General features: G+C 45.5%; 5 protein-coding genes, 1 long non-coding RNA gene and 1 pseudogene across 7 annotated transcripts; 3 read left to right on the top strand and 4 right to left on the bottom strand.

The window, feature by feature from the left end:
- Positions 1-23,230: 23,230 nt before the first annotated feature.
- On the bottom strand, positions 23,231-25,807 carry LOC123452435 (cytochrome c oxidase subunit 6a, mitochondrial). Of its 2 annotated transcripts, XM_045129084.1 has the most exons (4): positions 25,624-25,807; positions 25,399-25,505; positions 25,277-25,319; positions 23,231-23,550 (listed from the first exon to the last, which is right to left on the bottom strand). In XM_045129084.1, exons 1-4 carry the CDS (start codon positions 25,733-25,735, stop codon positions 23,513-23,515), a joined length of 300 nt encoding a protein of 99 aa, XP_044985019.1. In that variant the 5' UTR covers positions 25,736-25,807; the 3' UTR covers positions 23,231-23,512. The 2 variants fall into 2 exon arrangements, with proteins under 2 accessions (XP_044985019.1, XP_044985018.1); XM_045129083.1 differs by lacking the exon at positions 23,231-23,550 and having other exon boundaries at positions 23,975-25,319; positions 25,624-25,802.
- A 78-nt stretch (positions 25,808-25,885) lies between these two features.
- LOC123452437 lies at positions 25,886-26,742 on the top strand. The gene is made up of 2 exons (XR_006632600.1): positions 25,886-26,134; positions 26,211-26,742. It is a non-coding gene; the product is annotated as an uncharacterized LOC123452437 (long non-coding RNA).
- Positions 26,743-26,858: 116 nt separating this feature from the next.
- On the top strand, positions 26,859-27,515 carry LOC123397174 (annotated as a pseudogene).
- Positions 27,516-27,580: 65 nt separating this feature from the next.
- Positions 27,581-31,318, bottom strand: LOC123452434 (MLO-like protein 9). Its single transcript, XM_045129082.1, has 13 exons — positions 30,899-31,318; positions 30,731-30,788; positions 30,325-30,635; positions 30,118-30,234; positions 29,937-30,000; positions 29,745-29,833; positions 29,566-29,640; positions 29,376-29,464; positions 28,890-28,939; positions 28,776-28,816; positions 28,453-28,662; positions 28,281-28,348; positions 27,581-28,197 (listed from the first exon to the last, which is right to left on the bottom strand). Exons 1-13 carry the CDS (start codon positions 31,028-31,030, stop codon positions 27,918-27,920), a joined length of 1,584 nt encoding a protein of 527 aa, XP_044985017.1. The 5' UTR covers positions 31,031-31,318; the 3' UTR covers positions 27,581-27,917.
- An 11,111-nt stretch (positions 31,319-42,429) lies between these two features.
- Positions 42,430-44,572, top strand: LOC123398525 (dolabradiene monooxygenase-like). The gene is made up of 2 exons (XM_045092986.1): positions 42,430-43,405; positions 43,914-44,572. Exons 1-2 carry the CDS (start codon positions 42,473-42,475, stop codon positions 44,526-44,528), a joined length of 1,548 nt encoding a protein of 515 aa, XP_044948921.1. The 5' UTR covers positions 42,430-42,472; the 3' UTR covers positions 44,529-44,572.
- Positions 44,573-48,436: 3,864 nt separating this feature from the next.
- On the bottom strand, positions 48,437-50,458 carry LOC123398524 (zealexin A1 synthase-like). The gene is made up of 2 exons (XM_045092985.1): positions 49,341-50,458; positions 48,437-49,245 (listed from the first exon to the last, which is right to left on the bottom strand). The coding sequence occupies exons 1-2, from the start codon at positions 50,238-50,240 to the stop codon at positions 48,583-48,585; spliced, it is 1,563 nt and encodes a 520-aa protein (XP_044948920.1). The 5' UTR covers positions 50,241-50,458; the 3' UTR covers positions 48,437-48,582.
- Positions 50,459-66,296: 15,838 nt separating this feature from the next.
- Positions 66,297-69,378, bottom strand: LOC123452431. The gene is made up of 2 exons (XM_045129078.1): positions 66,973-69,378; positions 66,297-66,808 (listed from the first exon to the last, which is right to left on the bottom strand). Exons 1-2 carry the CDS (start codon positions 69,284-69,286, stop codon positions 66,489-66,491), a joined length of 2,634 nt encoding a protein of 877 aa, XP_044985013.1. The 5' UTR covers positions 69,287-69,378; the 3' UTR covers positions 66,297-66,488.
- Positions 69,379-70,766: the final 1,388 nt, after the last annotated feature.

Raw genomic sequence — 70,766 nt, 5'->3', positions numbered from 1 at the left:
TGCTGGAGTTCTTCCCCAACCTCTCCCTCCTCTTTGCTGGGTCAAGGTGCGGGAGACGTCATCGGGCTGCACATGTGTTGAACGCGGAGGTGCCGTAGTTCGGCACTAGATCGGAATCGCTGCGAGTACGACTCCATCAACCGCGTTCTAGCAACGCTTCCGCTTAGCGATCTTCAAAGGTATGAAGATGCTCTTACCCCTCTCTCGTTGCTGGTCTCTCCATAGGAAGATCTGAATATGCATAGGAAAATTTTGAATTTATGCTACGTTACCCAACAGTGGCATCCGAGCCAGATTTTCTATGCGTAGATTCTATGCACGAGTAGAACACAAAAGTTGTGAGCGATGATTTGTTAATTTGCTTGCCGCTACTAGTCTTATTCTTTTCCGGCGGTATTGTGGGATGAAGTGGCCCGGACCGACTTTACACGTACACTTACGTGAGACTGGTTCCACCGACACACATGCACACCGTGCATAAAGGTGGCTAGCGGGTGTCTGTCTCTCCTACTCTAGTCAGATTGGATTTGATGAAAAGGGTCCTTATGAAGGGTAAATAGCTTTGGCATATCATCGTTGTGGCTGTCACGTAGGTAAGAAGGCGTTCTTGCTAGAAACCCAAATCAGCCACGTAAAACTTGCAACAACAATTAGAGGACGTCTAACTTGTTTTTGCAGGGTTTGACATGTGATGTGATATGGCCAAAGTTGTGATGTTCCATGTTTGATGTATGAGATGATCATGTTATTGTAATAGGTTTCACGACTTGCATGTCGATGAGTATGACAACCAGCAGGAGCCATAGGAGTTGTCTTAGTTTATTGTATGAGATGCAACGCCATGTGCTTACTACTTTTACTTCATTGCTAACGGTTAGCTATAGTAGTAGTGATAGTAGTAGTTGACGTGACGACTTCACGGAGACACGATGATGGAGATCATGATGATGGAGATCATGGTGTCACGCCGGTGACGATGATGATCATGCGATGCCTGAAGATGGAGATCAAATAGATTACATCGGATAGATCTCCATGAAGATCATGGATAACTTTGTATTGAAGATCCAAGAGAGAGAAGAAGCCATCTAGCTACTAACTACGAACCCGTACGTTTGAAGTGAACTACTGACGAGTCATTGGAGGGGCGATGATGATGATGAAGAAGCCCTCCAACTCCAAAGTCCCCTCCGGCAAGGCACCGGGAAGGGTCTCCAGATGAGATCTCGCGGAAACGGAATCTTGCGGCGGCGGAAAAGTATTTTCGTGGATCCCTTGATTTTTTTTCTTTTTTTTAGGGAATATATAGGCGCAAGATCTAGGTCAGGGTGGTGCCAGGGAGGCCACAAGCCTGCCCACCGCCGCCCCCTGGTGGCGGAGTAGGGGCTTGTGGGCTCCCTGTAGCCCTCCTGGCTTGGCCCACAAGCCCCCTGATCTTCTTCCGTTCGGGAAAAAATCATTTCGGGGATTTTATTCCGTTTGGACTCCGTTCCAAAATTAGATATGAAAAGAGCCAAATACACAAAAAAAACAAGAACTAGCACTTGGCACTGAATTAATAAGTTAGTCCCAAAAAAGATATAAAAGGTACATAAAACATGCAAAGATGACAATATAACAGCATGAAACCATCAATAATTATAGATACGTTTGAGACGTATCACACTGAAAGGTCTTCTACTAGTAAGAAGGTACATGCTATAGAAGAAATTAACTCGTTGAGTGCTAAGATGGATGAGTTAATGAATTTGGTTGCTAGTAGAAGTGCTCCTTTAGATCCTAATGATAGGCCCTTGTCTTCCTTGATTGAGAGTAGCAACCCTAGCTTGAACGTTAATTTTTTTGGTAGGAATAATTTTGACAACAACAACGCTTTTAGAGGAAACTATGTTCCTAGGCATTTTCCTAGTAATTCCTCTAATAACTTTGGCAACTCCTACAACAATACTCATGGAAATTACAATAGATTACCCTCTGATCTAGAGAGTAATATCAAAGAGTTTTTTAACTCACAAAAGATTTTCACTGCGTCCATAGAGGAAAAACTACTCAAAATTGACGATTTGGCTAGGAGCGTTGATAGAATGTCTAGTGATATTGATGCTCTGAAAGTTAGATGCGCTCCTCCCAAGATCAATATGGATGAAACTTTGAAAGCTATGCATGTTTCCATGAGTGAGAGCAAAGAAAGAACCGCCCAAATTCGTGCTAGACATGAATGACTTAAAAAGGCGTGTTCTCGTGATAAGAATCTTTGTTTTCTTGTGTCAAACCTAATGATGATGGGGCTGGATATGAATCCACCTTGGTTGAAAAAGCCCCAATGATTCGGAGCCCATCTATCTTGATGCTAAAAGCATTGAAAGTGGAGTAGAAGATATTAAAACTTTGAGTAGTAATGAAATTACTACTTTGGATTTCAAGAAACTCAATTATGATCGTTGCTCCTTGATTGAATGCATTTCCTTTATGCAATCCATGCTAAACTCTCCACATGATTATAGCCAAAACAAGGCCTTTACCGATCATATCGTCGAATCTATGATAAAATCTCTTGAAGAGAAACTTGAATTGGAAGTCTCTATCCCTAGAAAGCTTCATGATGAGTGGGAACCTACTATCAAAATCAAAATAAAAAACTATGAATGCAATGCTTTGTGTAATTTGGGTGCTAGTGTTTCCGCGATTCCAAAGTCTTTATGTGATGCTCTGGGTTTTAATGAGATTGAGGAGTGTTCTCTTAATTTGCATCTTGCAGATTCTAATGTCAAGGAACCCATGGGAAGGATCAATGATGTTCTTATTTTTGCAAATAGAAAATATGTACCCGTGGATTTCATTGTGCTTCACATTGATTGCAATCCTACATGCCCTATTATTCTTGGTAGACCTTTCCTAAGGACTATCGGTGCTATCATCAATATGAAGGAAGGGAATATCAGATTTCAATTTCCTTTAAAGAAGGGCATGGAGCACTTTCCTAGAAAGAAAATAAGATTGCCTTATGAATCCATGATGAGGTCTACTTATGGTTTGAGCATCAAAGACGACGATACGTGATTTCTATCGCTTTATGCCTAGCTAAGGGCGTTAAACAACATCGCTTGTTGGGAGGCAACCCAACGAATTTATCTGTTTCTTTTTGTTTTGTTGCGTCCACACCATCATAATTCTGTTATGATTGTGTTTTTTGTGTTTCTTTTTGTGTTTGAGCGAAGCAAAACCTTTATGACTAGTTTTGGTGATGGTTGTTCGATCCTGCTGGAAAAAGACAGAAACTTTTCCCTAACGAGATTATTTTTCATTTTTATTCAGAAAGAGCTTTGAGTTGATTTTTCTTGCTGCTGGTTGATATGCCTTTTGCCCAGGCTGTCATAATTGTTCAGAACTTTGGAGGTACCATAAGTATACGAAGTATACAGATTTCTACAGAGTGGTCTGTTTTTGACAGATTTTGTTTTTGTTGTGTTGGTTGCTTGTTTTGATGAAACTATGGATAGTATCGGGGATACTAGCCATGAAAAAGTGAGAATACAATAATCTAACACCAATGTAAATAGTAATCAAGATTGCTACAGTACCTAAAGAGGTGGTGGTCTGTTTTCTTGTGCTAATGTTATCACGAGTTTCTGTTTAAGTTTTGTGTTGTGAAGTTTTCAAGTTTTGGGTGATGTTCTCATGGACAAAGAGATAAGGAGTGGAAAGAGATCAAGCTTTGGGATTCCCAAGGCATCCCAAGCCAAATTCAAGGACACCAAAAAGTCTAAGCTTGGGGATGCCCGGGGAAGGCATCCCCTCTTTCGTCTTCAATCCATCGGTAACATTACTTGGAGCTATATTTTTATTCACCACATGATATGTGTTTTGCTTGGAGCGTATTGTATTGTAGGAGTCTTTTCTTTTTGTTGTGTCACAATCATCCTTGCTGCACACCTTTTGAGAGAGACATGCACTCATCATGAATTTGCTAGAATGCTCATCATTCTTCACTTATATCTTTTGAGCTAGATAATTTTGCTCTATGTGCTTCACTTAGATCTTTTAGAGCACGGCGGTGCGTGACTTGATAGTTGAATTGTGCTATGAAAGTAGTCCCAAAGGTGATAGGTACCTAAAGAGGATACAAAAACTTCCATCTTCATGTGCATTGAGTAGAAAGAGAAGTTTTGATTCCTCTCAATTAGTTTTGAGACGTGGATTCGGTAATATTAAGAGTTATGTTAGTAGGGTGTTGTCAATCTAGAAATACTTGTGTTGAAGTTAGTGACTCCCGTAGCATGCACGTATGGTGAACCGCTATGTTAGGAAGTCGGAGCATAATTGATCTATTGATTGTCATCCTTTGTGTTGCGGTCGGGATCGCGCGATGGTTAACACCTACCAACCCTTCCCCTAGGAGTATGGGTTTAGCATTTTGTTTCGATTACTAATACAAACTTTCGCAACAAGTATTGCGTGATAGTTATAAAAGGTTTGAGAAAGTAAGAGTGCGAAAACAATTACTTGGCCAATACCGGGGTTGTCATGATTTAAATTAGTTGTGTGGGGATGATGGAGCATAGCCAGATGATACGTCTCCGTCGTATCTACTTTTCCGAACTCTTTTGCCCTTGTTTTGAACTCTAATTTGCATGACTAGCAAAAGGCCCCGTGCGTTGCAACGGGAGAAAAAAATACCACACGCTTTTAATCTTTTATAATAATTTTAATTTATTAAAATAATAAGCTAGCTAACTAATGTAGTCAGTCCTATCCTATTTTGTTGAGAAATCAACCCGTCCATTGTTAATTCCACCATGATGAGAAATTGAGCGGGACAAGCAAAGCAAAACAAAGAGGCTACGTGAATTGATCAATGGATTGTTATCTTATTTCACTCATGGGGTAGAGAATGTGGGATGAGATGACAAACTGAAGGTGGTGTTCCATTCTCTCTCTCTACAACAATGCAATCTTACATTCAATACATTCATTCATCAGCAAACAAATCCCCACAAAACAAAATTTCTTGCCGGTGCTTGGCACACGGTTGGAGGCATGGGGAGGGGATCTCACCAGATGATGAGTTCCTGCCGGAGGAGGGGATACGATGAGGGGAGCAAGGGTTAGGCGCCTCTATCTGGCCATAAGGAGTCGTCGTTGCCGCGCCATAACCTCGGAGTTTCCCGTGTGAGCCATGGAGGCCCGCCTCCACCTGCAAGTACTTCGCTCTGCCGCGCCTTATCCGCGTGCCGTCGCCGTTCTGCATCGAGCAGACGCATCATCCCAAGTCACTGTAGCTGTCGCGTTGATTTGATCCAGAAGCTGTGCTCGAGCGCCGAAACGGGGGCAGCAAGCGGGCAGAGGTACGGCCGTGGAGGCAGGTGGGTTGAGATCGACAACAGTGGTGGTTGAGGTCGGCCGCGGCAACGAGTGGTGTGGCAGCGGCCTGGGCACAGGACAGGGTGGACCAGGGTCGACGCGATGCGCTCGAGCGCCGCAACGGGGGCAGTGAGCGGGGAGAGGTACGGCCGCGGAGGCGGGTGGGTTCAGATCGACAAGGGTGGCGGTTGAGGTCGGCCGCGGCGGCGAGTGGTGTGGCGGCAGCCTGGGCACAGGCCAGGGTGGCCCAGGGTCGACGGGAGGAGGCGATGCGTACGGGTATAATTTTTGAAGCGAATCATTTTTTTCTTTTGCGTTGCAGATAAATGATGGAGCGTGGGTCGAATAACAAAAATTAAGGGGATTTTTTTATAAAAATACCGCGGTGGGTTTTCTGACGAAAGCAGTAGCCGCTTTATTATTAGGTATAGATTTGAATGGAACTAACCCGGACTGACGCTGTTTTCAGCAGAATTGCCATGGTGTTGTTTTTGTGCACAAATAAAAGTTCTCGGAATGTCCTGAAAATTTACGGAGATTTTTTCTGGAATAAAAGAAAAATACCTGCGCAAAGATCCACCGGAGGGGGCGTGCCAGTGGGCCACAAGTCCACGGGCCGCGACCACCCCCTAGACCGCGCCATGCAGGCTTGTGGGGCCCACGTGGCACCACCGCCCCCAATCTCAACTCTATATCTTCCGTTTCGCGTGGAAAAAAAATCAGAGAGAAGGTTTCATCGCGTTTTGGGATACGGAGGCGCCGCCACATCCTGTTCTTCATCTGGAGGGCAGATCTGGAGTCCGTTTCGGGCTCCGGAGAGGGGAAATCGTCGTCATCGTCATCATCAACCTTTCTCCATCGACAAATCCATGATGCTCTTCATCGTTCGTGAATAATATGATCGTAGGCTTGCTGGGCGGTGATGAGTTGGATGAGATCTATCATGTAATCGAGTTAGTTCTTGACGGGGATTGATCCCTAGTATCCACTATGTTCTAGATCGATGTTGCTACTACTTGGCTATGCTTAATGCTTGTCACTAGGGCCCGAGTGCCATGATTTCAGATCCGAACCTATTATGTTGTCGCCAATATATGTGTGTTTTAGATCCTATCTTGCAAGTTGTAGTCACCTACTATGTGTTATGACCCGGCAACCCCGGAGTGACAATAGCCGGAACCACTCCCGGAGATGACCATAGTATGAGAAGTTCATGTATTCACCGCGTGTTAATGCGTTGGTTCGGTTCTTTATTAAAAGGAGAACCTTAATATCCCGTAATTTCCATCAGGACCCCGCTGCCACGGGAGGGATGGACAATAGATGTCATGCAAGTTCTTTTCCCTAAGCACGTATGACTACATACGGAATACATGCCTACATTAGATTGACGAACGGGAGCTAGTTACATATCTCTCCGTGTTATAGCTGTTACATGACGAATCACATTCGTCATACTCATCCATCACCGATCCACTGCCTACGAGTATTTTACTACTGGTTCTCGCTACATTACTTTGCCTAGGCTTGTCCCTTGCTACCAAAGGGATTAGGCCACTTTGTTGATGTTGTCGCTACTGCTGTTACTTGTTACTTTGCTGTTGCTGCTACTCCTGTTCCTTGCTACTCCGCTGTTACTTGTTGCAAGACTTTATTGGAGCCATAGCCGGGGAAGCATTCTTCTCAAGAATAATCCCCCGTCCACGTGCTGGCGCCATTGATACAACAGTTAGGAATAGTCTGCCGTGTCAACAGATCATTTCTGGCATCGTTGTTATCATACTACTTTGCTACTGATACTTTGCTTGCAGACACTAATATTTCATGTGTGGTCGGATCTGACACATTCAGCTGCTAATACTTGAGAATATTCTTTCGCTACCCGTCTTGGCGAATCAATAAATTTGGGTTGAATACTCTACCCTCAAAAACTGCTGCGATCCCATACGCTTGTGGGACAAAACTAGACTATATGATTTTGTAGGGATAACTTTCTTTGGCCTTGTTATTTCGAAAGTTCATGATTACCTTGCTAGTTTGCTTGAAGTATTATTGTTTTCATGTCAATAGCAAACTATTATTTTGAATCTTACGGATCTGAACATTCATGTCACACGAAAGAAGTTGCAAAGGACAACTATGTTAGGTAGCATTGCACATCAAAAATTCAGTCTTTATCACTTCCCTACTCGAGGACGAGCAGCAGTTAAGCTTGGGGATGCTTGATACGTCTCCAACATATCTATAATTTTTGATGGTTTCATGCTATTATCCTGTCAAACTTTGGATGTTTTGTCTGCCTTTTATATCTTTTTGGGACTAACTTATTAACTCAGTGCCAAGTGCCAGTTCCTGTTTTTTCCGTGTTTTTGACCCCTTTCACGGGAGGATTTTAAATGGAGTCCAAACAGAACGAAACTTCCAAAAAGATTTTTTCCGAAATAGAAGAAGATCAGGGAACTTGAAAACTAAGGCAGGGGGCCACCAGGGACCCCAAAGCCCCCTAGCCGCGGCCAGGGGGGCCCGCGCCTCCCAGGCTTGTGGGCTCCGTGGGCCACCTCTACCCTAGGTCTTTCGCCTATATATTCCCAATAATTTCAGAAAAAATCAGGAGATCATCGAAAGTACTTTTCCACCGCCGCAAGCTTCTGTCTCCGCAAAATGCCATATGGGGCACGTTCTGGTGCCCTGCCGGAGGGGGGATTAGTATACGGAGGGCTTCTTCATCAACCAGTGACCCCTGTGATGATGCGTGAGTAGTTCACCATAGACCTACGGGTCCATAGCTAGTAACTAGATGGCTTCTTCTCTCTCTTGGATCTTCAATACAAAGTTCTCCATGATCTTCATGGAGATCTATCAGATGTAATCTTATTTTGCGGTGTGTTTGTCGAGATCCGATGAATTATGGAATTATGATCAGATTATCTATGAATCTTATTTGAGTTTTTCTTATCTCTCTTATGCATGATTTCATATCCTTGTAATTCTCTTCGAGTTGTGGGTTTTGTTTGGCCATCTTGATCTATGATTCTTGCAATGGGAGAAGTGCTTGGTTTTGTGTTCATACCGTGCGGTGACCTCACCCAGTGATAGAAGGCGTAGCGAGGCGCACATCGTGTTGTTGTCATCAAGGGTAAAAAGATGGGGTTTTCATCATTGGTTTGAGTTTATCCCTCTACATCATGTCATCTTGCTTAAGGCGTTACTCTATTCGTCATGAACTCAATACACTATATGCATGCCTACATATGCATGATAACGGTCGATGTGTGGAGTAATAGTAGTAGATGCAGAAAGTATCGGTCTACTTGTCTCGGACGTGATGCCTATATGTATGATCATTGCCTTAGATATCGTCATGACTTTGCGCGGTTCTATCAATTGCTCGACAGTAATTTGTTCACCCACCGTAATATTTGCTATTTTGGGAGAAGCCTCTAGTGAACACTATGGCCCCCGGGTCTACTTCACACCATATTTTCAGCCTTACACTTTTTCTTCGTTGCACTTTCCGCCTTCAGATCTCACTTTGCAATCAATCTTGAAGGGATTGACAACCCCTTTATAGCATTGGGTGCAAGCTCTTTTGTGTTTGTGCAGGTACTCTGGACTTGATGAGATTCTCCTACTGGATTGATACCTTGGTTCTCAAACTGAGGGAAATACTTACTGCTCTTGTGCTGCATCGCCCTTTCCTCTTCAAGGGAAAAACCAACGCAAGCTCAAGAGACGACAGAAGATTTCTGTCGCCGTAGCAGGAGCCGACCATGGCTGCTAGCTAGGGTTTGGTCACCGACGAGGTGGTGAGATGGGGACGGGGGACCGGGGAGGGGGTCTGGAAGTAGATGAGGCCGAGCCCCACTGCATGCCCGCATTGAAACAGGCCGACCACAGTCGCTGACACGTGGTCCCATGGAGGGTGGCCGTCATAAATTAAGTTGACTGCCGGTGGTTGGGCCGGACACCGAGAGGGCGCGCGGGTGTCCACGCCGACGCATTTCGGTCCCAAATTTGGGCCGAAAATGGGTCGACACGGACGCGAAGCGGACGCATTTTGGCAATGGGTCGGCACGTTGGGCCATCACTTTTGTTCACATGGACCCAAACGGACGGCGGCGGACGAAATGGGTCGTCCCATTGGAGTTGCTCTAAGCTATGGTTGGTGGGATGAATTGTGAGTTATAGCAGTAACTATTTCATTTGCTGACACATGGCTTTGGTTTTTTACTGATAGATTGTATGTTTCCTTTTTAGTTTTGGGTTGGGCTGCATGGTCTGGTTGGTTCACCGCTTAGAGAATCTCCAGCCGTTCGGCCCGCGAGGGGCCTGAAATAGCGTCGCCTCGGTGTGCGCTGACGGAAAAAAGGCGACGGGGGCGGGGGGGGGGGGGCTCGATTTCCCAGCCGTCCCCTAAGGACGCCCCCAGCCGCCGCGTTTGGCCCAATTTGAATGCAAATTGGCCCACTTTCGGAGCAAAATTGATCCACTTTTGGCCCATATTCGGCATGCTTCGGCACAAATTGAACAACTATAGTTATTTTTTTATCACATAGTTTATCACAAAAATCAATACAAATCAATAAAAAGTTTAACAAGTGTTAGATCATATTTTTTCGTATGTGGTTTTGGTAATTGATGACAATCCCTATGGACGAAAGGTTGCCTTAAGTTATATTCGAAGGATTTTTCCATAGACACTTTTTGAAGTCCGTCTCTTTGTTTCAAGGAGTTTATATGATGACCAAGGTGGCATTCGAGGTATTATCCAAAGAATGGTCATAAAGACACAAGGTTGATCAAGACTAAGTCAACTGGTAAATCAAGTTGATCAACAAACAAAGCATACAATATGTACTATGAGGGACCAAGTGTTTCCATGATATGGTAAGCATTGTCCATTACGTTTTTGTGTACTAACCCATGGTCTTCATGAGAGTTCTATTTGGGGTTAGGTGTGCTTATATGGGCTTGCGTCAAGAGTAAGATATCATTCAACCCATGAAGGATGACATCAAGTGATGATCGTCGTCAAGGTTGCGGTGTGCAAGATCAAGTGGTTCATCACGAAGATATCGTGCTTGAAGCTTGTCGTCCATTGTGGTAGCAATGGACTTGTGAAGATGTGCTGAAGAGTGGCTCACCCATAACGAGTATGGGGGAGCAATCAACTAGTCTTCATCAAATGAACGCAATCAAGAAAGATGGTCCATCTTAAGAAATTCAATATAGTCATAATCTAGTTCAAGTGGATTATGTGCAAAGCATACGTTTGTCCTTGATAGGTTTTGATATTTTAGGATAGATTGACGTAGTGTTAAGGGGCTCTCAAGTGACCAATACTCACTTTTTTGTGTCGAACTTGCATACTGCTGATCATCGTCAAATGATCCTAGCCAAATTGGACAAAAAAAATAGAGCTTGAGCAACAAATAAATATCAGTGCACATAACTTTATTTCCGCCAATTTAAATGGTGACTCCTAAATCTGGAAGATTATGAAATGTTACAACATGTGCCGAGGAGATGCATGTACTATGCTCTTCACTGATACTGTTATACATGTGACGATGGAGTGTTGGCAGAGAAAACAAAAATATGCAATCCTTCTCGTGCTTGGAGTGGTGCTGTGCTATGGCCACATTGGCAATCACCAAACGAACTGAATTTATCCCTGCCTTTATGAAACTGTTTATGAAGACATATAAGATGTTATAAACTAATCACACCGAATGCTATAAGGCACAGGATGTCGACATTCTGTCGAACTGTTAGCGTGCAACGCAATGGTACTGGAGAAGACGGAGATACCCACCTTGTTGTCGTACGGGGTGGGAACGATGAAGATGGAGATGCCCTGGCTTCAAAGGAGCTACAAACAATGGGGGGAAAAATCAGTAACAAGGTTCACCTAGAAACTGTAAAGCATCAGGACATAACCACATTCAAAGATCAGGTAACATTCAAAGTTTGTACTGACTCTTGTATAGACAAAGAGAAAAAACAGAACAGGGTTGCTCACGAGCAACCACATGGCGTCGGCAGCATCCAGCAACCTCATGTCGGGTGCGTCGACAACAGCCAATACTAATAGAAAACGAGGCTATAGCTTCGGTTTGTTTGGCTCATTAGCCCTGATTTATGAACCGAAACTAATAAAGCGGGATTAATGATAGTCCTGGTTTGGTCCCGATCCGGGGCTAATGATCCTTCACGTGACGGGGCTGGGGGAGGGGTATTAGTCCCGGTTTTCATTAAGAATCGGGTCTATTGCTTCGCTGTTTTTTTTTGAGTACTTTTATGGTTTAGGGTTTTGCACTAAATTGAATGGGGCTATTTTGTTACCCTCTATTTTTTCATGTATTTGTTTTGGACACTTTTTAATTCTTGTTTTGCAATGATACATACACAGCAATAAAGAAACAACTATATTGCACATCATCGTCACAAATATATTACATCATCTCATCTATCGTGCTTTGTCGAACATATTACAAAAGTGTAGACACGGGTTACATGCACATATGCATCTTTTTTACATTTTAACATTTCATCTGAATTGCATCGACGGGCAATAGTATTCTCCCTTCACATCTAGGACCTCTGCATCTAAGAATCCGGCAATTTTCTCTTGAATTGCTCGTACACATTACTGTGGTAGAAGACCGTCCGACAACCATTCAATCTAATTTAAAGAAGGGGTCAATATATATCAATGAAAGCGAACACAATTGACGGTAATAAAATAAAGTTGTGAGTATTGTTTATCGTACTTTATTTTTTTTTATGTCCTGGTTTTTGCCCGTCTCATGGGTCGTCTCGCGAATGAACTCGCAAATATAGTATCCACATAAATTGTTCCCATGTTCGTGCCTCAAGCACTTTACGAGAACAGAGTTCAATTAAAAACATAATCAAGAATAATAATGGTATTGAAACTATAATAAACAGATGCGCGGATCTAGCTAGTAGTTACGTACATCCATTTGTCTAAATGTAAGCTCTGGCTTCCAAACACCTCCACACTTGGCGGTGAACCGTTTACAAGACTGCCAATAAAAGTAAATGAATAAAGGAGTTCTATATTAACTATTTGCTATCAGGAAAGAAACGAAAAGTTTCCGATATAGTGTCATAATGATTGAAATTACCTTTGGAGGCTTTCCTGCATGTTCGCCCAATCAGCGAGGGATGTGTGTTTCGGGTCCATGACTTTTACTAGTCGCTCGTCAGGTACAATGATTAACAGAATAAAATGAAACCTACGCACGCATAACGAGTCAATTATACACTTAATAACATTGAGTAAGCAAAAATAGAATGTGTGTGGTAACACTTAATTGAAGTTGTAAGAAGATAGTATTTCTCTTTTGGTAGCGGAAAACCTTAACCCTTGTATCAAGTTATTCTCTGTCTCGCGGGAATGCAATGGGAGACTTTTGTCATGTCTGAAATATGGGTCAATGAACCCAATGTCATGGATCCGTCCTCTTTTACATTCAAGAATCTTTATTATGCAAAATTAATATAGTGATGAGTAAGATTATACATGCGATGAACGAGATGAGTAAGACTTAATGACATAAATTAATAATACTTACAAACAATAGGCACCGATGATAGATTTGTCGAGGGCGTCTTGTTTGTATAACTGAAATAATTCATCGAATTCAATCATTAGCACGCCTTCTTCATGCCCGTAATGCTCGTTTTTATATGCATACTAGATTCAGTTTTGCTGTTCAGTACATGCTGGCATTTACCAGTCATGCAATCTTCGCATTTTTTTGGGTAACTCGTTGACTAACTCAGGTTTGACGAGAGGAGACCCGAGCCGGTACACGTATCTTAGGTCAGCGAAATCATGTATATGGTATAAGTATCGATCAATAGACATGCCATGAGCCTTGGCCGCTTCTTCGTACAGTGCAACAAACTCTGGATCGATATCAGCTGTTTCATCATACCTCTACTCGGCCGCAGCTCTGCTCGAGCACACCTTTGTATCGGAATACACTTTGAGCGGGGCGCACGATTGGTTTTTCTGTTGTCCGAGCTGGGCAACTGATTTCCCGCTGGACGTACTACTCTTCAACCGTTGATTTTTTGCCTCAGCCGACTTGAGAATAGAGTGTTCATAGTTTGCTTGCAACGGTGGCGGGGGGTCTATAAGGGTATTCAACATTTTCACGTACGCGGCGTGATCTTTTGGGGTGACCGGGAACTCTCGCTCTTTCGCCTTTTTCTTGTTAGCCATGTTAGACATCCACTGTTGATACTGGGCGTGTGCCCTCTTCTTATTTTCCTCCCCACTATAGTCCCAATGTCTCATCTCCATATCCTTATGAGGTACTTTTGGAAGGGGCGACAACTTACGTTTTGGTGATCAAAACCCCTTTCTGCCGCCATTATTAGCGGTGGTACGTTTCCGCTTTTTGCTTTGATCCTCAGTGGACGGAGAAGGCTGACGGGGCGGTGGAGACAGCTGATGCGGTGGTGGAGACGGCTGCGCTGGAGACTGTTGAGGCGGCGAGGACGACGGTTGTGCTGGAGACTTGTGAGGCGGCGAAGACAACGGTTGCGCTCGAGACTGGTGAGGTGGCGAAGACGACGGTTGCGCAGGAGACTGGTGAGGTGGAGGCGAAGAAGGATTGCTGCTCTGAGGAGTCAGTGGCCTTGGTGGCCAATTTGGAAGCAAGATGTGTTCCTTTGGCCATACAACGGTATGTTTCTTGACTTCTCCAAGTTTGGTCAAATCCCTATCTTCACTCGCAGGGTAGTCCAGCTTCAGCTCCTCATAATCTTTCATCATTTCATCCACCGCAACGACAGCGTACCCTTTTGGAATCCGAGAGCAATGCCAACTTGGATTATGTCCAACTGGTACGGCCATGCCGACCTCCACCGTCAACCTTAAGTTAGCAACTTTTACCTTTAGCTCATAAGGTGTGCTATCTGTGATATCATCCAGTGGGTAGCGACGAGGAGGAGCCGTCATCGGTGCATCATCATCGCCATCATCCTGGAGCTACATGGAAGCGACACTACTTTTCCGATTCGATGCAACTTCTATCATGAGCCATTGAGATTGGCCGCTACCTTGTTGGCTAAGTCTGTCGATTTGATCCTGCTGCACCCGCTTTACTGCTTCTTCTACCTTACGCAGCCGGTCTGCAGTATCCGCTTTCTCAGCTGCCTCCTTTTCCTTTCTCCTGTGATGGCTTATATCGGGAAATCTCTTCCTTTCCTCGGAAAACGCAAGCATCCACGGCGGGGAGCCTCGTAAGCCTCGTCGCGTCTTTTGTGTTCATCATTCCCGTCGCGTGAGAGCTCGTCGTTCTCTCTATCGGAAACGAACCGTCCCTCTTCAACATCCTTTACTGCAATTCTAATGTTCTCGATGGGTAGTAGGGGATTATCTTTGTGTCTTTGGTTATATATTGTCTTTCCTTCTACGTCCAACATGCCCCCATGCCCCTAAAACCAGTTTCTTGACCTTTTGATCAATGTTAAGGGTTGTGGAGTGATATTGTTAGCCAGAAATGGTGCCTCAAGTGCTTCCCACTTAGCAATGTTACCGGCGTAGCCAGTAGACCCCATAATATGGTGGTACTTCTTCATAGATGCATTCATCTTATTTGTTGCAGACTTTTTCAAGGTGTCCTCCGATTTCTTGTACCCCACAAATTCGGCCCGGTAGTCTTTTATCTTCTCATAGCCGTTATCAAAATCTGGAGTCTTATATTGCAAGATAAAATCCTAGTGCAATCTTTTCTTCCATCCCTTGAATAGATCGGTCATCTTCTTAAGAGCCCACTCCTTGACAATTTTTCTCTAGGGCCTATTTTCGCCTCTTCACTTCCTCCACATTTGGCTCCTCCTCATCTGGATCCACCTCTGGCGCCGGCAGGGTGAAATGAAGCATGAGCTTTCTTTAAATGTTTTCTTTGGCTACTGTACCGACATATGAGACTTCTTCCTCCCTTGGCTTAATCCATTCTTGACTGGTGATAGGGATGTGGTCCCTAACAACAACTCTGCATGCCTTCACAAACTTCTGCTTTACATCTATAGGAGCAATTGGTCACTTCACACATCTTTTTGCAGATCAGATTTGTGGGACGAATTCGTGACATTTAAAAAGATTTGCAGATCAGATTTTAACCCAACATATCAATGTGTTCCATTATACTTTATGATTGTATAACAAATTTCATATAAAAATATTTTCACAATGTTCATGACATTTTCAAAATAATCCACCTGTCATTTTAAAACATATTCATATTTTTTGAAAAGATTTATGAATTATATAACTATGAAATTATTTTATGAACTCACGTGTATTCATCTAAAAGATGTATATTCATGAATTCACATGTTAATCTAGAAAAACACACAAACTTTTATATACTTCCTCCATTGTTAATCTCGAAGTCTCACACAATCTTCAACAACCTAAATTACAGCTTGATTGTAGCATATGAAAAACAAAAGAGGAGGTCGGCGAGCTCACCGCACGTGGTAGCAGAGGAGGCCGGTGACAACGATGAGCGGGCTCGGCGTTTGGGAGGAGGGCACGCGAGGAGGTCCGACGCCGGCGAGAAGGGCGTCGAGGACGGCACGGCGTCGGCGACGGCGCGTAGCCTGGTGGCATCGAGGTGGTCGTCCGGTGCGCAGTGCAGGCGAGAGGAGGGAGAACGAACTGGCGGCGATTTGGATTGGAGAATTCCAAGTCCAACTTATATACAAAGGACTTTAGTCCCGGTTTGCGGCTTCAACCGGGACTAAAGACCCCCTAGTCCCGGTTGGAGCCACCAACCGGGACTAAAGGTCCTTTTTCGACAGGCCGAAAGGCGGGAAGCGGGGGACTTTAGTCCTGGCTCGTGGCTCCAACCGGGACTAAAGGGGGGGGGGTTAGTCCCGGTTGGAGCCACCAACCGGGACTGAACTGTTTTTCGAGACGCTAGCGCGGGGTGGTGAGAATTTAGTCCCACCTCGCCAAGCGAAGGGAGCTCGCAGTGCTTTATAAGAACCGCCACAGCATATTCTTCGAGCTCCACTCTAAAGCACGCCTATGGGCCTAACGTTCCTCTCTATGCCTGTTGAGCCTATTGGGCCCGCGAGCCTGCATCCTCGCCCATCTTTCGTGTAGGGTTTCTAGTTGTATGCAGGTCGTGATGGCCCAATAGGCGGCATTTTTTTTACTTTAGTAATTTTTAATCCAAGTTTATATTTTAATCTTTGCTAATAAATATTTTTTCACTCTTTTATTTTAGTTTTCTGTAAAATTTTTTAATAAAAAGACTTTATGAAAATTCTTTTGAGTTGATATATTTTTGTTTCTTTTTAGTTAATGTTTTATTTGATTATTTTTAACAAATAAACACTTTGATAATTTTAGTTGATTATTTTTAGTTCATTCTTTTTAGTTAATGTTTTAGTTGAATCTTTTTAGTTGACTCTTTTATTTTTGTTTTCTATTAAAGATTTTAACAAAAAAAACTTTATAAAAATTCTTTTGAGTTGATATTTCTTTCTTTTATTTTTTAAAATTATTTGAACTCTAGACTTTTGTGTGTTCAAAATGCACCATTTAAAAACACATCATCAATTTTCAACAATTTGAGACTTCATTTTGTTTGAGCTAATTGAACCTGAAGTTGAAAAACATTACAAATGAACTCTGAAAATATTGAAAGTTGCCATGGTATCATCATTTCACCCATATAGCATGTGCTAATTCACCCACATAACATGTGTGCTAAAAGGTTGAGAGGGTTACGAGAAAAACTGGATGCACTTCGTGTACAAAACGGATAATCTCTTTCGAAGTATGAGGGTTCCGAATGAAAATTCATCTATTACAAAGGGATTTCATTTTTTAAAACATATTTGAACTCCAGACTTTTTATGTGTTCAAAATGCATCATTTAAAGACACTTCAACAGTTTTCAATAATTTCACACTTAATTTGGTATTTTTAATGCATTTACTTTTTTTGAGCTAATTAACCCTGAAATTGAAAAGCACTACGAATGAACTCTAAAAAGGTTGAAAGTTGGCATGATAACATCATTTCACCCATATAGCATGTGCTAAAAAGTTGAGAGGGTTACGAGAAAAACCAGATGCACTTTCAGTACAAAACGGACTATCTCTTTCAAAGTATGAGGGTTCCGAATGAAAATTCATCTATTACAAAGGGATTTCATTTTTTAAAACATATTTGAACTCCAGACTTTTTATGTGTTCAAAATGCATCATTTAAAGACACTTCAACAGTTTTCAATAATTTCACACTTAATTTGGTATTTTTAATGCATTTACTTTTTTTGAGCTAATTAACCCTGAAATTGAAAAGCACTACGAATGAACTCTAAAAAGGTTGAAAGTTGGCATGATAACATCATTTCACCCATATAGCATGTGCTAAAAAGTTGAGAGGGTTACGAGAAAAACCAGATGCACTTTGAGTACAAAACGGACTATCTCTTTCAAAGTATTAGGGTTTCGAATGAAAACTCATCTGTTACAAAGGGACTTTATTTTTTTGAACTTATTTGAACTCCAGACTTTTTGTGTGTTCAAAATGCACCATTCAAAGTCACATCATCAATTTTCAACAATTTCAGACTTCATTTGGTATTTTTCATGCATTTACTTATTTTTTTTGAGCTAATTAACCGTGAAATTGAAAAAGACTACAAATGAACTCTGAAAAGGTTAAAAGTTGGCATTGTATCGTTATTACACCCACATAGCATGTGCTAAAGTTGAGCGGATTATGAGAAAAATTGGATGCACTTCGTGTACAAAACGGATACATGAATAGTGAAATGACCACCGTACATGGACACATGCAATATTTTTCTATCAATTACAGATGAAAAGGATAAGGTTGATAACCTCGATCGAGGATAACATTTTGTGTGAACTTAAGTGTGACTCGGGCATTATTCCTGATTCGTAATGTACTCGGAAGTGCGTCGGTCACCGTACATCCATTGACGGTTCATCTGTATTATGAAATTAAATATATGAAAAAATCATTGCAGAACATCATGAATAGAGAAATGACCAAATTAATACAAGTTCATCATCACATTAAAACTAAAGTACAGTAGTGATAAAATGTTATTATTGCAAAAATAAATAAATAAAGTTCTCTCATAAAACAACATACAACTATGTAAAACACTTAAATGCAACAACAAGTGCGAAAAAAATCACAATTAAGATAACAATTGACCGAATAACATAATGATACCAAGCCTCTTTATCAATGATATATTTTTTAATATTCCTAATCTTAAAACGCATTGCATCCATCTTCAAACGCATTGCATCCATCTTCAAACTCATTGGATCCATCTTCATCTTGTGATCATCTACGACATCGGTAACGTGCAACTCCAGTTCCATATTTTTCTCCTCAATTATTTTCAATTTTTTCTTCAAGTAATTGTTTTCTTTTTCAATCAAATTTAACTTCTCGACAAGAATTTCTATGTCGGTTTCACATACCTCCTAGATTAAAAAATCTATGTCACGTTGGTCGGCATAATTGTTATAAACACTAAATAAAACAAATAGTTATAAAAGATAATATATACCACATCCGAATCATCGACAAGACGAGGGCCGACGGAGGCGGATACCAAAACCATCGCACTATATAATAACAAAAAAATAATAAAAGTAAGTCATTTATACAAGTATCTATATAAATCATGCAAGTAAGAATATTTTTTTTCTTTTAAAAATAAGATAAGAACAAGAGGCTCATCAAGGTGGTGCTCTCGACGAGATCGGCGCCGGCGATCGACAACGGTGAGAACGGACACGGGACGCCATCCTACACATTGCAGACTTTAAGAAGTTAATTTGAGCTTAAATTTTGCATCTAAATCAAAAAAAACTCCGACATACACTCCTCAACTAAAACGCACAAATCATTCTAATTCTAGAGCATTTGAAATGAGCTAAACTAGTAGTGAGAGATGAAAGAATGAAGTAGCTAACCTTTAGAACACTTGTGTGGTTGGTGCACCGTCAAACCTAGAAAATCTTGAGGAAAATGGAGCTTGGAGATGTCGATCTTGGAGAGGAGAAAGCTTAAGTGTGGCTCGGGCATTTTATCGAACACCTCATGTGCATGCATAGAAGGGTGGCAAGAGCATGGCATGCACACCTCACAGAGCCAAAAAACAGAGAAGAGGGTGGGCAGGTATATATAGTCATCTCTTTGGTCCCGGTTAATGGACAGAACCGGGACAGAAGACTAACCATTAGTCCCGGTTCCAGCCCCCAACCGGGACTATTGCTTCGCGGCACGCCACGCGTCAGTCGTTGGATCTTTATTCCGGTTTTTGGCACGAACCGGGACTAATGCGTCGAACCGACCCGGGACTGTTGCCCCGCGAGGCCCTGGAAGCTCGAACCTGGACCAATGCCTCGCATTGGTCTCGGGGTTATTTCAACCCGGGGCTAATGTGATTTGGGGCTGCGGCCGAAAGCCTCATTTTCTACTAGTGCAAGAACCCTAAGCCGGAGGGGGGGGGGGAGGGTTGGGCAGCACGCGACAGACGAAACCCCTGGTCAGCAGGCATCGGGTAATGGGCGGGCAACGGGCAAAGGGTGCGGGAGGTCAGTGTGGCGACGTGGGCGGGTGGGGGCAGATTTTAAGTTGGATCCGCTCTCTCTTCCTTTTTAGGGTAGTAGATAGAGAATGATGGTTACGAAAATTGGTAGGAGAAGACGAGCTTGCCTACTCACATTATCTGCATGCACTCGTTTCTGTTGGGATCAGAGGTGGAGGATGTATTAGTCGGGTATTCGCGTGCGAAAAAACCAAGGTTGGCCCCGCCGCGTTGAGGCATTCCGTTTGAACCAAAAGGCCGATGTCTTGAGTCGGCATCCTGTACCAACCGCACATGGACGGGCATACGACCTGGGCCGTGCTCCACCGCTCCTCACAATGGTATTCTATGAGACTCCCCCGCTCCCCTGCTCCCCTGCTCCCATCGCTTGTTTGATGCAGATCCCCAATTTTTTTATTTCAAATATGTTGTGAGAAACCGTGAAAGTTTGATGTGAATTTCTTGGACTTGGGTTATATATATGTATGTGTGTGTGTGTGTGTGTGTGTGTGTGTGTGTGTTAGTTATATGTTCGGCAAGTATATATATTCATTATCAATGTATTTGGTATATGATATCCTTTTTCCCTATTGTTTAGGTTGTGATACCAATTCTAGGTAAGAAGGATAGCAACATAATTTTTTGTTATTTTGGCAACAAAATGTTGTCGTTGAAAACCATCATTCGACTACATAAAAACATAAAAGTCTTCATCTGTAAATTGCCGTAGGATTACATTGCAGTATTCCTTTTAGGGGAAATTACACCACATTATATTATTGTAGCAGCCTTTTCTCTGTGAGAATTTTGATCTACTCTGTTATGCTTCTATACTGCTTGAATTTGGTTACTGAAAGAAACCTTGAAAAATCAAGGTCAGAGAGCGACAATATTGCCTTAATGGGAAATAATGAGCTGTTATTTTGCTCATGCATATCCAGTAAAATAAAACCATGGACTTTAGAAGGCCATTTGGACCAGTTCATATATCATTTATCTTGATCCCTGTACGCATTTGGAACCTAAACATAAATCTTGGGATACCGTTATTTTTCTTCACCTGGCATTGAAATTTTAAAATGCGCTTTATTCCAATGCTACCTTACAATTTCCTTCTTTCTTTATTCCAGACTTCCATTTACTTATTGTAAGTAGTACAAATATTCAAGTGCAGTAAAAATTGTTAAAATTATATAAAAGGAGTTTGTATGTTATAAGGGCTTTAATTTCTAATACATTCACGGCCATATATATCTTGCTCTGACATCCCAACACAATATCTCCTCTATGGAAACAAATTGTTACCTTGCATAGATGGAAGCCTGAGAAAAACCATACATGGAAGCCTGAGAAAAAGCAAGTATACTGAAGCCTGGAATAAAGCAAGTAAACAGTTTGCTTTGTCTAAAGAATGCGAGGAAGTCTTGCTTATAATTTGACAAGTGGATGTAAAATAAGGAGAAAATTTTAGCTGGTATTCCATTGTCACGACCTTTCAGCCGTTGTATGTTCTGTGTTGTCTACATTCTTAGTACGTAGCTTTATCAACAAAAAAAATCTTGAACTGGAAGATGCAGAAACGAATAAGCAAGTGAGGGGACTCTGCTTCTGATCAGGGGGTGGCTAACTCTTTGAGCTTCTATGGTAGACAGGGACATTGATGATGTTGTACTGTTCATCAAGATTCAATAATTGAGCACTAAAGTTATCTTCGTCACTGTCATAGTTTCATAACACCGTGCTATCTCGATTTTGAATCTTTGTCATTGCATATGATTCAGGTTCTATAATCTAACCTTTTGCCATGCTTGTGTTGACCTCAGTTTGCATTTAACTGTTGAAATCAGTCACAAATATGGGAGTGCAATCTGAAAATTAGAAATGGTATATTATCCGGAGTTGCCACAACTGGGACAGTGCGTGCAGATTGGTATTAACTTTGGTAATTTTTAGGAATCGGTACCAAGTCTGGAGCGAACCGCTACAAAATGGACTAAACAGTGTATAAACACGTATTGACGGAGAAACTGACCAGCAGGGCCTGACTGTCAGGGACTGCCATGGCATGTTTTGCACCCATGTAAATAAGGAACAAGATGAATATAAAAGTTAAACGAACATCCCACACAAGAAAGGTACCCCACATAGGCCTTCCCCGAAACCCCTGAGTCACTAACGTAAACAAAGTAGAAAAAAGTACATTGTCCGGAGTCTACAATTTTAGGATGATACTGGCATTTGTATTGCTTGAAGTCTAGAAGTATTACAGAAGAAAACAAATCTAAACATTTAACTAACATAAATGTCAAAGTAAAAAGACGGCGCGACAAGGCGCGTCACCATCTACTACTAGCTTGTGATTCTTTTTGTTAACCTGGAAAACACCTGCTATTTCTATTTCAAGATATGTCAGATTCCCTATACTACCTTTGAGCAATTAATTTAGATCAGACGAAGTACTTCTCATAGCTACTTTGGAGTAGCAGCAATACTTTAGAAGAACCAAAGCTAGCCGCAAATTCACAACTCCATGGTAAACATCATACTCCCTTCAATCCATATTACTTGTCTTATGGGCGAGAAGCTCTTGGTGGAGTGGTGGACAACACAAAGGTTGCTGTTCGAGTCTTCTCATCTTCTATAAGAATAAGATAAGGGGGGAGTCTCCTTTTGTTCTCATTCTTTTGAGGACCGGGCGTCGACCCGTTGGCTGGGCAGCTGGGATAGCTGCCAGCCCACCCGGGTTCGCGCCTCGGCTCTAACTCGCAAGCGGAGTTTCTCCTATAAATAAAAGCCAACAAGGGGTAGCCTTTGGATTGGTCTCACTTTTTAAAAAGCTCTTCTCATCTCCTATATACACTTGAACCTTTTCTAACGAGCAGGGTTACAGCTCTTGGTACAGACCATGGTTTTTTAAGCGCCTTGCTACTACGCCTAGCATAGGAATTGACAGCGCTTGGATGATCTTTTAATTATAAAATATTTTCTTTATTTCCATAAGCATCCATGACAAATCTAAGACAAGTAATATGAATGAAAGGAAGTAGTATATGACCTGCAGCAATAGTTTGTAAGAACTAAAGCTAGTTGTCAGGGGTCTTAAACTGATTTAGATGGTCGTCTTGTCTGGTGTCGTCTTACTTGCCCACAAACAACCATATTCCACTTCAACGACAATGGAAAGAAGAAGGGGAAAAAGAACAAAAAATATCATAAGCATGAAGAGGTAAATTGGGAAAGAGTTTTCATCCAGAAAGCTGAGAGCATCAAACATGAGTTTTACAATGACCGGTTTGTGGAAGTTATACAAGACAATCGCCTCAGATATGATCATTGATGTGAAAACACAGGTAAAGACAATTCAGCCAATTCCAGATTGTCAGCATAAGAGTTTTGTCTTTCTTATTTCTTGCCACAAATAGATCACAATGAAAATAAAAAAAACACTGAAACAACCAGAGAACTTTACTGAAGCATTCACCGACTTCTTATGATGCACTATTCAGTACTCAATGGTCATGCTTGACCTCAAACAGGCCATTGGGTCCTGCACAGTAGAATTTTAAGATGTGTGAGAATTATTAAGAAATATATGTAACATAATCAATAGCATAAACTGGTACCAAGTGCAAGTGTGCAACCAATAGGATAACCCCTGCTCAACATTTATCAGGCACAGAAGTATAACAATCATGCGAACCATTTATAGCCTAAATTTTGATGTTGTGAAAGACCTGATCAAATTAAATTACCAATCTTTGTTTTGATGTGAAAACAATTCAACCAGTATACTTGAGTGAATGCTGAAATGCTCAAAATTTGACAAAGGCTGCAAAGTGGACTCTGGTCATGTTTTCTACTATGGCTCTCCCTCATGGAATCTGTTGCATAAAGTTTCAAGGAGTTCCTGACAAAGATGCAATGAACCTTGTGGAATAACACATACTACCAGGATCAAGAGGTTTAGATTCTATCATCACCCATGCTAGGCATTCGGGAAATAGGGGGTAGCAACTGGATAGATCACATACTCACAGTAAGTAGTTGAGCACACAGAAATAGCATATGCCAAAAATAAGCAACACAGAGGATAGCTGTTTACAAGACTGAAGAAATACATCCCACAAAACAGGATACTGTAACAGAAGTTTGTAACTTTGAACAGCTCAATGAAAATCTAAAGCGTGATGCAAGTGCAATCTGTATTAAAGCTCTATCACAAAGCAGAGTAAATTTGTGGTCAGACAGTCGCAGCATGCACAAAGCATGTGTTGAAATGATTTGTATCAAAAGGTGTAAAGGAGAGCTTTCGAGTTAATATTCTAATAACTTGTTTAGCTAACTTTGCCCTTTGTTTCTAAAGAAGTTCTATGGTCCAACATGGAACCATGCATTGATCATATGCCTTTCTTTGCCTTCATATACCCAAACGCTAAAGAGCGTAAGCATGAAGCTTCATTAAATAGGTTAAGGTTACAAAGAGACTCCCAAACAGGGAACCCAGCTAATCGAATCCTTTCAAACAAAGGTCATTCATGAAGTCACAAATAAACTGTTTGATGTGTCATAGAGCAGAAATGAAGGTAATCATTCAATGGCAGTGGCGGAGCTTAGTGTAGACCAACAGGGGCCATGCCCCCCCCCCCCTCCTTGATTTTTTGCATCCATATAAGAACATGCTATATTTAAGGCCTAATTAGTGTTTAAATTAGATATTAGCCGCTCCTTCTCTACTAATTTGGTTCTTTTGGGGTAATGGCCCCTCTTGGATCATGCTCAAGCTCCGCCACTGTTCAATGGGTCAGTAAAATTCAGACTGTTCTTTCAGGACTTGCAAGATAGACAAACAATATCACTGGATAAAGCACAATAATGACCTAAACACACCTCCCACCCCCAAAACAACATATTACAGTATACACTAAAAAATTCTTCTAAATCAGTACAACAGGACAACTGCTCATAGGTAAGTTCAAATACCTCTGCCAATATTAACATTATTCAGTATTTCAGCGAGCTATACAACTGAATCCAACTAAGTAATGAAACATATACATATATACTGTAAGGAAATGTCAAACCCATCACACGAAATGCCGGCATACATTAGAACAATCGGCATACAGACATTACACATTTTAACGAAAAGCTCGCATCCAATCAAACAAGGTCACTTTTCGTAGAGATCACATCGCAGACAGAAAAATCAAGGACGAAATTACAGCAGTACGTATTGAAATGGGCACGGGAAGGAAGGGGTAGAAGATTCATACCCCAGGGGAACTCCTTGTTGCGGATGCGCAGGTAGGGGTAGGCCTGCAACACGAGAAACAAATCAGACTCAGGCCACGGCCACCACATGAACCCGAAATATCCCAGCGGCACGGGATCTGACCGGCGGCTCGTCGTAGTGGGGGTGGCCCTTGGAGAGGTTCCACGCCGCCAGGAGGGTGCATGTGACGGCCCCCATGATGGTGATCTTCTCCCACTTGGCCGTCTCATCTGCGAGGCATCATCAATCATCAAACGAGAAAAATCCCCAAATCGGCGTCAAACGGCCGATCGAATCGGGAGGCACGGGCAAAGGAGAGGGGAGGGAGGGTTCGCGAGGTGCACGGACAGGCGTCGTCGTGGGCGGAGGAGGACATTCGGCGTCCGGCCGGGGCCGGGGCGGGGGCCCTGGCGCGCGCCGCCAGGGAGCGGAGGCCGGATCTCGCCGCCAGGGAAGCCATCGGGATGGGTCGGGCGGTGGTGGCGCTGGTTTCGGGGAATTGGGGGGGTCGATTCGGCTGGCTAGTTGGCGTTCGGGGTGACCTGTGCGTTCGCGTCCTGTTTTTATTCCGTTAGTTAGTGGGCCACTGCTGCTTCGGGCTTCCGTTTGGGCCGTAGCCCGTGGACTGAAAAGAGAAGACGACTTGTTCCTTCCTCCTCGTCTCTCTCTCCAGTTCTCCTCTGTCTCAGGCGGCAGCGGTGGTCGGCGACGGCGGCTGCGTGCTTCTCTCTCACCACCTGGCGGAGGCGACCCCCTAGGTGGAGTGGAACGGCGCCCCCAGCTCGAAGACGACCCGGAGGTGACCTGCAGCGACCTCCCTCGACTACTCGTCTCCGCCGTCCCTCTCCTCCTCTCAACGGTTAGCGCACAGCAGTTCGTAATACTTCTTGATTTTTCTTCATCAGTTACGAGATCTGATAGTATAGCATTGCTAGGCCGCGTGATCGGAGCGTAGCAGGGCGAGAGCAAGGAGGAGGAGGGAGTGACGGAAAAAGGGGGTGGATGCTCCTGAACTAACTTCTGTTTTCTTTCCCAGTGGCATCGATCCTGGCTCGATTTGTTGGAATGTTGCGATTTATTAGTCGTCAGGGACCAGGATTTTGCTTGGTTTCTCTGGATGATTGGTCCTGCTTGGTTTGGTTTCGGCACGTTCCCGGCGTCATCAAACAACTAACAACAGCAAGCCAAGTAATTTGGTGGTAACCTTGTATGCTGCATAGATCAGGAGCTAATAGTATCCCAGCAAATGCGGTTTTGTGCGTGACTGTAATATGCACTGTGTCTGCCCATTCCTCTATGTCACTCGTGTAATGATGTATGTGTATCCGCTTTGCCGGACGGGACGTCAAATCGCCCTTGCTGTAAAGAAAAGTAGTGACCTGTGCAACACATGGCAATGGACCTCTGAATAGATATATGTGAATAAACAGTACTAGGACGATTGGTTATACTCCTTCCGATTTTAAATATAAATCTTTTAGCCCTTGTTCGGTTGACAGAGAAATGAAAGGGATTTGACAGGGATTAAGAAGATTAAATCTCTCACACTCTGCGATGATGTCTCTTTCACATTTTCCTAATGCTATGAGGCTTCCCTCGTCGCCGCCTCCGCGGAGTCCGCCCTCTCCGCTTGCCGCTCCTCCCCTGATGACATCCCTGTCTCCCTCGCCATTGCTTCCTCTGTTGTAGACGACATTGAACGCCTCGTTGTGAAGGCCTCACACTACCTTCCCGCATACGAGAATCGTTCTGCATTCACCATCGTTTCCGACCTCCGTACCGCCCACAAGGTCGCTGCCTCCGAAATCTAACCCAAGAAGACAATATCCTTCAAGAACAAGAGCAAAACCACCAAGAATCCCCCGCAAGAACCACCCGCCCTGCCCCAGCTACCACCGGAGCAACCAAAGCCTAGTTCCGATGCGGTCCTGACGGGCTTTGGGTTCCAGAACAGGAATGGTGCTACCCCGGTGAAGGATCTGAGAGTTGCCAACGAGAAGGGTGGGGATTTCACGCTTGCTAATTTGGTTTGTTGTGAGGTTTATCTCAAGGGCAAATGCCGGGCGTTGTACATTCATAAGTTAAGAGATTGCCGCGTGTTTATTGGCCATGTTTTTGGCTCGGTGCTCATAGAGGATGTTGAGCGCTGAACATTTGTAATGGCAGCGCACCAGATCAGGATCCACGAAGCGAAGGCAGTAGATTTCTACTTGCGGGTGAGGAGTAGGCCGATCATTTGAGCTCGAGTGAAAATGAAAGATGGAAACGTAAGGAGGAGTACAAGAAAGAACCCAAGTGCTGACAACGTCATTCATGTCTGTTTGAACTGCAATTACACCTTTCAATCAAGTTAGCAAAATAATCAGTCGATATGAATACAACAACAACAACACCCTAGTTTAAATCGTGGAAGTAATAACAAGAAAAAAGATGTAACTCCTCCCTTCCTGCATGTCCTAGGTAAACTATGCACAGATGCGTACATACATATACACTGACACACACACACACACATGTATGTATAGACGTGTTTGCTTGCTGCTACGTGTACTGGTACAAATACAAAGAATCAAACGTCGTACTCGATCCAACGGACCATGGATCATGGATCATGGATCCTGGGGCTGCGTATATATCATGGTTCATGGCGCACCGTCGTCGCCGTGCTTCTGCGTGAGCGCGATGCCGGTGCTGCCGCCGCCTTCGTCGCCCTTGGGGCTGCCGGAGTGGGGGCTCCCGGAGGGCGAGCCGGAGCCGTGCTTGGAGTTGGCCGCCGGCTTCTTCTTGACGCCGGCGCGCCAGCTCTTGAGCGCCTTGGAGGTCTGGTCGTCGAAGATGGACTGCTTCATGGTGGACCCCATCTGCGACACCAGCGCGTAGAGCGGCAGCGTCACGTAGCTGCACAGCACCTGCACCACCGCCCTGCAGCCCAAGATCGTGTCAGTCAAGCCAGCACATCTCCGGCGGTCGGTCGGTCGATCGATCGATGCGAGTCGGAGGTTTACCCGAGGCAGAGCCGGGCGGCGACGAGCTTCTTGGAGTCGTTGAAGCACGAGTCCATCCCGTACTCGTACTGCGCGCATCGAATCAAATCAAATCAAATCAAGTTAAATGAATCATCATCCAGGTCCAGATCTAGAGGAGAGGAGGAGGGAGGGTGTTTGATTGATTGATTACCAGGATCCAGAGGAAGTAGATGATCTGGAAGCCGTTCTGGAAGAGGGTGAAGTGGATGAGGAAGAGGACGAAGGTGGGGCGGCTGAACCAGAAGTAGCTGTCGCTGACCTGCACCAGCGGGATCCCCTGGATCACCGCGTGCCGCTCAGTGATGTCGATCGCCATCCGGCAGATGATGCCCTGCAGCTTCGTGCCCACCAACAGGATGATCTGCATGCGCGCCACCGCCCACATCGGATCAAACCATGGATGGATCATGGATGCATGGTGAATTCAGGGGAAGGTGGTGACGAAGTATGATAATCAGGCTGAGATGGACTTACCACCAGCGGCATGATGGATATCCAGAGCATGGTGTGCATCCCTGAAATCATTCGGTGTCAAGTGGGAATCATGGAGTGGTTTGTTCAGTAAATGTGGTTAGCTGCTTCACTCACCGTTGATGTTGATGAGCAGGAAGGTCAGTGCAGACGCCCACAGAATAGGGCTGCCATAAAAAACCACAAGGGTAAGAGAATTACCTACTCCCTCCGTTCCTAAATATAAGTCTTTTTAAAGGTTCCACTAGGAAACTACATACGGATGTATATAGACATATTTTAGAGTGTATATTCACTTATTTTATTCTAGTAGTCGTGTACAGTGCAACAAAAGCACCGTTAGGCAAGATATTAATTGCATTGCACGATTATAGTACTAGGCGAGATACTAATAGTGTTAAACATTCTTGTTCAAAAAAAAAAAAAGTGTTAAACATGGAAGTATAGATTTGCGAGGAAGAGATCTAGCTAGTTAGCAACATGGCATTATGAAATCAGTACCGAGAGAGCTGAATGAGTGCAGACCGTGTGACTTTTATTTATAAAGCAGGATGAAATATATTTTTCCCGTAAAAATTGGTTAAATGAGTTGTTTTCGTTCACCTGATCCCGACGATGACCTTGAAATCATCCTCGAGGGACCTCTTGATGTACTTCTGGAAATCAAACTTGCTGCCCGGAGCCAAATGAACCTGCGACAGCAAGACCAAAATTACCCCAATCATTCAGCAGCGAGATGAAAGATTTCTAGCCGATATGCAGACTACTGACTGATTGGTGCCTTGGTACTTACGTTGACGAAGCTGTGGCGCAAAGCGCAGTAGTCGGCCCTCCGGACGGATCTGAAGAACTGCCTGAAGAAGTTGCTCTGCGTTCAGAGTTGCATCCATGGATCAGTGAAACGACGCAGACATTGTGCTCTGTCTGAACTCTGAAGGAAAACATTTCGCTGATCAATCTAGCTTAGCTTACGATGTAAAACGACGCCGGGGTCTTGTTGAGGACGTTCATGTGCTGCCTCACGAACGACGTCTCGTGCGTGAACCTGAATTGCGACGGATCTGCGTCGCCGTTAACCCAGAGGAAATTAAAACATCAACGTGTGTGCTTCTGTTTTATACTAGCTCTGATGAGTGAGAGAGAGAGAGAGAAAAAATGATGTACCGTTATTAGACTGCTCGTCATCTTGGCCCGCTGCTTCTTTTTCCCACTCTTTCCATCCTCGTATCTGCAAATAATTAATCAATGGCGAGACCATCACGCGTCACTCGATCTCATGCCACCCATCACCCATGAGGCAGTCAGTTATAATGATTAAGGAGAGAAGAGTGATTGATCATCAGACCTTGGCTCTGCCGAGCGCCATGGTGGTGGCGCTGTAGGAGACATGGAACACGGCCAGGAAGAAGATGAAGATGTGCAGCTGGTGCAGCGCGTTTATCGATATGAGGGACACCTTCCCCTGCAATTCACGAAACGTATACGGTTTCAATAATGGAATTCGTCTTACTGCCGGACGCAAATTAATTGATTAGATGAGATTTGTGCTGACCGGAGGGCATTTGGTGTTCATGTTGGCCTCGCTGAGCATCCTGTGGGGTACGCTGAAGGAGGCGGCGGTGAAGGGATGGGTGCCGAGGCTGAAATGCTCCTCCTTGGCGGCGCCCGCGGCGGGGCCGTGCTCCCCGTTGGCAGTGCCCGCGGCGGCGCCGTGGCCATCCTTGGTGATCTCGACCTCGACGGTGGCCTTCTTGAGGCGGCATGGGAGCATGGTGTTGGCGGCAGCCTCGGAGATGCAAATCTTGATGATGTAGCTCTGCCCGAACACCAGCAGCAGCGAGATGAACCCCAGCACCATCAGCTCTGCACCACATCATCAACATCCATGTCGTTACGTGAACGTGACCATCGATGGCAACCCTTGGCAATCAATTAATACCAGCGATCTTCTTCCTCACCTGCCTTGACCTTCTCAAGGGCTTCCACCATGGCCTTCTTCTTCCTGTGCGCGAAGAACTGAACCAACACCATGCATTTGCATACATGTGGATGTGATGTGAGCAGAGCAAACAAAAGCAAGGCGACATGGATGGATGGATGGATGTGATGGTCTGACGGTGACGGACCTCTCCGACTTTGTGGAGGCCCATCTCGAGGAGGATGGAGATGAGGACGATGACGCCGCAGACGGAGGCGACGGCCCATGTCGGCGTCTGGTCGAGCTCCCTCGAGTTGCCGCCCCCTCCTCCCCCGCCCATGTCTGCTCTGCTGCCGACCCGCCCTAGCTAGCTTGGTCGTCGTCGTCGGCCGGCCGTTGCGTTCCGGCTCGAGGCGGCCGGCCGTTGCGTTCTGACTTTGAGACGAGAGGCGGGCAAAGGAGGGAGGCGGGCGAGAGGGTGGCGCAGATAAGCTGGAGACGGGGTCAAGGAGGAGGAAGAGAGGAAGGGTAGGGCGTCAATGGCCGATCGAGTCGGAGATTCGCCATTTTTCTTGCCCCGCGTGCGTGCATGGCGAGAGGAGGACAAAGCAGAGAGGCTGCGCGCGAACCACGCACGCTCCGTCAATTCTCTTTATTTTTTGTTTTCCTGCTGCTATATCTATATCTAGGAGCCCGCGACACGTGGACACTCTAATTGCAGCCATCCCGCCTCTCGCTCACCCCGGCCTTCACCAGAGACCAGACCGCCGCCGCCGCCGCCGGAAATGATTCGTCGGAGCGCCGGGTACCAGAGGCTCACATCATGGGAAATTAACAGCACCAATGGGCTCATCGGATGCATGAGCTATTCTTTTTCTTCCTCCGTCTATATGATCCTCGAAAAGGATCGAGTTCCACTATCCACGGTTGAAAAAGGAAAACATGGACGATCATAAGATCAAAGTTTCGACAAGAGAGGCCGAGCTACCAATTATCTCCTCCTCAAGGATCTTAAGCACTTCATTTCAATCATTGTTAGTTGAAGCTTTGGTTGCCATGTAAAGTGATTATGCCGAATAAGGATCGAGTAAACTAGACGTTGCCTTTGCATTAAATTTACTGGCTCGGTATAGTTCAGCTCCAACAAAACGACATTGGGTGGGAATAAAGAATATCTTCAGATATTTACATGGTACTAAGGATTTTGGATTATTCTGTCGAAAAAAATCAAAGGCATGGCCCTGATTGGTTATACTGACGATGGATATCTTTCTGACCTCCATAATGCCAAGTCACAAACATGGATTGTATTTTTACATGATGGAACTACTGTTGGGGAACGTCGCATGGGAAACAAAAAAATTCCTACGCGCACGAAGTCCTATCATGGTGATTTCTATCTACGAGAGGGGATTTCCGATCTACGTATCCTTGTAGATCGCACAGCAGAAGCGTTAAGAAATGCGGTTGATGTAGTGGAATGTCCTCACGTCCCTCGATCCGCCCCGCAAACCGTCCCACGAACCGTCCCGCGATCCGTCCCACGATCCGTTCTGATCTAGTGCCGAACAGACGGCACCTCCGCGTTCAGCACACGTACAGCTCGACGATGATCTCGGCCTTCTTGATCCAGCAAGAGAGACGGAGAGGTAGATGAGTTCTCCAGCAGCGTGACGGCGCTCCGGAGGTTGGTGGTGATCTAATCTCAGCAGGGCTCCGCCCGAGCTCCGCAGAAACGCGATCTAGAGGAAAAACCGTGGAGGTATGTGGTCGGGCTGCCGTGGCAAAAGTTGTCTCAAATCAGCCCTAATACCTCAGTATATATAGGAGGGAGGGAGGGGGGGAGGCAGCCTCAAACCCTCAAGGTTTGGCCGAAATTTGAGGTGGAGGAGTCCTAATCCAACACTACTTGGAGTAGGATTCCACCTTCCCACTTGAAAACTCTTTCCACCTTGTGTTTTTCCCTTCTCAAACCTTATGGGTCTTAGTGGGAACTTATTCCAGCCCACTAGGGGCTGGTTTATCTCTTCCCATAGCCCATGAGACCCCTTGGGGCGTGACACCCCTCTCGATGGTCCCCGTCACCCCTCCCGGCACTCCCGGTACACTACCGATGAGCCCGAAACTTTTCCGGTAACCAAATGAGGTCATCCTATATATCAATCTTCGTCTCCGGACCATTCCGGAAACCCTCGTGACGTCCGTGATCCCATCCGGGACTCCGAACAACATTCGGTAACCAACCATATAACTCAAATACGCATAAAACATCGTCGAACCTTAAGTGTGCAGACCCTGCGGGTTCGAGAACTATGTAGACATGACCCGAGGGACTCCTCGGTCAATATCCAATAGCGGGACCTGGATGCCCATATTGGATCCTACATATTCTGAAGATCTTTATCGGTTGAACCTCAGTGCCAAGGATTCATATAATCCCGTATGTCATTCCCTTTGTCCTTCGGTATGTTACTTGCCCGAGATTCGATCGTCGGTATCCACATACCTATTTCAATCTCGTTTACTGGCAAGTCTCTTTACTCGTTCCGTAATACAAGATCCCGTGACTTACACTAAGTCACATTGCTTGCAAGGCTTGTGTGTGATGTTGTATTACCGAGTGGGCCCCGAGATACCTCTCCGTCACACGGAGTGACAAATCCCAGTCTCGATCCATACTAACTCAACGAACACCTTCGGAGATACCTGTAGAGCATCTTTATAGTCACCCGGTTACGTTGCGACGTTTTATACACACAAAGCATTCCTCCGGTGTCAGTGAGTTATATGATCTCATGGTCATAGGAATAAATACTTGACACGCAGAAAACAGTAGCAACAAAATGACACGATCAACATGCTACGTCTATTAGTTTTGGTCTAGTTCATCACATGATTCTCCTAATGATGTGATCCCGTTATCAAGTGACAACACTTGCCTATGGTCAGAAAACCTTGACCATCTTTGATCAACGAGCTAGTCAACTAGAGGCTTACTAGGGACAGTGTTTTGTCTATGTATCCACACATGCACTGTGTTTCCAATCAATACAATTATAGCATGGATAATAAACGATTATCATGAACAAAGAAATATAATAATAACTAATTTGTTATTGCCTCTAGGGCATATTTCCAATAGTCTCCCACTTGCACTAGAGTCAATAATCTAGTTCACATCACCATGTGATTCCAACGAATCCAACACCCATATAGTTATGGGCTCTGATCACGTCTTGCTCGTGAGAGAGGCTTTAGTCAACGGTTCTGAAACTTTCAAATTCGTCTGTTCTTTACAAATCTTTATGTCATCTTATAGATGCTGCTACTATGTGCTATTTGGAAATACTCCAAATATCTACTCTACTATACGAATCCGTTTCACTACTCATAGTTATTCGGATTAGTGTCAAAGCTTGCATCGACGTAACCCTTTACGACGAACTCTTTAACCACCTCCATAATCGAGAAAAATTCCTTAGTCCATCAGTTACTAAGGATAAATTTTGACCGCTCCTAGTGATTCAATCATGGATCACTCTCTGTATCTCTCAACAGACTTTGAGTCAAGGCACACATCAGGTGCGGTACCCAGCATGGCATACTTCAGATTCTACGGCCAAGGCATAGAAGACGACCTTCGTCTATTCTCTTTATTCTGTCGGGGTCGGGTTTTGAGTCTTACTCAAATTCACACCTTACAACGCAACCAAGAACTCCTTCTTTGTTGATCTATTTTGAACTCCTTCAAAAACTTGTCATGGCATGCATCTTGTTGAAACTTCTATTAAGCGCTTTCGATCTATCTCCATAGATCTTTGATGCTCAACATTCAAGTAGCGCAATCCAGGTATTCCTTTGAAAAATTCCTTTCAAACAACCTTGTATGCTTTACAGAAATTCTACATTACTTCTGATCCACAATATGTCAACCACATATACTTATCAGAAATTCTATAGTGCTCCCACTCACTTCTTTGGAAATACAAGTTTCTCATAAACCTTGTACAAACCCAAAATCTTTGATCATCTCATCAAAGTGTATATTCCAACTCCGAGATGCTTGCACCAGTCCATTGAAGAATCGCTGGAGCTTGCATACTTGCTAGTATCTTTAGGATTGACAAAACCTCCTAGTTGTATCACATACAATGTTTTCTCAAGGAAACCGTCGAGGAAACAATGTTTTGACATCCTATGTGCAATATTTCATAAATAATGCAGCAACTACTAACATAATTCTAACAGACTTTTAGCATCGCTACGAGTGAGAAAGTCTCATCATAGTCAACTGTTTGATCTTGTCGGAAACATCTTTGCGACAAGTCAAGCTTTTCTTAATAGTGACTTATCACCATCATCGTCTGTCTTCCTTTTAAAGATCCATCTTTACTCAATAGTCCTATGACCATCAAGTAGTTCTTCCAAAGTCTACACTTTGTTTTCATACATGGATCCTCTCTCGGATTTCATGGCCTCCAGCCATTTGTCGAAATCCGGGCCCATCATTGCTTTCTTCATAACTCGTAGGTTCACTGTTGCTCAACAACATGACCTCCAAGACATGGTTAGCGTACCACTCTGCAATAGTATGCGACCTTGTCAACCTACGAGGTTTGTAGTAACTTGATCTGATGCTCGATGATCACCATCATCAGCTTTCACTTCAATTGGTGTAGGCGCCACAGGAACAACTTCCTGCGCCCTGCTACACACTGGTTGAAGTGATGGTTCAATAACCTCATCAAGTTCTACCACCCTCCCACTCAATTCTTTCGAGAGAAACCTTTCCTCGAGAAAGGATCCGTTTCTAGAAACAAACACTTTGCTTTCGGATCTGAGATAGGAGATGTACCCAACTGTTTTGGATATCCTATGAAGATGCATTTATCCGCTTTGGGTTCGAGCTTATTAGACTGAAACTTTTTCACATAAGTGTCGAAGCCCCAAACTTTCAAGAAACGATAGTTTAGATTTCTCTAAACCTCAGTCTATACTGTGTCATCTCAACGGAAACACGCGGTGCCCTATTTAAAGCGAATGCGGTTGTCTCTAATGCATAACCCATAAACGATAGTGGTAATTCGATAAGAGACATCATAGCATGAACCATACCAAATAGTGCATGGCTATGACGTTCAGACACATCATCACACTATGATGTTCCAGGTGGCATGAACTGCGAAACAATTTCCACATTGTCTTAACTGCGTACCAAAACTCGTAACTCAGATATTCATTTCTATGATCATATCGTAGACAGTTTATCCTCTTGTTACGACGAACTTCACTCCGAAACAGAATTGAACTTTTCAATATTTCAGACTTGTGATTCATTAAGTAAATACTCTTGTATCTACTCAAATCGTCATTGAAGTAAGAACATAATGATATCCACTGCGTGCCTCAGCACCCATTGGACTGCATACATCAAAATGTATCACTTCCAACAAGTTACTATCTTGTTTCATCTCAATGAAAACAAGGCCTTGCTCATGTGGTATGATTTGCATGTCAGTAGTGATTCAAAATCAAGTGAGTATAAAGATCCATCAGCATGGAACCTCTTCATGCAATTTATACCAACATGACTCAAGTGGCAGTGCCACAAGTAAGTGGTACTATCATCATTACCTCGTATCTTTTGGCACCAATATCATGAACATGTGTAACACTACGATCGAGATTCAATAAACCATTGAAGGTGATTATTCAAGCAAATAGAGTAACCATTATTCTCTTTAAATGAATAATCATATTGCAATAAACATGATCCAATCATGTCCATGCTTAACGCAAGCACCAAATAACAATTATTTCGGTTTAACACCAATCCCGATGGTAGAGGGAGCGTGCGACGTTTGATCATATCAACCTTGGAAACACTCCCAACACGTATGTCACCTCGCCTTTAGCTAGTCTCCGTTTATGCCGTACCTTTCATTTCGTGTTACTAATCACTTAGCAACCGAACCGGTATCCAATACCCTCGTGCTACTAGGAGTACTAGTAAAGTACACATCAACATCATGTATATCAAATATACTTCTTTCGACTTTTGCCAGCCTTCTTATCTACCAAGTATCTAGAGTTGCTCCGCCTCGGTGACCGTTCCCTCATAACAGAAGCACTTAGTCCCGGGCTTGGGTTTAATCTGGGGTCTCTTCATTAGTGCAGCAACTGCTTTGCCGTTTCACGAAGTATCCCTTCTAGCCCTTGCCTTTCTCGAAACTTAGTGGTTTTAATAACCATCAACTATTGATGCTCCTTCTTGATTTCTACTTTTGCAGTGTCAAACATCGCGAATCGCTCAAGGGTCATTGTATCTATCCTTGATATGTTATAGTTCATCATGAAGCTCTCACAGCTTGGTGGCAGTGACTTTGGAGAACCATCACTATCTTATCTCGAAGATCAACTCCCACTTGATTCAAGCGATTGTCGTACTCAGATAATCTGAGCACACGCTCAACGATTGAGCTTTTCTCCTTTACTTCGTGGACAAAGAATCTTTTCGGAGGTCTCATACCTCTTAACAAGGGCACAAGCATGAAATCACAATTTCATCTCTTTAGAACATCTCTTATGTTCCATGACGTTTCCAAAACGTCTTCGGCGCCTTGCTTCTAAGCCATTAAGTATTTTGTACTGAATTATCGTGTAGTCATCAGAAACGTGTATGTCGGATGTTCACAACATCTACAGACGACGCTCGAGGTGCAGCGCACCGAGTGGTGCATTAAGGACATAAGCCTTCTACGCAGCAACGGGGACAATCCTCGTTTTACAGACTCAGTCTGCAAAGTTTGCTACTATCAACTTTCAACTAAATTTTCTCTAGGAACATATAAAAACAGTAGAGCTATAGCGCAAGCTACATCGTAATTCGCAAAGACCATTAGACTATGTTCATGAAAATTAGTTCAATTAATCATATTACTTAAGAACTCCCACTCAAAAAGTACATCTCTCTAGTCATTTGAGTGGTACATGATCCAAATCCACTATCTCAAGTCCGATCATCACGTGAGTCGAGAATAGTTTTAGTGGTAAGCATCTCTATGCTAATCATATCAACTATACGATTCATGGTCGAGCTTTCGGTCTCATGTGTTCCGAGGCCATGTCTGCACATGCTAGGCTCGTCAACCTTAACCCGAGTGTTCCGCGTGTGCAACTGTTTTGCACCCGTTGTATGTGAACGTTGAGTCTATCACACCCGATCATCACGTGGTGTCTCGAAACGAAGAACTGTCGCAACGGTGCATAGTCGGGGAGAACACAATTTCGTCTTGAAATTTTAGTGAGAGATTACCTCATAATGCTACCGTCGTTCTAAGCAAGATAAGGTGCATAAAGGATTAACATCACATGCAATTCATAAGTGACATGATATGGCCATCATCATGTGCTTCTTGATCTCCATCACCAAAGCACCGACACGATCTTCTTGTCACCGGCATCACACCATGATCTCCATCATCATGATCTCCATCAACGTGTCACCATCGGGGTTGTCGTGCTACTCATGCTATTACTACTAAAGCTACGTCCTAGCAATATAGTAAACGCATCTACAAGCACAAACGTTAGTTTAAAGACAACCCTATGGCTCCTCCGGTTGTCGTACCATTGACGTGCAGGTTGATACTAACTATTACAACATGATCATCTCATACATCCAATATATCACATCACATTGTTGGCCATATCACATCACAAGCATACCCTGCAAAAACAAGTTAGACGTCCTCTAATTGTTGTTGCATGTTTTACGTGGTGACCATGGGTATCTAGTAGGATCGCATCTTACTTACGCAAAAACCACAACGGAGATATATGAATTGCTATTTAACCTCATCCAAGGACCTCCTCGGTCAAATCCGATTCAACTAAAGTTGGAGAAACCGACACTCGCCGGTCATCTTTGAGCAACGGAGTTACTCGTAGCGATGAAACCAGTCTCTCGTAAGCGTACGAGTAATGTCGGTCCGAGCCGCTTCGATCCAACAATACCGCGGAATCAAGAAAAGACTAAGGAGGGAAGCAAAACGCACATCACCGCCCACAAAAAACTTTTGTGTTCTACTCGAGAAGACATCTACGCATGAACCTAGCTCATGATGCCACTGTTGGGGAACGTCGCATGGGAAACAAAAAATTTCCTACGCGCACGAAGTCCTATCATGGTGATGTCCATCTACGAGAGGGGATTTCCGATCTACGTACCCTTGTAGATCGCACAACAGAAGCGTTAAGAAATGTGGTTGATGTAGTGGAATGTCCTCACGTCCCTCGATCCGCCCCGCGAACCGTCCCACGAACTGTCCCGCGATCCGTCCCACGATCCGCTCCGATCTAGTGCCGAACGGACGGCACCTCCGCGTTCAGCACACGTACAGCTCGACGATGATCTCGGCCTTCTTGATCCAGCAAGAGAGACGGAGAGGTAGATGAGTTCTCCAACAGCGTGACGGTGCTCCAGAGGTTGGTGGTGATCTAATCTCAGCAGGGCTCCGCCCGAGCTCCGCAGAAACGTGATCTAGAGGAAAAACCGTGGAGGTATGTGATCGGGCTGCCGTGGCAAAAAGTTGTCTCAAATCAGCCCTAATACCTCAGTATATATAGGAGGGAGGGAGGGGAGGAGGCAGCCTCAAACCCTCAAGGTTTGGCCAAAATTTGAGGTGGAGGAGTCCTAATCCAATCCTACTTGGAGTAGGATTCCACCTTCCCACTTGGAAACTTTTTTCACCTTGTGTTTTTCCCTTCTCAAACCTTATGGGCCTTAGTGGGAACTTATTCCAGCCCACTAGGGGCTGGTTTATCTCTTTCCATAGCCCATGAGACCCCTTGGGGCGTGACACCCCTCTCGATGGTCCCCGTCACCCCTCCCCGCACTCCCGGTACACTACCGATGAGCCCGAAACTTTTCCGGTAATGCCCGAAAACTTTCCGGTAACCAAATGAGGTCATCCTATATATCAATCTTCGTCTCCGGACCATTCCGGAAACCATCGTGACGCCCGTGATCCCATCCGGGACTCCGAACAACATTCGGTAACCAACCATATAACTCAAATACGCATAAAACATCGTCGAACCTTAAGTGTGCAGACCCTGCGGGTTCGAGAACTATGTAGACATGACCCGAGGGACTCCTCGGTCAATATCCAATAGCGGGACCTGGATGCCCATATTGGATCCTACATATTCCGAAGATCTTTATCGGTTGAACCTCAGTGCCAAGGATTCATATAATCCCGTATGTCATTCTCTTTGTCCTTCGGTATGTTACTTGCCCGAGATTCGATCGTCGGTATCCGCATACCTATTTCAATCTCGTTTACCGGCAAGTCTCTTTACTCGTTCCGTAATACAAGATCCCGTGACTTACACTAAGTCACATTGCTTGCAAGGCTTGTGTGTGATGTTGTATTACCGAGTGGGCCCCGAGATACCTCTCCGTCACACGGAGTGACAAATCCCAGTCTCGATCCATACTAACTCAACGAACACCTTCGGAGATACCTGTAGAGCATCTTTATAGTCACCCAGTTACGTTGCGACGTTTGATACACACAAAGCATTCCTCCGGTGTCAGTGAGTTATATGATCTCATGGTCATAGGAACAAATACTTGACACGCAGAAAACAGTAGCAACAAAATGACACGATCAACATGCTACGTCTATTAGTTTGGGTCTAGTCCATCATATGATTCTCCTAATGATGTGATCCCGTTATCAAGTGACAACACTTGCCTATGGTCAGGAAACCTTGACCATCTTTGATCAACGAGCTAGTCAACTAGAGGCTTACTAGGGACAGTGTTTTGTCTATGTATCCACACATGCACTGTGTTTCCAATCAATACAATTATAGCATGGATAATAAACGATTATCATGAACAAAGAAATATAATAATAACTAATTTATTATTGCCTCTAGGGCATATTTACAACAACTACTATTTCATGTAAGTCAACAAAACATACATCGATAGCAACTTTCACTAATCACTCTGAAATAATTGCATTATTTGAAGCCTCACGAGAATATGTATGGCTCCGTAGAGTCATAAATCATATTCATAAGACATCATGCAGTATCGGTTCATTAGAATTGCCAACCATTATCTATGAAGATAATGCTGCATGTGTTACTCAAATGCATATAAGATATATTAAAAGTAATATCACGAAATATCTCTCTCCAAAACTAGTTTTTCCTCATGAATTACAAAGGGGTTTCCCCCGCTTTGTATTACAAAGCAACTAACCGAACCATGAAGAGATAGGTGCTGGGGCAAAAGCAGCACAGTTATGCCCAAAAGAAACGACAGAGAAAGAGCAAAAGAAATAAATGGCGACAACGGCGGATCAAAAAAATCGAAGAAGCCTCGCGACCGCTGCGTCCACCGGGGATCCTACACTAGGCTCCAACACTCCGAAGCGCCGGCACCAATCAACACCTCCAAGAAGGATCGCGGCGATGACGACGCTGCTGCCAAAGGTATCCCGCGATACACGACGAGGCGAGAGGAAGGTCAGGTGGCACCCACAGGCGCCGCCGCGCGGTGTCAACCATGCCGACAGGGGTTTCCCCGATCCCAACCCGCACCTTGGGCACTCCGGAGCCTGCCACCAAATCAACCACCACCCTGCGCCAACGCGGTCTTGAGACCCCCACACCGTCTCACCACGACACCGCGAAGTGAGGACAGCACGGCGATGATTTGAAGCTGGGACTAGGGCAACAACACCGTAGGCACGCAGGAGGGCTCAACCTCCACCGTCGGCGACGGTAGCCGTCCGGACGCAATAGCAGGAGCACACCAGGCTCATGGTCCCATAGGCCCGGCCGAGCCCTCATAGGCCCGTAAAGCTCCCGCACTCGCGCTATTGCAGGCACGACAGGGGTCCGGCCCGCTAGGACCCATATCTAGGCAGGGGGCGCGACGTCGGCCACCCTGCGCCACCACGCCACCCCGCCGCCAAGGAGCGGCGCCGACACCACGCCTGCCGCCGGCCTCCGCCGCAGCGCAGCCTAACCGGGTTGCACCATCGCCGCCTCCGTGCCCCGGGACGGGAGCACACGCGCGTGGGGACAAGAAGGCCCGCCGCCGCCGGCACCACCCGGGCCAGCGCCGGGGGCGAGCGCTGGCGGCGGCGGGGGGGGGGGGGAGACGGGGGAGGAGGGAGCCCGCGGGAGAGGAGCTCGAGCTCCGCCCAGGCATCTCCCGGGGAGGCGGCGCGAGGATGGATCTGGACGGGGGAAGGAGGGGGCGGGGGGGCTAGGCCGGCGGCCGGCGGCGGCGGGAGGGGAGGAGGGGGAACCCTAGTCGCATCGTCCTGACGCCGTCATTGACAATCACTATCAATGAAATTACTTCATTCATTTCAATAGACAGTGTTTCACCTTGAATAACAAACCTCTAGATGACACTTCAGCATCCTTTTGTCCTGTCCATTTCCTGCTTCATTTCCTGTATGATGCGCCAAAATTGGTCCCTTTCGTTGATGCGCCAGCTGCTTGATTCACCAAATGTCAATTCCACAAAGTAATATGAAAATCGTTCAATACCAAATGCCGCCGGCCACGATCGTAATGCATTCGTAGTAGTAGGTCTCTTTCATAGTACTATCGATTTCCATCGCTTGCACTCCATGGACTCTCGATTTGTTTACTACAGTACGTACTACGTATATCACGTTCAAGTCCTTTATAGCTAGCCTAGCTGGATTTTTCAGTCCTTGCACATCGATTGATCGACCCAGCTCCAATGGCCGAAACCACACCCCTTCAGCTCGCCTGCTACACTCTCCTCTGCGTCCTCGTCGTAACCATAGTCCTCAAGCTGAAGCTCAAGCTCAGACCGGCGTCTGCCGGCCGTCTGAACCTGCCTCCCGGCCCATGGGCGCTGCCGGTGATCGGCCACATGCACTTCCTGCTGGGCGCCCTGCCGCACCAGGCCATGCGCGGTCTCGCCCGGCGCCATGGCCCCGTCATGCTCCTCCGCCTGGGCCACGTCCCGACGCTCGTGCTCTCCTCCGAGGAGGCGGCAAGGGAGGTGATGAAGGTCCACGACGCCGCCTTCGCCAACCGGCCCGTGTACGCCACCGCCGACGTCCTGACCTACGGCGGCCAGAACATCTCCTTCGCGCGCCTCGACAGCCGGCACTGGAAGACCGTCCGGAAGCTCTGCGCCGTGGAGCTGCTCAGCCCGAAGCGCGTCCGCTCCTTCCGCCCCATCCGGGAGGAGGAGGCGGCGAGGCTCGTGCGGTCTGTCGCTGACGCCGGCGCCGGCGCCACCGTCAACGTCAGCGAGAGGGTGAAGGTGATGATGAACGACGTCATCATGAGGGTGTCCGTCGGCGACCGGTGCCAGCAGCGGGCGCTGTACCTCGAGGAGCTGGACAGGGGTATGGGTGTCTTGTCCGGGTTCAACCTGACCGACTTGTTCCCGACGTCGCGCCTGGCACGGGCGCTCGGCGGCGGGTCCCTGAGGGCGGCATGGGAGGTGCGCGAGAGAATCCAGTCCATCCTAGACGCCATGATCGTGGACCACAAGAGGGCGATGGAGACTGAGGAAGCCGATGCTGCCAGCGCCGGCCATGAGAGTGAGGACATCCTCACCACCCTGCTGCGGTTCCAGAGGGACGGTGGGACGGGCGGCATCACCCTCACGAACGAGAATGTGAACGGCGTCTTGTTCGTAAGTCACTCATCAGTCATCACCACCATCTGTACCATGCATCCTCCTCAAGAGTCGATTTTGTACTACACCAGTACATCCGAGTTTACAAAAAACCAAAAAATCAATATCGAACTTGACCCAAAAAATCTGAAATCTTGCGATTTGAAATACGATCAAATGGTTTAGGCTGTTGCAAAATTTCACCCACAAATAATGCTCGAGGAGCTCTCGACAGAAAAGATAAAATGGTGTACTAAAAAATTGCAGAAAACATTGACCCATGATATTCGTTATTTTTAGTGAGAGCTTCTCAAATGTTATTTGTGGATGAAATTTTGCAAGTCTATAAAAAATGTGTGCATGTTTGATGTCACAAAAAAAATCAGAATCTTTTGATTAAGTTTGATACATGTGTTGCCAGCTTTTTGAAAATTTGGGTGCACTACCCCCGAATGTAGCCACACCTTTCCGATCCTTCTCTCATCTGTTGTGGAGTAGTATTAAGTGTTGCAATTTTTGTCATCAGGACATTTTCTCCGCCGGGTCAGAGACGACAGCGACGACCACAATCTGGGCCATGTCGGAGCTTATCAGGAACCCTAGGACAATGACCATCGCACAGTCTGAAGTGCGACAAGCACTCCAAGGCAAGACCAAGGTGGCCGAGGCAGACATCGACGGTCAGCTCCACTACCTTCAAATGGTCATCAAGGAGACCTTCAGGTTGCACCCTCCGGTACCATTGCTCCTCCCAAGGTTGTGCACGAAACAAAGCAAAATCATGGGCTACGACGTGCCTCCAGGCACCACCGTGTTTGTAAACATGTGGGCCATCGGCAGGGATGAGATGAACTGGACCGACGCGAGTGAGTTCAAGCCCGAGAGGTTCAGGGTAGAGAAGGTGGACTACGGTGGTACTGACTTCAGGTTCCTCCCCGGTGGCGCCGGTCGGAGGATGTGCCCTGGTATGATGTTTGGTGTCTCCAACATCGAGATTGCTCTTGCGAGCCTTCTCTATCACTTCGACTGGAGGCTCCCCGATGGCGCGAGTCTGAAGAAGCTTGATATGACCGAGGCATATGGGATCACAACGCGTCGGAAGACTAACCTCTTGTTGGAAGCTAGTGTTTTTGTGCCTTAATTTGTTCGTTTAGTAATTGATGTGTGCAGAGGTTGAGAGGAGTATATTTTCACTGTTTATGTTTCATTGTACATTGTCAAAATAGGTTATTGTATATAATAATTTGTGTTTACTCATTGAGTGTTTTTTAGTAATTCTGTTCGATTTCCATTTTATCCACAAGTACAAGTACCACGTCCATACGTGCAAAGTGTGCCCAAACTTTATGTATCTGTGGACTCACTTGAGTTACAGTACGAAATAAAATAAGCCCCCGCCTCTTATAATTTGTCGTGCATTTTATATTAATTTATGATGCGCCCGGTAAGCCAATTTTCATGCTTTGATTATATTAAAATGGACTTCCGGTTAATCCCTTTGATCTCAACCATTGCATCAACCAATCCCTATGAGCATTAAAATGTGCAAAATCTCCTGGGATTGCTATAAAATTCCTTTGAACCAAACAAACCCGGATATACATCTCAGATAATCAATTATTTTTGGCAGGCCTGATAATTAAATTGTTGCTACATGGTCAATAGGGTGACTAATATATTTTGTTGGGTAGGAATCCCAACCATTCTTTACCATAGTGGCGTTTTCTTGGTGCTAGAAGGAAGCAGATCGAGATATGGTGCGACAGAGTGAATGATTGGCATCTTGGTGATTGGGATGGGCACACAATGATAACAATATTTATGTTCCACCTAAGGACTATACGTGGAGATTAAAGCAATGGATTAACTTCAACTACTAGTAAAGAATTTGCAATGACATATGGATGTTGGTGTTATATTTGTTATTGTTTTGATTGTTTGACTTATACAGAAATGTGTGAGGGTCATTATCAATCATGTTTCCGACCGATATGTTGCAAGTCAAAATCGCGACACAACAAAAGGAAGGAGTGGATGTTGCAGGCCGCGATGTATGGTGATGTAAGGCGGACAACTGAACCAAGGATGCTATAAGTTGGAGTCGTGATGGGACTAGGACGAGACGCCTCGGACTAGAAGGTGGGGTGACTGGGCCAACAAAGTTGGAATGATGATTGTGTAAGGGGCACCGCTCTGCGCCGACGCGCCAGCCGAAATGCACGGGCCGCACGATCCACCAACCCCCGCGCATCGGCACCGTTGGATCTCCATGTAACATTTTTTTCTTCCGATGCAGCAAAATTTCGATGCGATGCAACAATTTTTTCAACGGTTGCAACAAAAAATAAAATTTGTATCAAACAAAATATCTACGTGATCGTAGCAAAAAAACGAAGTTGATAGTGCGTGATAGCAAAAGTCAAACGCCGGTTGTAATAAATGATTACAACAATTTAAACAAAAAAATGTTGCATCCCAATCAACGGACGCGCACGGTCGCGTGCGGCCGGCCAAACCGTTCTGCCGGTGCACCAGCCATAAACGTTTCCCTCGTGTACGACCGAGTCACGACACTGCAAGACATGGTATTTCGGAGGCCGACAGTGGCACGGGAGGTGTCGTCCGCGCCACGGGCTAGACACAAACTTGATTACGTTGCTACTGCGTTGTTGATCTGTACCTCTATGACTGTTTCGGTTGATGTACCTCTAGGACTGTTTCGCTTATCATGTTAACCTGCAGGCTAGCATTTTTTTTATTTTTATTTTATTTTTGCGGGGTTGCAGGCTAGCAATTTGAAGAGACGACTGCACATATATTGGCATATACACAGTACTGTAGATTCTGTCAGTGAACATGTAAAAACAGCATGTCCGTGAATCTAAATAAACTGTAGCAGTGAATTGTTGATAATGTATAACCTAGTATTTTTTTTAGAAAAGGAATGTATAACCTCATTTGCATAGCTTTCATCCAACATTATTTATTTATTTTATCCAGCATCTTTGTAAGCATCTGTTAGGCCCGCCCAAGTAGACAGCACAAGATAACAGTGTCAAAGAAGGGAGGACTTGAGCTTCCAGTACATCATAGCACTGCATTTCCTAAAAAAATTAGACTTGCATGGCACTGCCGTATATAATTAACTTAGAGGAGGCTTTTTCACAATGATAGCCACTGAACCTCCTATTATGTGCATTGGTTCACTATAAAAAAAATACTAACATAATGATCAGCTACATATTACCTATTGGCCCTTTGTTGAAAAAAAAACATATTACCTACTGACTGCTGTTCGGGTATATGTTTTGCATCTCCTGTGTAATGGTCATTATCTCTTTGTTTTTAGAGCACATGCATATATTTTAGTCCATCTTAGAATTGACCAATGCCCATTTATGTTTTGTTTTTTCAACTGGAATTTACAATTTTATAATTTTGAAAGGGCGATATCCAATAAAAGGCTTATCAAAGTGTAACAAACTAGAATATGCAAGGCATATGGTTGTGCCATCATTGATTTGACAATCCAGTGAAAGACGAACCTCGCTCTAGAATCTTCTCCAACCATATTCTTCCCCTACGTCGACATCGGCAATAGTAGCTGCAATCAAACATCTACAAATCTCTAAGAGCTTGTCAGGAGGTCGGGCTTAGGAGACTCGCGAGCAAAACTAATGCCCCCACCTTCTAACCTCCATTGGGGTGCCCCTTTCAAGTTATTGGCTAGAGTTGGTGGAGAATCCTATTTTGCGCATAGGTTTCTAGTTACCCTCTCGGCCGGACCATTATCTATTTACGAATTCGAGAAGGTTCTAGAACCTTCTCGAACCAGTTTTATCTCTTTTTGTGTTTTTTCTTTTTTGTTTATTTTCATTATTCTTTTATTTTTGTATTTTCTTTTCTTTTATCATGTTCGTTTTCCCCTTATTTTTAGTTTTAATATTATTTCTTCTTCATTTTCAATTGTTTTTGAAATCATGAATAATTATTGAAATCATGAATTTTTGAAGTACATGATTCTTTTACAAAATCACAAATATATTTCAAATCCATTTTCCCTTTAAACATGAACATTTTTTATGTCACGGACGTTTTTACAAATTCACGAATATTTTTGAAATTGTGAACATTTTTTATGGAACTCTTCAATATTTTTTGGATGAGTGAACATTGTTTTGTATCCACGAACAATTATTGAAATGCATGAATATTTTTTCTGTTTTGACAAACGAAATTTAATTTTTTGAATCTGCAAATATTTTTGGAATCGACGAACTTTTTTGTAATTTTCATTTTCCTTATTTCTAAACATTTTGAAAATTCATGAATATTTTTCGAATTCACGAACATTTTTTAAACTTTCCAAACATTTTTTAATATATGAGCATGTTAAATAAACAAAAAACATTTTGAAATTCGTGGAAAACTGTTCAAATTAATTAAAAGTTTCTGAATTCATGATTTCTTTTTCAGAATAATAATCATTCTTTCATTCCTGTACATTTATTTCAAAATCGTGAACATTTTTTGAATATGCAAACTTTTTTTAATCGGTAAACATTTGAAGATTTGATGAACATTGCTTTCCAAATTCACATTCTTTAAAAAAGTCAGAACTATTTTGAAATCCCTATTTTCTTAAAGAAAAAAATATAAAAAACCGAGAAGAAGAAAATAACAAAATGGAAAATAGACGGCACCTCGCACATGGGCAGGGCGCTCGGAGGAAAGGGGAACTTTGCTAGATCTACGGACAGATGGTACTGGAAATAGTCTAAAGCATTAGTTGGCAGTGTTTAACTGCAAATGCAGCGACAACAGGGGCCATCCTGAAAATCACGGAGAGAAGAATTGGTTACTAGGGGAAAGAGGTTCCCCCCCCCCCCCCCCCCCCCCCCCTCGCGCACACAGGCCGTAAGGACGTGCGTAATGGCTCTATCTTGGAAATATCACATAAGATAAATGATGAGGTGAACAAAAGAGAATTCATAAGAAAAGGCTTGTTTTTTTAAGAGAAAACAAAAGATGATTTTTTAGCATAATATGTTTTATTAAAAAAAAGCTAATTATTGAAGATAAATTTAAGAAATGATTTATTACAGATAAAAACTAAAAATAAAACTAGCTTATCAACCATTTTACATGTACTAAGAGCACACTTGGTGCTGGCCGGCGGCGGCGGGCCACGTGAATTAGTTAACCGGGACAGGCACGCGCATGATGGGGCGGAGCAGGAGGCCCGCCTTCCGCCGCGAGGTGATGCCAAACGCCTCGGTCATGTCGAACGACCCGTCGCCGTCGGCGTCAGGCGCTTCCCAGTCGAAGTGCAGCAGCAGGCTGGCGAGCGCGAGCTCCACGTTGGCGAGCCCGAACGCCATCCCGGGGCACATCCTCCTCCCGGCACCAAACGGCAGGAACTCGAAGTCCACGCCCCTAAAGTCCACCTCCGCCGCCGCGCCGTCTTTGCCGTCGCCGGCGGCCTCGAAGCGCTCCGGACGGAACTCCTCGGGCTTGCCCGGCCAGTACCGCTCGTCGCGGCCCAGCGCCCAGGCGTTGACCAGCACCTGCGTTCCCTTCGGCACGTCGTAGCCGAGCACCTTGCACGCCGGCTCCTCTCGGCACTCCCGGGGAAGCAGCAGCGGCAGCGGAGTGTGCAGCCGTAGTGTCTCCCGGATGACGAGGTGCAGGTATGGCACGAGTTCGCCGAGCTGCTGCTCCACCACCTTGCCGCCGGCCTCGAAGGCTCGCCGCACCTCCGCTGTCGCCCGATGCATCACCGAAGGGTTGTTCACCAGTTCTGCCATTATCCACTCCAGCGTTGTTGTCGACGTCTCACTGCCGGCGGCAAAGATGTCCTGCACGCACACACACACACGAGAAAGATGACTACCTGCATATATCATACAGTATCATTTAATTTTATGTCTATAGCAACTAAGATTTTGCTTACAAATATGACGGCTTTGATGCAGTCCATGTCGAGAGGGAACTGGAGGCCGCCGTCCTTCTGTACCCTCAGGAGCACGTCGATAAGGTCCTCGGCGTCGCCGGTGCCGGCGCCCGTCCTCTCCAGGTGCTCGGCGAGGATGCCGTCGAGGATCCCGAATACGGTGTCACGGCAATCCTCGGCGCGGCGCACGGCGCCGCTGGCCCAGGCGGCAAGCCGCGACGACGGCCACAGGTCAGCCGGGTTGAACCCCGCGGCGAGGCTGATGGAGCGGTCGAGCTTCTGGAGGAACACGTCGCGGCCACTGCAGCGGTCCCCAATCACGACGCGTAGCGTGCTGTCGGCCACCAGCGCAGACAGCCGCGCGTGCATGTCCACCACGGCGCCGCCGTCCCCGGCGGACGCGACGGTCCGGAGCATGGCGGCGACCTCCTCCTCCCGGATGGCGCGGAAGGAGAGGACGCGGCGCGCCGTGAGGAGCTCGGTGACGGCGATGCGGCGCATCTGGCGCCAGTAGTCGCCGTAGGGCGCGAAGACGATGTCCCGGCCGCCCATGGTGAGCACGCGCACGGTGGAGCTCAGCGGCCGCGTCGCAAACGAGGCGTCGTGGGTCTTCATCACCTCGCGCGCCGCCTCCCGGGACGAGACCACCAGCGTGGGCACCTCGCCGAGCCGGAGCAGCATGACCGGCCACCCGTGCCGCCGCGCCAGGTCGCGCATGGCCCGGTGCGGGAGCGCCCCGACGATGTGGTGCATGCTGCCGATCACCGGCAGCGTCCACGGCCCCGGCGGCAGCCGCAGCTTGTTCTTGCCGTCCGCCGCCGTCGCCATGCCGCGGCGCCAGGCGAGCAGGACGACGAGCAGCGACCCGATGGCCAGTACGAGGTAGACGGCTTCCTCCATTTTCTTGCCGCGAATGACCGATCAGCGTGTGAGTAGCTTCATATATGGACGCGCGCTAAAGAATCGCCATGGTTTCAGACGCAGACGGAATCTTTTGGCCCGGCGTCGTCTTGCGGCGAGGATCAAAGAACGTGTAAGCTAAGTAAGAGCATCTTCAACAACTGCTTTCAAAAAAGTACTCCACATGTTAAATTATTTGTTTTTTGACATCGATTGCTCTAACGAAAGCTGTAAAATTGTACAGGCGCTAAAATGTTTTAGGCACACGTTGAAAAATGCTATCCGCACTATGTTTAAAGCGTCGGCTCGCGCGTGCAGCAAACTCTCGACCGCTGTAGATGGGGCTGCTGGATTGGACGTCGCGCGCGAGTCTGTTGAAGATGCTTCTGTCCCCGCTCATTAAAAATACTATGATGACGTGTTAAAAGTATTATTGGGCGCGGATTTTGGAGATACTCTCTAAGTAGACACTGTTGAGGAATGGACAAAGACTCTCATTTGTTATCGACGCCAGCCGGCCCGGCACATTTGTTTCGACAGTCGTAACCTCGTAGTACTTTCTTTTTCATATGGTCACTGTTAACTCAAGTCTACTCCTATTTGAAATCAAATTATAGGCCGACTGTTGAACAATCATCTATTTTTTTCAGTTCAATTGCCATTCACCGTCAGATCGACATCCAAAGTCCCATCGGTCTTCTTCTTCTTCTAGCATACCCTGCCTCCTTCCCCCCTCCTCATGCCATGCTTATGGTGAAATCTTGTACGAGCCTCGCTGCGGCTCAGCACGGCAACCTTGCCTTCCGATCGGTCTCCATCTAACCCCATCAAGGGTGAGAATGACCCCCCTCCCCCTCCTCCCCGCCCACATCAATTAAGCTTAGACTCGCCCTCGCATGTGCACCACCACCAGCCTTATCCTTGTTGGTTTCGGCTCGCTCCTCGGTCGGCCTTGTCACCATCCTCGTGCCGCGTTGCCGCTCCCACGACGCCCCATATTGATATGAGCTCCGCCATTGCGTTTGAGACTTTGACTGACACAAAAAAAAATCAAGTGCATGTCAAGTGCCAAACACGATGAAATCAACCATGTAAAAATTAGAATGAGCTCGTGAGAATGCCATTACAATCTTGGACTTCCTTTTCTCCTCGTATGAGTAAAACTCACACACGAGGGTTTCCTCGCCTCCCGCTAGCAGCGTCGTCCATCAGCCTCGTCTCCTTGGCCTTCGGGCCATGGAGGCAAGGTGGATCCCGACGCTTGTTGGTATAAGGGCTCCTCTGTTTTTAGGTATTTTTTGAGTTTGTTTAGAGTTTTGTGTCCTGGTTAAAAAGACGCGTCAGCGACAACTTCCTAAAAATAAAATAAGGTTTTCTCCTTAGCCTCCACCCTGACAGTGTGTCTAGCATCGTCGAAGGACGTCTAGAGGTGCGTATTTTACCGATCTTGCGAGATCCAGTCAGTGTTTGTTTTCAGTGAATCTCCTTGGATTCGTACTTTGTTTGTCTGTGCTCGTGTGTCTATAGGCAGTGATGACTGTTGTTCTGATGCTGGTCCTTGGAGACCTTGATACATCTTGAGTGTATCTATAGTTTCTGTATGATTTATCTTACATTGCTATCAATTATATACACTTTGGACACATTTTTTATTAGTATTTATTGGACTAACATATTTAATTCAATGCTCAGTGCTAGTTTTTTTCTATTTTTAAAATTTCATGAAATCACCATACAAAAAGTCTAAAAAAACTAACAGAAATAATTGTGGATTTTTATGTTGGAAGAAGACCAAGGACCACGCCCCAGTTCCTGGTGGGCCCATAGGGCCTATGCTCCCCTAAGAGCAACTCTAGCAGACCCCGCATCCCGCCGGCCTGTAAAATGCGTTTGCAGTTCGCGCAAAACAGCTTTTGCTGGCTGGCCCGGGCTGGCACAGATGCAGACCCCCCAAACGAATCCGTAAAAAAATATATTCGTGGAATATACTTTTTTACGGGCCGGCTTTGCGGGGTCTGCTCTTTGCGCCGCTGCTTCCCGCATATCATCAGCCCGCACTTATCAAATACAACATAATTCAATAGCCGAAAACAAACTGAATTATTCGAATCAAACATAATACAATAATCATCCGCACTAAAATAATTATTCAAAACTTGTCATGAATACAAATACAAATGAATACAAAAATAAGTCACTGTCCAGCCCTTTGCCAATGGTGTTCAATGAGATTTTCTGAAGTTGAAAGTGGGTGTGTGCATTTTCAATCTCCTTGTATGTTTGAAGAAAAGCTCTAATGCGGTTTGGGTCTCTAGCTGGTTTGACACGTCTATCCACATTAACGTAAAAAAAAATTAAGTTCAATTCTCTCTCATCTTCAAGAATCATATTGTGCAGGATAACACACCATGTCACGATGTTCTTCAAGGTTTTCTTATCGCAAAAACGAGCAGGACCACGGACAATGGCAAACCTAGATTGCAAAACACCGAATGCTCTTTCAATGTCTTTGCGGGCTGCCTCTTGCACCTTTGCAAATTCACATTCTTTTTTTTGTTTTGGGTTCTTTGATGCTCTTGACAAATGTGCACCAAGGAGGGTATATACCATCTGTAAGATAGTACCCCTTTGTGTATTCATGCCCATTGATAGTGTAGTTGCAAGTAGGAGCATCACCACTAGCAAGCCTAGCAAACAAATGAGACCGTTGCAACACATTGATACCATTGAGAGTGTCCGGCATACCAAAAAAGCAATGCCAAATCCATAAATCCTCGGATGCTACGGCCTCTAGCACAATTGTTCCATCACGAGACTTGCCACAATACATTCCTTGCCAAGCCTTGGGGCAATTTTCCAATTCCAATACATACAACCAATGCTACCTAGCATGCCAGGCCAACTGAAAGGGTCGATATGGTTGGCTAGAGGGGGGGGGTGAATAGACAACGACCACTTTTAAATTAATCTTAGCAAGTTAAGGTAAACAACATACGGGTTCACAAATAATACGACAATGAGGTGAACCCTAAAGAAGCTAACAACGAGAGCTATTAAAGATAACCACAAGTGGAACCGATGAAGACGAGGATGTGTTACCGAAGTTCCTTCCCTTTGACAGGAAGTACGTCTCCGTTGGAGCGGTGTGGAGGCACAATGCTCCCCAAAAAGCCACTAAGGCCACCGTATTCTCCTCACGCCCTCACACGATGCAAGGTACCGTGATTCCACTATAGGTGCCCTTGAAGGCGGCGACCGAACCTTTACAAACAAGGTTGGGGCAAACTCCACACAAAGCTTGGAGGCTCCCAACTAGACCACGAAGCTTCACCATAATGAAATATGGCTTCGAGGTGACCTCAACCGTCTAGGATGCTCAAACACCCAAGAGTAACAAGATCCTCAAGGGATTGGTGGGGGAATCAACTTTTCTCTTGGTGGAAGTGTGGATCTAGGCCTTCTCAACCAATCCCTAAAGAATCAACAAGTTTGATTGGCTAGCGAGAGAGATCGGGCACTTTTGAGCTTGGGGCGCAACAATGGAGCTTAGAGAGGTAAGAGATAGGGTTCCACAGCTAGAAGAACCCTTTATATAGTGGGGGGAAAAATCAGACCGTTTTCCCACTCTCTGCCCGAGCTCCAGCGGTACTACCGCTGGCACTCCAGCGGTACTACCGCTGACCAGGGGCGGTACTACCGCCGCCTAGCGGTACTACCGCTGACCAGGGGCGGTACTACCGCCGCCTAGCGGTACTACCGCTGGATGCAGCGGTACTACCGCTGGAACTCCAGCGGTACCGTTGGGCCCCTGGTAGTGCAAAAGCACTACCACCGCCAAGAAAGTCTTCGCAAAAAGGTCCGTCCACGAACAACCGCTAGGCAGGCGGTACTAAGCTCCTGGAGCGGTACTACCGCTGACCAGGGACGGTACTACCGCCAGCCAGCGGTACTACCGCTGGCTGCAGCGGTACTACCGCTAGCATTCCAGCGGTACTACCGCTAGGGCCAGCGGTACTACCGCTCGGGACCATTTTGCAAGGAGGAAAGAAACACAGTGGCGGGGGCCGCTCCAAAGATGAAGGTAAGGGAGAATATGTGAAGTGTGCGCGTGCTAAGATAGATTCCACCCAAACCTTTCCACTACGGATCCCCTCTTAATAGTACGGCTTTCCTATGACTCAAATAAAGAGAACCGTAGAGAGCGCCATGCTTCCGTTCCATGAATGAGGAGACGAGTCGTCTTGTGCCGTTGACGTGTGTTATCTGAAACCTTAACACACACGGTTAGTCCTTTACGGTACTGTCATCAATCACCAAAATTACTTAGGCATAAACTATGCCCCAACACCAACCTCTCCTCTCATTAGATGTCATCAATTTCTTTGTGTCATCTTCATTGGGTGCCCGAAGATACTCAGGACCGAAGACACGGATGATCACTTTCGCAAATCTACGCACAGAGTCAATTGTGGTATCTTCACCAATGCGAAGATACTCATCGGCATAGTCGGCTGGAACGCTATATGCAATCACCCGCATAAGATTTTTTGATATGCACTAAATTCCTTTAAGCCCGCGGCATTCCTTCTTTGAGTAAAATACCGGCAATTTTCCTCGCAAGCTTGAACAATTTTCACAAAGAGGGATCGGCGCATTCGGTACCTTCTCCGAAAGAGGTGCGGAGGATATGTAGGATTCTCCGTGAAATGGTCTTGCATCAACATCTCGTTCCCAAGATGGCGATTCCGAGGAATGCACAAACGCCCGACAGTCGATCCTTGCCTCCTCTTCCGGTTCTCGTCTTCATGCTCCTTCACGGCAAGCGCCATGACTAATGTTTGCTGACGAAAGGTCGCAAGCATGGTCTCAACATCCGAGCCGTCCGAATCGGACGAATCGGATAGTAGGAACTTCTCGCACGGGGTCAACTCCATCTTCTCGCACAGCTCGCAAAAACCACAAAAAAGGTACTAACCGGCGGCGGGTGATCCCGGGCGGCGACGAGGCGGTGGTCGATCCCCGGCGGCGGCGGCGGGGGGCGGCTCTTCTCTTCTCGCCGGATGCGGAGGGGCGGGGCACCGGCTCGCCTGCAGATAAGGCCGGAATCGCCGGCGGCGGGCGGGCGGAAGCAAGGGCGGGGCGGCGACGGAAGGAGGGGGAAAATAGTGCGGGCTGAAATTGTTGGGGAACGTCGCATGGGAAACAAAAATTTTCCTACGCGCACGAAGACCTATCATGGTGATGTCCATCTACGAGAGGGGATGAGTGATCTACGTACCCTTGTAGACCGTACAGCAGAAGCGTTAGAGAACGCGGTTGATGTAGTGGAACGTTCTCACGTCCCTCGATCCGCCCCGCGAACAATCCCGCGATCAGTCCCACGATCTAGTACCGAACGGACGGCACCTCCGCGTTCAGCACACGTACAGCTCGACGATGATCTCGGCCTTCTTGATCCAGCAAGAGAGACGGAGAGGTAGAAGAGTTCTCCGGCAGCATGACGGCGCTCCGGAGGTTGGTGATGACCTTGTCTCAGCAGGGCTCCGCCCGAGCTCCGCAGAAACGCGATCTAGAGGAAAAACCGTGGAGGTATGTGGTCGGGCTGCCGTGGAAAAGTCGTCTCAAATCAGCCATAAAACCTCCGTATATATAGGTGGGAGGGAGGGGGCCTTGCCTTGGGGCTCAAGGAGCCCCAAGGGGGTCGGCCGAGTCCAAGGGGGAGGACTCTTCCCCCCCCCAAACCGAGTTGGACTAGGTTTGGTGGGAGGGAGTCCCCCTTCCTTCCCACCTCCTCCTTTTTTTTTCTTCCTCTCTTGATTTTCTTCTCGTAGGCGCATAGGGCACTTGTGGGCTGTCCCACCAGCCCACTAAGGGCTGGTGTGTCTCCCCCAAGGCCTATGGGCTTCCCCGGGGTGGGTTGCCCCCCCGGTGAACTCCCGGAACCCATTCGTCATTCCCGGTACATTCCCGATAACTCCGAAAACCTTCCGGTAATCAAATGAGGTCATCCTATATATCAATCTTCGTTTCCGGACCATTCCGGAAACCCTCGTGACGTCCGTGATCTCATCCGGGACTCCGAACAACATTCGGTAACCAACCATATAACTCAAATACACATAAAACAACGTCGAACCTTAAGTGTGCAGACCCTGCGGGTTCGAGAAATATGTAGACATGACCCGAGAGACTCCTCGGTCAATATCCAATAGCGGGACCTGGATGCCCATATTGGATCCTACATATTCTACGAAGATCTTATCGTTGAACCTCAGTGCCAAGGATTCATATAATCCCGTATGTCATTCCCTTTGTCCTTCGGTATGTTACTTGCCCGAGATTCGATCGTCAGTATCCGCATACCTATTTCAATCTCGTTTACCGGCAAGTCTCTTTACTCGTTCCGTAATACAAGATCCCGCAACTTACACTAAGTTACATTGCTTGCAAGGCTTGTGTGTGATGTTGTATTACCGAGTGGGCCCCGAGATACCTCTCCGTCACACGGAGTGACAAATCCCAGTCTTGATCCATACTAACTCAACGAACACCTTCGGAGATACCTGTAGAGCATCTTTATAGTCACCCAGTTACGTTGCGACGTTTGATACACACAAAGCATTCCTCCGGTGTCCGTGAGTTATATGATCTCATGGTCATAGGAACAAATACTTGACACGCAGAAAACAGTAGCAACAAAATGACACGATCAACATGCTACGTCTATTAGTTTGGGTCTAGTCCATCACATGATTCTCCTAATGATGTGATCCCGTTATCAAGTGACAACATTTGCCTATGGCCAGGAAACCTTGACCATCTTTGATCAACGAGCTAGTCAACTAGAGGCTTACTAGGGACAGTGTTTTGTCTATGTATCCACACAAGTATTGTGTTTCCAATCAATACAATTATAGCATGGATAATAAACGATTATCATGAACAAAGAAATATAATAATAACTAATTTATTATTGCCTCTAGGGCATATTTCCAACAGAAATGTCCCTCCCGCCAACCGCTTCTCTGTGATGCAGGGTACCGCAGCCGCGAGGGGGAAACCGCGTTTTCCCAGGTTGGGCTCGGGAATTTGCCGCGCCCCCTAAAAATTTTTGCGGGCCGAGGCGGGATGCGGGTTCTACTCGGGCAGACTTTTCCGCCCGACCCGTATTTTGGCGGTTATTTTGCGGGTCGGGGGCGGATGCGGGATCTGCTAGAGTTGCTCTAAGAGGTCACCTACTTACAAGTGTGTCTGAAGGGGCACCAACGCATGTGGGGCTCCCTCAGGTGACTCATGTGCCCGAAGGTCCATATATTCTTCAAAAACTTCATCCTAATTATCGATCATTTTTTCGTCATTGTCACATCGAGTTTCAGAGACGATTTTCGTTTTCCGCCTTTATTTGACACTGTCGAAGGGGGAATTCATCACCAACATCGATCCTCACGCTCCAAGATAAGTTGTAGGTAGTCTACCCATGGACTACGGGTTCATGGTAAATCTCTCCTCTTGATGTGATTAGATGTTTAATTAAATAGCGATATGAGGTGACCTACATGATTATGGTTAATCTGGTGTATTTGTAGTTATGATGTTAAACATGTGATGAACAGTTTATTCATGTTCAGATTTTTTTTATGCCATCTCGTTTGATTTATATATGTATATTGCTCTCTGGTTACTTGTTTACTCTTGACCGAGCCAATCATAGAAACAATCATAGAGTGCATAGTTTTTGGTTTCTCGTCGATCAAGAGCAGCAGATATTGTTATATCATGTTGTCACGGTTTACATTCAAGACGTAAAACTATTTATTACTCATAGTATTATTGCATAGTACTCCCTCCGTCCTAGAATTTTTGTCCTAGGTTTGTCTAAAAATGAATGTATCTAAATAATAAAACGTGACTAGATGCATTCATATATAGACAAATTTAAGATAAGAATTTTGGGACAGAGGGAGTATTATTTATGGGCTAACCCGTCTCACAGATTAACTTCATTAGGGATGCCATCACAATTACAAAGCACTAGGACGGTTTGATTTTTTTTTTTTTTTTTTTTTTTTTTTTTAGAATGGATGGTTTGAGATTCAAACCATTTAATTCAAAGAAGAACCTTAAGGCGAAGCTTGGGGGTGCCCTAAGGCATCCCTGTTCTTCATCAACAACCATTGTATGGTCCCTTTTGAACCACTTTTATTTTGTATTGCCATGTTTTGCATTTTCTTTGACTGCTGTCTTTATTTATATATATTTGATTAAATGTAATCGTCACCTCTGGCCATTTGCATCATTGCAGAGAGAAAGTGCTTGGTATGTTATTTACTCTTTGTGCTTCATTGGAACCTCTGAGAGTAAATAGAAGTGACGGGTTGTGGTTATAACTTTATAATCATCACTCAGGTTTCGTTGGAAAGTGTTGGGGCTTGGTTGACACCTCTGATGATGTATTTTGATTGATGTAGATATCATCTTGGGTTCTGTCGTCGTGCGCCGCTGCTATGTGCGCCTTCTGCGTGCGTGCCTCGCCGCGACATCGCCAAGCTCCAGCTCCAGCAGAGGAGTTCGCCCGCTCCGTCCCATCCGCCTAGCCTCTTGGCGTGCGTCGCCCACGCTGGCCGCGCCCGGCGCGCCAAGCCCAGTAGGTCGCCCCGCTGGTGTCCCAGCATGCCTTTCGCCGGCGAGCTTCTCCCGTGCGTGCTCTGGTGCGCGCCCAAGACCTGTTTGTTGAAATGCCTTCAATGGAGAGGACATCTAGCGGGTGTGGTTGTTTGCCAAGAAAAGTGAGGGCTCAAAACAGACATGCTCAGGCACTGTCCAAATACGGTTGAGAGGTCAAATTAGCCCATCGTCGTGGTAGATGCCCTTACAACTCTACAAGTTCATCCAACCTGATAAATATTGTGACCGTAATAGCGTAGGAATACGATCAGGAGTCCAAAGTCTTTTAGAAAACCGTCCCTAGCTGTGGATGTCTACTCTGCATGACCTCACAAGAATCACATTAAGGTGAGTAAATTTTTTTTTGGAAAATGGAGTAAATATTGATTGACGCTACCGATCTACTACATAGTACTAGTAAAATGCCCATACGTTGCTACGGGCTACAACACATATAAACTAATTAAACAACTGGTCTTCAAGATCACATCAATCTTATTCTAAATAGTTAATTAATTAAACAACTGGTCTTCAAGATCACATCAATCTCATTCTAAATAGTTAATTGTCCATGCGTCATACAAGGGCATACATATTCTAGCGGGTGAACATTAACCTTTTTTTAACATATCACTTCACGATCGACTTGCACACGACGTGACATTCTAGCTTCCTGTACCCACTATATCCTTTGTACAAGATCTTATCTCATGTATAATATGTGGTTTCTTTCCACCGCTCTCATCATATAATTTTCCTTATAGGTTGTTAAATTCACCTCCCATATTTTGATTATACTGAAAAACCACTCTTTAATATTAAGCAGAAACAACTTTTTTTCAAGATCATGAATCCACTATGCCTATGTTTTGTTGAATGATATAATTTTGTGGATTAGTTTAATCTAACTAATTAAAGATTTATAATTTATTATCATGTAGTTCAGCTTTTAGCTCACAGAAATTGGACGCCATTTATAAAAACCTGGAAAATATTGTTTTTTTTTACGACATAACACCATATGCAATCCTTGACAAAGGCATGTCCTTCTTTCTTCATGTCACAAAATGAACACTCACAAGGAAGCATTGATGAAAAAGGAAAATCCTTTACACCCAATATGACCAGGATTTAATCATACGCTCAAATCATAATTTCAAAACTTAAAGTACGTTATGGTTATATAATATAAACAATCAAGCTATTGATGTCTCCTTATTGCACCTTTCACATCCCACTCATCATACCTACTATATCCATCAGTTTAATGCTAATACAAGTTTGGATTACCAGTAACACCTAACAGGGGCCACTCATCCTGCATCAACTTCAGGATCTCGCGGATCAGCACTGACGGAACAATCATTTGGTGACCATCTGCAGACAAACAGATCATACTACTATTTTCTATAGCTTACAAGATATAACTAAAATAAAAGAACTGCAAGTTTCTTATACCACTTTGAAGTTAAACCAACACAACTTGCTCCATACATAGGAAACTTCCCAGTTGTCATAAAAAAAGTAGAAACAAAAAATAAGTACTTTCTTTCGTGATATATTTTGACAAATCACTTGTGTCATTTGCTATGTTTAGCTTTTAACTTCATGCATAAATAACATGATAAGCAACCCTAAACTATATAAGATCACGAGCTATACAATTACGTAATAAAGGAACAAGTCCATAAATTGACCATCCATAAATGTTTCCAAATTTACCCAAATTAGGAGCATTCCAAAGATTGGTACTACTCCTATGGTAAACAAGAAGAGCTATAGGCCACCATGAGTGATGACGAAATATGCAACACAGTAGGTGTACATCTAGAACAATAGTTCACTGATCACTGGGCAGAGATAAGAAAGATCAATGTATAATTTTATTTATATGCATATGCTAGACAATCTCTTGTGTCTCCACATCACTACCATCTAGAAGGGACCAATAAAATAAATATTTAGCCATCTATTTCATACATTCAGCAGCTAAATAGAGACGAGAGGCCAACGAGCACCGGCTGCTAGAAGATTGAGGTTAGACATCTTACCAGCCATAGAAAGTTCAGGTTTAGGTTCAGAAATGACCTCGGCGCCAGAAGCTCCTATTCTGTGGCCTCGGCGATGCATTTGGCTCACAGGCGACCATGACATCGACTCCACGACTGGAAGAGGCCATAATTGTTGCCCTCGAGGAGGTCTGCTACCTCCTCGGCAAAAGGAGGATCTATATGGTGGTGGGTGTCCACTCTGAATTGCTGGTGCTCTTTAGCTGGGATGGTGACAGTTTCGGGGCCTTGTCGGAGAGGTTTGCCTCATCTCGCCTCCATCCTTACCGGGTACATCCAGTTTCGCTCATGACCATGTGATCATCCTTATATTTTGGTGGGCCTAAGAGTTGTGGTGTAGTATTCAAGTTCCCTTTGTCCATATGGAATAGAAATTGAATTAGAGAGCAATATAACAATGTAGCTCTTTCACCATTGTACATAAAAATATACTTGTTTCACAAATCCAAGCATATTGCCTTTTTTATGTGCAAGGAAGTTAAGCAATTTAAAATCAGTAAGCGAATCTATGTAGCAAATGGATAAACGGTTAGGATCTTGCAAGAAAAAAAGATACCTCAGTAAAGCTTACACATACACAACTGCACATCTTCTCCTACTACTCTTGTTATATACAACAATAATTCGTAACACGTCATACTCTCCAAAATTTCAGAGATATCTTAAAGATAAACTGATGTTCTTCGGTGCAACACTGCTTTTGCTTAGCCTAAAACATAGTACACTGACGTTCTAAGAACCATAAAACCAAGTTGTGTGTCCACTTTACCTTTCCTACTATATTGTAACTTGTTGAGGAAATAAATAACCCCCCATTGAGACGCGCATCTGTAGCTCATATTGCTTCCAGTCTCCATTGAAGGATATAAAGCATTGTGTTCCAGTTACTGACTATAAGAACTCAGTGACCATTATTTGTTGAAGAAGGTTCAAGCTCTCCTAGGGCCTGAACACAAAGCACAGATTAAGCTAAAGCCTAAATTGTTAACAGAATACATTTCAATTTGAATGTACGTCGACAGTAGAGATTTTAGTAACTACCGAAGAGCAATCGATGATGAGGGTAAGAGAGAGTTGTTCGGGTGGGTACTCACAAATCCGTCGCCCTTGGATCTGTGAGTGCCATTGTCTACGACGACAACAACCCTGAGGATCTCGCCGAAACACTCTAAGTGGCCGCGCACGCCCTTGTTGCTCGAACACCTTCACGAAATCTACAAAATTAAAGGAATTTTAGCTCGTGCAACGATAAAGGGTATAGTTTCTCTACTCTTTTTTTTGCAGAGTATAATTTATCGACTTAATATGTTAGTTGTATGCTCACATGTCTAAAAATGAATGTGAGTATACTGGGGACAAGGGGGACAACCCCCTTTGCCTAGAGTTGGTGAGACAGTGGAGCATGCTCCCTGGCGGCGGACCGGGGAAACCAGCATCCCGAGTACGAGCTCTCTTGTTTTTGAATAGACATACGTTTTTTCAGAAAAGGAGGCTCAGCCCCGGTCTCTGCATCGAGTGATGCATGCAGCCATCGAATAGACATACGTAAACAAATAAAAAGACGGGCAATTTTCCTTGCTAGCTAGCCCTCTTGTTTTCGAATAGATTGATTGATAGATGAATCAGTAATGATGCTTCAAATGAAATAAAGTTAACCTACATAAATTGGTTCACTTGTGAAACAACATTCTTCACCACTGCAGTGAGAATAATAGGCGTGGTACCTGAGGCCGGCTAAGGAAGGCCCTTGCTCCCGCCTCATGGCCAGGTCATGGGGACGAGTCTGCAGCACCCTAAGCTCCATCTTCATGCATGCGTGAGTGTGACAGTGTAGAAACTTATGAGACAACAGAATTAGTATCGATTGCCATCTATTACTTCTACACGTGTGTTTGAATAAATATCATTTTAGTTGGACCGGATAAATGAAAGGAAGCTTGTTAGAAGCTCCTTTCAATTTTCATTGCATTGCTTTAATCATGTTGGTAGAAAGAATAAATTGACGTTAGAGCACATTAAAACAGATATACCTAAACAAAAACTGTTAAAAATGCATATGTACCATATACCAAAAATTAAAAAGCTTATATCAGACATATAGATGTAGGAGTTGGTCGAGACGAAACAATGTCAAAGCAGTTGGTCTAGACCAAGTTCGCTTATGTGGGAAGTGACCAAGACTTCAGAATGTACAACATTATTTTGATATCCAACTGAAATTGACTTCAACTTAGTCCCTTTCAAACAGTTTCAAGATCACCAAAAACTGATTTCAAGCATTATGTTTATTCTAAAACTTGCTCCTACTCAGGAAGTATGCTGAAATCCCCTTTCTGGGTTTTGGGTTTTGATTCACAGGACGATCCTAAGAGTTACTACACTGTTGCAGGTTGCACGAATTAACATGGTCAAATCAATTGCAATTAAACGAGTGCGACCACGAAGCAACAACACAACCAAATCAAATTGCAATTAGATGGTCAAATCAATTTGCCTAGATAAGGAGTGTACTGTGGATAAACTGGAAAGTATGAATCATCTAACTTCTTTTAGGAGAAGGTTATCTCCAGCTATGCTTCAGAAATGGGATGAAATGAAGCAATGTGTGTTGGATAAAATTTGTGCAGATAAGAATGATGAGGTTTACTGGAGGTTAGATAATTCCAGAGAATATTCCACTAAATCTATGTATAAATGGTTAGAAAGAAATCTTGCGGGGGGCCATTATAAGTGGATTTGGGGGGCTAAAATTCCTCTGAAGATTCAAATCTTCCTGTGGCAGCTATTTCAAAACTCCATTCTTACTAGAGATAATATGAGAAAATGACAGTGGCAGGGGATCCTAAATGTTCTTTCTGTGATGAACTTGAATCGGCGCAGCATCTGTTCTTTGGGTGCTCTGTGGCCAAGATTGTTTGGAGAACAGTTGGTGCTGTTTTTGATACTAGTTATATCCCGAAAACAATTTGGCAGGTTTTCTCTTGGTTATATGCTTTTTTGTCGGGCTTGTGCGAGATATATACTGTTGGCTTAGCTGCAGTTTGCTGGTCTATTTGGTTGGCTCGAAATCGGGCTACGTTTGAAAAGAAGTGGATTAAAACTCCTTTTGAAATTGCTTTCACAACGTGTGCGTTTATTGAATACGGGGCAGGTATGCAAAAACGGCGATGGCAGAGAATGTCAAGAAGGGAGCTCAGTTGCTGAAAGAGAGCGCGGCTCAAATGCTGCGGCTGTGTGGACCACCAAGGCCAGAAGCGAGCGAGCAGGCTGATGAAGAAGTCTGGGATGAATGGTAAATGCAGGAAGGCTCTATGTCCAGTTGGTGATAAACTTCGCTGGTTGCAGTGCTGATGGCTTGGTTTCCATGGTGATGTTTAGGCTCTATGTCCAGTTGGTGAAAAGTTTCGTTTTATTTCTGTGCTCTTTTGTGTTAGCCTAGTTCGGTGATGGTTGTTTTGGGGCTTCTGGTAGTGGTGCTGATACATGGCAGTGTAATACTTTTGGTCTTTGTTGCGTAGTTTTGGATGATATCAGGTTTTCGCCCCGCAGTTTATGTTCCTGATGACAGGCATGAACGGTGGGTTTCCTGATATTGTCCCGAACTCGCTTTTTTCCCTTTCCATCTCTTTCTGGTTCTGGTCTCAAAACATTGTATTTCCGTTATGAAAGTAATGGAAGGGGGAGAAAGCCCGGTTCGAAAAAAAGGTAGAAACATTCACACACACAAGTTATATAGTACTCCCTCCGTCCCATAGTAACTGTCTCAACTTTGTACTAGCCCTAGTAAAAAGTTGTACTAACCTTAAGACAGTTATTTTGGGACGGAGGGAGTACGTATGGATACGAAAGAGCGAATGAATCTAGAGTCTTGGAGTGGGATCCAGCGGACAACATGTAGCACTTGGCGCGAGTCTCCCTGTCCAGCCACACGCTCTGCGGGCACACAATCAATTAGCGATCGGCCGATGACGAATCTGTTAGTAGAGGAGTTTGGGTGGGGATGGGCGTGCATGCGCGTACCATGAGCCTATCCTGGAGCAGCACGGGGCCGGCGGAGAGGCGGAGGAAGAGCTCCGTCTTGGACAAGGGAGGGGCAGGGCCCGGTGGCTCACCGTCGGCGAGCGGCGGGAGGCCGTCGGGGGGGTAGGAAGCCCGCCCAGATGTCGTCGGAGTCGGCCATGGCACAGAAGGCCGGGGAGACGGCGGCCGCCTAGCAGGCGCCGCGCGGGGACGTGCGGGCCAGCGCTGCCAAGACAAGCTCCTCCGGCAGGCGCGCGATCTCGCATGCCACCCTCATCGGTTCCTCCGCCCGTGTCTTCTGGATGGTTCGAGATTCTTCGTCAAAGGAGGAGAGTGCGAGGGATGTGCAATTGATCTGGCTGCCTGGGGATAGCGATGGAGTTTTTTCTCTGAAGCGGAGAGAGAGATGGGATCGGGAGCGACCAGGTGGGGTGCAGGAGATGAGGAGGCTGGGTGCGTCAGGGACGTGTGTTCGTGGGTAGTTGATCCTTTTCTTATATTTTGCATTTTCTTTCGGGCGGGGCTGAGGAGAAGCGGGGAGTGGGAGGAGGGATCCTACATGAGAACAGAAGGAGGTCGAACCATCACGACAGACGACAGATCCCCTTTAATAATAGAGATTTGGTTATGGAGTCTAGCCTATATAGCAATGAAAAGGAAGTTAAGCATTCTCAGACGACCTGTCCCTCTACATAAATTCTAACTTTGAGCAGTTAAACTTCTGTTCAACTGTCTGTGTCCATACACTATACAGTCCTTGGCATACTGAATGTACCTTTTTCTTGCTCCTCAACTTTGAATAGTAAATGTGATGGAGATATGCAAGAAGATAATACTGATGTGCTAATAGAACAATTTTGTAATCCGTAAAATATTATTTTCAGAGATGATTGTACAGATGAGGTAGAAGTTGAGATGTTAATTTGTACATGGGCAACCTTTAGACAGAAAATAATCTATGTGTCAATAAACTGTTTTCATGTCCTAGTAGGTTTGAACCTCTAGCAGTCTAGTTGGCTTCAGGTAAGCAGTCTATCTCGGCTGTAGTGCAGAAATTCTCGGTTTGACAACTTGGTACAGAAGTCGGCCATTGGTACATCAACTGTGAAGCACCGTTTGTTTAAACCACAGCTAACTGAGATAATCAGTTTGTTTTATGTAAGTCGAAAGATCAGTTAACAAGAGCACGCACATATTTATGTCTTTGTTAAATCAGTCGTTTAATGTGAAGATTGCGTATCGTTTATCTATACTACCAAACAAACTAGCAGTTGTGTATTCCCCTGAATTTCACAAGTTAACATCAAGAAAAAGCAATCAGGAACATATAATCAGAGTTTATAATAGTAGGATGTCAGAGCTGCAGTTTCTTGGCTCGCAGTTAACTGATGAAGATCATTTCACCGGCAAGACTAGCCCGCCATATTGTGGCACTCTTCATCAGGAGATGTCTTCTAAAGACACAAGCTACCACTATATTATGTTAAGTTATACCTCAAATTTCATGGGTTCTCCTGTCCCTAATCTGCACCTTCAGCGCCACAATTTGTTTCTTAACACGGTCAATCATTGTTTCCAGCTCAACATTTTCTGCTTCTCGAGCTTCAGACGCCTCTCTAATCATTTCCATTGTTCCGACTTCCCATCCTGGTTGGAAAATTACTTGACCTGCATTGGTGGCTCTTGAATCTCTGTGCTGAGCATCTTTCACCCGCATGGATGGTCTAAGATAGCAGAGTGTTTTAGTACAAATTGCTCTCTTGACCAGTTCAGTATTTCCATATACTAGACCATTAGAAGATGCATCATTGTTTCCTACAAAAATAATTGGGAGAAGTATGCATTAGCAATAGCTTGTTGTGATATATCATCAATTCTTAGCCATAGAAGATCTCTCTTCATTTAAATTTATACAGGCTTTAAGCGACTCCACTTCTAATATAATAAGGGTGAGATATTTTCATGTGCTATTTCATTACCTTTGAAAGCAGTTGGGTTTTCTCTGTCCACCTTCGCTCCCTGATCACTCTCTTGCATTACATTGCGTGTCTGCACTTCATCAATGCATCCTTCTAAGACATTAACATTAGTTTGAACATGAATGACATGAGCTACTTTAACTGGTACTTGTCTGAGGGTGCCATCACTTGGGACAGTAGGAAGCTCATAATCACAATTTATTTGCACCATGATATCCTTGGACTCACTGCAGTCCTGCTCATCTATTCTTATGGTGACTACATGTTCTTCTTCATCTGGCTGGTCTGAGTTGGATGTTTCAATCGTCAACTTGGGCAATTCCATATAAATTGCACTCGCCTCGCTTTCCTGTCCGGATATGTCATCCGACTCATTATCACTGATCGCCGGGATATCTGGAAGATTTGAATACACGTCCACTCCAATTGCAGGTGCAATGCATTTGTTGCTTGTAGCGCTCTCTGCACCCTCGACTTCACCATGTTCTGAACTGAGAATCTTCTCATCATGCAGAATAACAGAGCCTGATGCTTGCTCTTCAAAATGATCATTGTTGGTGACCGGCCCACACAGTGACAGTGGTTTATCAACTGAACTCACCAAAACTGGCTCTGAATCAGACAAAGCTTTCTCAGCAACTCTGCGTGGAATCACCCTACGTCTACCTTTTCCTGCCCATCTTGGCACCAAATCCTTCACGGTTTCTGAAATTTGCTTTGTCTCGCCATCTTCCAAAACATGCGTCTCGGTATCCTGCCTTTGACCACCATCAGCTTTCCTCTTTCTTGGACTGAGACTGAGACCATCATCAGCTTTCCTCTTTCTTGGACTAACTGCAGCATTAAGTTGTTTCATCCTTGCAGCATCAGCAACGGCAACATCACACGCCGACGAGTAAAGCGTCCACCATCGTGCGTACTCCACCGTCATGCCCGGATCACGTTGCGGAACAGAGAACGAAGCGTTTTCAGGGCGCATCTTGTATGTCGCCCACGCCATCTTTCGGCTTGAGTTGGCACGGGCGACGGTCCCGGGCACGTCCTGATCAAAGCCGAGCTGCCTCGCGACGCGGTGCGGACAGTACTGCTCGAAGCATTGCATGCCAACAAGCTCGCAAGGTCGCAGGCATTGCGCAAAGGATTGCAATTCCTTGCTTGTTGCTACCTCATGGCAGTGCACCCAGCGGCCACATGTGCCTTGCGGCTCTTGTGGCAGAGCAAAGCTAGTGCCTCCATGAGGCCTCCATATGAACTCCTCCGGGGACATGAACACGGCGTGGATGTACCCAGGATCAAGCGGCTTTCTGATATCGTGCCACTTGGCAGCCCTCGGCATGCCGGGATCACCACCGTGGGAGTTGATCGCAGGGCGAAGCTCCGGGAACCGCTCCCAGACCCATAGCTGGAGGATGTGCAGTGGCGCACCCGCCACCAACGGCTGATGGCTTTTGCCAGAGTTTAAGTGGTGGCTGAGGGCGGAGAGGTCATTGTAGATGTGGGCAAGAACGGCGGGTGCGAGGGCCGAGCACCTGCCGCGTGCCAGTCGGGCGGCGAGGGGCAGCACGTCCTCTCTGACCACGTCGAATGGCTGCGCCGGAAGCACGTACCTGCTCAACCACATGGCCAGAAACGCCCCGTGCTCGAGCAACGCGGCCGCCTCGGCCTCTGCTCTGCCGTCGCCGTCGCTAGCGGCGCCGGCATCGGCCGCCTCCGTCGTCGGCCCCTCGATGAATCGCTTAACCCACAGGGCACACTTGGCTTTCTTGCTCTTGCTCCGGTTCAGCGCTATCCGGGCGGCTTTGAGCGCGTCCACATCCCCACGGAGCTCGTCCGACAGCCGCGACCACATCGGCTTGCCCAGCAGGGGCAGACCACCGAGCACAGACATGTCCTCCAGCGTCACCGTCGCCTCACCCCACGGGAAGACGAACGTGTTGGTCTCGCCGGACCAAAAACCCGCAAGCTGGAACAGCAGGGCCTCATCCCGCCGCACCCGGCCTATGGTCGCGAGGACGCCGTCCAAGATCCCAAGTTTCCGCCACAGGCGCTCGTGCCGGGGGCGAAGCTTGGCCACCCACCGCCTCCACAGGTCGGAGCAGCTGGGCCAGCCCGTCCACTCCACCGGGAGCTCGTCGGCAAGAACAGGGCCGGCATTGCGTGGCGGGGATGGCAGAGCGGGGAGGCCAGCGCCCCCCGCGCGGGGGAGGAGGAAGTGGGCCGATCGGGCGGTGGGGAGCGACGGGTCGACGCCGGAGACGATCGCGGTGGTGGATTCCTGGACGAGGAGGTCGCGGAGCTCGCCGTCGCTGGACATTGCGGTGGCCGGTGGGGTTCTGGGTTGGGTTGGGTTGAAAGGGAGCAGAGCAAAGGCTGTGTGGAGTTGAGTGGAGAGTGCCGACTGCCGTGCCGAGTAAAGTGAATGCACAGAAGTACTAGTTGCAATGTTGCCATGTCCATGCTGAGGCCGGGGTGGTGGACACTGATGTGGTGTGATGGGTGGCAAGTCTCACCACCGACAACACGTCTCGCTGATAAAGCTTTGCATCAGACAAATTAAAAACCGTGCAGACACAATAAAGAGACCGGGAGAATATACGGAAACCAACATTTGATGAAAACCGAGAAAAACCATGCAAAAAAGACCTTTCAAAGTTTCAGAAAAAAATCTAAAACAGATACAGGATTTTAAGAGGATGATGTATTATGGCCATGCGAAATTTTAAATTCAAACACATTACGTGATGTGAGCTATAGAAAATACAAAATCAGCATTGAATAGTGTCGAACAGTAACACTATTATTCGGTGTTGAATTTGTTTTTTTCCACAACTCGCATCTTGCATATTTTTCACATTTTTATGAAAACCAAATGTTGGTTAGAATATCACCTCACACCTCAGCTTTCCCTTCTCACACACCCCTCTCTCTTCCCCACTCCTCTTTTTTTTTCAGGATTGAGCAACGCTCAGAGGAGCCGCTCACACCGGTGGGGCGGTGTGGATGCTGCAGGGACAAGTACGACAATGTGGCGATGGTGCGTCGCCAGGAACAAGAGTGTCGCGACGGGAAAATGGGAAGGGGGCGGGGACGGTCCTCCTGTTGCATGTGGTCATTACTTCGACGCTTCTGCACGAGCTAGCCTACCCCCCTCCCCCCCCCCACGAGTTCGGCCTGCCCCTTCTCCAGATCCCACAAGGGAAGGGGCGGCAGCTGCGAGGTTATCCTGTGGTCCACGACCACTGCCGCGGAGCTCCGGCGTGACCATGGCTACCTCCATGCGCGTAGAGGGTGTGACCACACTAGCGGCGCACACATCATCGTGTCTTTGCAAGGCGAGGAGATTGTGTTTGATATCCCAGAGATGCGGTGCTAGGAGGCGGCCACCCTGGCGCTAGGAACGAAGCAGGCATCATCGTATCCGTCGTGGGTGTACCGGAGGGAGGTGGTGTCGACGCTCGTGGAGGACTGCAGCTGTCGCTCAACACATCATCGGGCACACACATGATTTTTGAATTGCAAATCGTGCCCGCCGGCTTCGTTTTGTTTGTGGTGCATGTGTGTGTGAATTTTTTGCCATGATCATTTGTCCTCGTGTGAGTTAGTGTTCGATGCAAGGAATTCGTTGGCATGGTTGTCATGACAGAAAAATCAATATGCCATCTTGCTTTTTATACAATTGCCACTATCTAGATATCAATGGTTCTAAACTTGTCATATTCTCCTCCCGGGTCGCTCCCACGAGTGGTCCCCGAGTACCAAAACCTACTCCTAGAAAGCCCTTGTCCTTGCACTCT

Source organism: Hordeum vulgare, chromosome 5H (genome assembly GCF_904849725.1).
Source record: "Hordeum vulgare subsp. vulgare chromosome 5H, MorexV3_pseudomolecules_assembly, whole genome shotgun sequence".
Lineage (NCBI taxonomy): Eukaryota > Viridiplantae > Streptophyta > Magnoliopsida > Poales > Poaceae > Hordeum > Hordeum vulgare.
The sequence above is the reverse complement of the archived record's forward strand: the minus strand, read 5'-3'. Positions and strand labels throughout refer to the sequence as shown.

Bases quoted from the DNA above. Each gene is read 5' to 3' on its own strand.
- LOC123452434 (XM_045129082.1), bottom strand. From the start codon at position 31,030: ATGGGCGGGGGAGGAGGGGGCGGCAACTCGAGGGAGCTCGACCAGACG. The intron at 29,834-29,936 runs GTACATCATTTT...ACGGCGACGCAG, and splicing joins TGACGAGCAGTCTAATAACG to ATCCGTCGCAATTCAGGTTC. The intron at 28,349-28,452 runs GTAATCAATCAA...CGATGCGCGCAG, and splicing joins TCTACTTCCTCTGGATCCTG to TACGAGTACGGGATGGACTC.
- LOC123452431 (XM_045129078.1), bottom strand. From the start codon at position 69,286: ATGTCCAGCGACGGCGAGCTCCGCGACCTCCTCGTCCAGGAATCCACC. The intron at 66,809-66,972 runs GTAATGAAATAG...TTATTTTTGTAG, and splicing joins AAACCCAACTGCTTTCAAAG to GAAACAATGATGCATCTTCT.
- LOC123452435 (XM_045129083.1), bottom strand. From the start codon at position 25,735: ATGGCTTCCCTGGCGGCGAGATCCGGCCTCCGCTCCCTGGCGGCGCGC. The intron at 25,506-25,623 runs GTCCGTGCACCT...GATGCCTCGCAG, and splicing joins CTCCGCCCACGACGACGCCT to ATGAGACGGCCAAGTGGGAG. The intron at 25,320-25,398 runs GTCAGATCCCGT...CTCGTGTTGCAG, and splicing joins CCCACTACGACGAGCCGCCG to GCCTACCCCTACCTGCGCAT.
- LOC123398525 (XM_045092986.1), top strand. From the start codon at position 42,473: ATGGCCGAAACCACACCCCTTCAGCTCGCCTGCTACACTCTCCTCTGC. The intron at 43,406-43,913 runs GTAAGTCACTCA...TTTTGTCATCAG, and splicing joins ATGTGAACGGCGTCTTGTTC to GACATTTTCTCCGCCGGGTC.
- LOC123398524 (XM_045092985.1), bottom strand. From the start codon at position 50,240: ATGGAGGAAGCCGTCTACCTCGTACTGGCCATCGGGTCGCTGCTCGTC. The intron at 49,246-49,340 runs GTAAGCAAAATC...GTGTGCGTGCAG, and splicing joins GCATCAAAGCCGTCATATTT to GACATCTTTGCCGCCGGCAG.